General features: G+C 52.5%; 2 protein-coding genes across 2 annotated transcripts; both read right to left on the bottom strand.

Annotated features, from left to right (window-relative positions):
* Positions 1-5601: 5601 nt before the first annotated feature.
* On the bottom strand, positions 5602-22969 carry PMP22 (peripheral myelin protein 22). Its single transcript, XM_086624169.1, has 5 exons — positions 22945-22969; positions 21874-21974; positions 20650-20740; positions 10075-10215; positions 5602-5847 (listed from the first exon to the last, which is right to left on the bottom strand). The coding sequence occupies exons 2-5, from the start codon at positions 21949-21951 to the stop codon at positions 5681-5683; spliced, it is 477 nt and encodes a 158-aa protein (XP_086480295.1). The 5' UTR covers positions 21952-21974; positions 22945-22969; the 3' UTR covers positions 5602-5680.
* Positions 22970-31500: 8531 nt separating this feature from the next.
* TEKT3 (tektin 3) lies at positions 31501-38413 on the bottom strand. The gene is made up of 7 exons (XM_009989119.2): positions 37833-38413; positions 37218-37301; positions 35608-35678; positions 35242-35385; positions 33801-34023; positions 32715-32869; positions 31501-31717 (listed from the first exon to the last, which is right to left on the bottom strand). The coding sequence occupies exons 1-7, from the start codon at positions 38397-38399 to the stop codon at positions 31501-31503; spliced, it is 1461 nt and encodes a 486-aa protein (XP_009987421.2). The 5' UTR covers positions 38400-38413.
* Between the last annotated feature and the right edge of the window lie 31837 nt (positions 38414-70250).

Here is a 70250-nt window from a genome sequence, read left to right on the forward strand (position 1 = left end):
GGTAGAAGAGAAACGGAAAGCAAGGATTTGTATGGGGCTGTTCGATTACCAGTGCCAGGGTCACTTGTCTGTACTGCTTCCTCCACACGGATTATGTAGGATAATTAATTGCACGTTGCTAACAAACTTTGCTGCTTTGCTAATTGACTTGAGCTTGTCGTGAGGGTGTCTGATGGTCTCTGCAAAATACTGGCCCTTGACATGGACTGACAGTCACAAATGCTGGATTTGCTTCAGGTCTGCTCATTAGTAGATTCCAGCCAAGAGGATGAGAAGGGACTGGAGTATCTTTAGTTGACTTTGGAGATGACCCCAAGGGCTGGGTCTCTGTAAAGAACCATGCTCGCTCCCACTCAGTTCATCTTCATGTGTCTACACCTGGTTGAGTCGCTCTTGAATGAGCTGACTTGTTCACTTTGACAGACTAAAGCCTCTTGCTCCTTGCACCATGGTCTGAAGGAAACCTTCCCTGCAGGAATTAATGCAACATTGACCAAAGAAGTCAAGCCAGAACTAACTAATTAGCTGGCACTTAATGATGGCTGTAGCAGTTGGCTTTCCCAAGTGTGGTCAGCATGCTAGCACCTGCCTCATCTGCATGTGCACAGACCACGGTGGTGCCAGGAGAAAGAGGGCTTCACAACAGCAGCCAAAGAGCAGCAATGGCCAAGGTGCCCTGCAGCAGAGCACTGCTGCAAGCTTTGGAAGGAGACCTGCTGTCCTGGTTTTGGCTGGGACAGAGTTACTTTTTCTTTTTAGCAGCTAGAAGAGCTCTGTGGTTTGGATTTAGTCTGGGATTTGTTAGGAGAAGAACACTGATAGCGCATTGATGTTTATGGTTGGTGCTGAGACAGCAAGCACCTTTCAGCTTCCCATATTTTTGCCAGTGTGCAGGAGCACAACAGGCTGGGGGGAGCATGGCCGGGACAAAGGGCCCCCATTGTGATTTCAACTTAGACTTAGGATTGAGGGACAAATTGGCCAAAGGAGTATTTCATACCATGCAATATCATGCCCAGTATATAGATGAGGCTTGACTGGAAAGAAGAGCTCTTGCTCTTCCAGGGACTCTTCCAAGCTCTGACTCTTGGAGTGCTCTCTCTCTCTCTCTCTCTCTTTTTGGGCCTCTCACTCATCCAGATTGCAATGTTGGGACTTACCTGTTTCAGAATTGTTTACCAGGACAGGACAGGCATTGGTCACCAGTTGGTGAGCAATTACACTGTGCATCACTTGTTTGTCTATATTATTATCATCATACATATATCATTATTTTATCATTATTACTTTTAAGTTTCTAGTAGTAGTATTACTTTGTTCTTATCTTAACCCACGAGCCCCTTCTCCCCTTTAATTCTCCTCCTCATTCCCTGGGGGTGGCAGAAGGTGAGCGGGTGGCTGCATGGTGTTTAGTTGCCAGCCGGGCTAAACCACACCTGCCTGACACCCGGGGCCAAGGAGAGCTGGTTGGCACCCGGGCCGTTCTTACCTGGATCTGCAGCACGGCCAAGCCCAGACCAACGTCCTTGCCTTGCTCAGGGTTCCTTGCAAGGTTCCTTGCTTGCAGGAAACCCAGCCGCGGTGCAAACCGCTCTCTCCCAGGCTCAGCTGCTCCTGCTTCCCCGGTTTTACAGCCCGCTCCTGCACAGGGACCCTCTCCCCCTGCCCCTCCGAGGGGCACACGGCCCGGAGAGCCGGGCAGGGGGCACCGGCAGCGCTCGGGGTCCGCCACACTCCCCCGCCGAGCCCGGGAGCGCCGCGGGAAAAGCGGCCGCGGGAAAAGCGGCCGCGGGAAAAGCGGCCGCGGGAAAAGCGGCCGCGGGAAAAGCGGCCGCGGGAAAAGCGGCCGCGGGAAAAGCGGCCGCGGGAAAAGCGGCCGCGGGAAAAGCGGCCGCGGGAAAAGCGGCCGCGGGAAAAGCGGCCGCCGGCTGCCACCGCCCGGCTGCATCCGGGAGCCGCAACGGGCTGGGCGGGGGAGAGGGGGCTGCAAACAACCAGCTGCTCCCGGGCGCCGAGGCTTTTTAGTCCTACCATAATTTTCCAATTTCCAAGGCAGTAAATGAAAGAGGAGGATGGGATTTGCTCAGCGCGTTTTTCAGGAGTATTTACTGCTGAGAGCACTAGAAAAGCCATTGAAACAATTGCTCTTATGATAGAACACACACTAAAGAAACTTCCCTAATATTTTTTTTTCCACCCCTCTGCCACTTCGTACTGCAATGCTGCTGGTTTGTTCCGCTAGCTATATTATGGGCTGCCTCGGTTTTAATTGGGCTGTAGCCCCAGGGTTAAGTGAAATTTTTGGGTCTCGTTTAGCTCCAAGCATGCTCACAGCTGATCAGGCAGAAATGCCAGGTCCTGCCTTAACGTCTTCAATCATCTTGTGAGCTGGAAGAGCCGTGGGTGGGGAATGGAACTCCCAGAGTGGATGATGTACCTCCAGCCCGCATGCCGGTGGTCCCCACATCCCTCATAGAGCTGAGTTCCTGGGCTGGGGTTTAGAGGATGGTCACTGTGGCCATTCGACAGAACGAGGGGCAGCTGGAGGCCTGGGATGTCCAGGCTGGTGTTTAGGAAAGGCTTTTTCACTAGGAGAGTGTTGGGGACTACCCACACCTGGAGGCTTTCATGGCTTGGTTAAACACAGCCCAGCTCAGCCTAGTGTTGGTGATGGTCCCACCTCAAGCAGGAGCTCCCTGTAACGGTATTATTAATTATTTACACTTTAACCCAGTGGGCAGTAAGAGATGCCTGGGGAGGGGACAGCCCTCCACGCTGCTAAGACAAGGCCTGGGAACTGTGTCCCGGCACCCACCGGCCAAGCCTGGAGCTGGGTGATGCTCCCACCCCAGGGGACACCACTTCAGCCCTGTCCTTGTTGTCGCCCTGTGGGACACCCTGACCACGCGCCTTAAAACGCGCAGCCCCCCCGCCCCGAGCGGGCTGGGGCCGTTTCCCTGCGGGGGGGTTTGTCCCGGTCCCGCCGTGCCGCCTGCAGCCACCGGGCGGCGGCCGCGCACCGCGATCGGGGCCCGGCCCGGGTCCCCCCCGCCGCTTCCCTGCTGCTGAGCCCGTTTCCAAAGGGGAATCCAATCCTCGCGTTGCTTCCGCTTCAAAAGTCATGTTGCTCTGCGTGCTTTTTCCCAGAGGAGGGGAAAAAACCCACCTGTGCTCCTTCCTGCTCCTCGGAAGGGAAATACTTGTCCCCTTCGCCAGGCATGCGGTGCCAAGCCCGGCAGAACCCAGGATGCCCATGTGTCCGAGTGCTGCAGTTCGTGGGGGCTCCAATGCTGCTTCAGCAAGTCAGATGATGCCCTCCCGGGCTTGGTCGGAGCTCAGCAAAATAAGTGCATGAGTATTCCCAGCTGGAAAACCATGATCAGGAGGCCCAGCTGTCAAGTGAGATGCCAGGGTGGTCACACTGTGCTGAGCGGCCGAGGAGGTGCGAGACAGCTCCTGCTCCTTTCCTTTGGGATGCTGCTGGGTTGAGGGCTTTGGGCTCTGGCCTGACATTAATAACTGGCCTCAACAGGCAGCCTTGCAAGAGCCATTGTGTTCCTGCCAGCACCAGTTGCTACATCAGCTCGGATATTTAATAGCCAAATGAATGAGCGAACGGAAGGGTGAACACTTCCGTGCCAGCCATTAAGGCTGCACATACTGTGCACAATGTGCTAATCCCCCCCAGCCGTAATTGCACCCCAGGCTCCGGGTGTTTTGGCGCACAGGACTGAAAGGCTTCTGCTGTTTGTGCCGGGTGGCAGAGCTGGCTGGATCCCCCAGGACAGCTGATGCTGACCTGAACCCTCCCTGCTCAGGAGACTGGGAGGAAACAAGCACGGTCCTGCCAGCTGCTGCCTGGCTGTTGTCTTTGGGGAGTCGGTGGTCACATCATGGGAGCATCTTAGGACCAAGGCAGAAGGATGAGCACGCACGAGCATACGACATGGGACCACGAGCTTCGTTCCTGGCCCTGGCACTAATGCTGGCACAAGGTTGCTCCATCAGCACAGGTACGTCTGCCACACAGACAGCCCAGAGAACTCAGAGCCTCTCTCAGCGGCATGAATTAGCCCACAAACCTGCTACACAGAGACCTCCTGCATCCTGGAGACCTTCCATGGGATGGCCATGCAAATGGAGCACAGCTCGGCTGTAAACTGCAAAAAATGCCAAAAAGCAGAAGCAACTGAGTTATTCTTTTATTTCATTGCTTCTTAGCCCACACAGTCGGTATAAAATCAGAAAAGCAAAGCAAAAAAAAAAAACCGAAACAAAACAAAACACCCAAAAGAACCAAAAAAACCCACAAACCACCACCCCAAAATGAAATGAAAAACAACAACAGCAACACAGCGTCTGGATTCCTCAGAAGGCAGCCTGGGGTCTGCGCAGGTGCCCGTTCAATTCACGGCCAGACACATCGCTGACGCACAGACAGAGGACAGACATCTCGCTCCAGCGGCGGAGACCGAGCGGGCTCCACCGGAGCCGTTTCTGCTCCTCTTGACCACGGGAGGGGGAAAAAAGGAACCTCAGTTATAAATGCTTTATTAAAAATAATCGTTAAGAGCAAGTCTAAGTACAAAAGCAGTTATAGCTCATTTATATTACACAGAATTATTTCTCATTTCTAGCTTTGTTGTTTACTTCAAGATTGTTAACTGAATTTCCAGTGAAGAAGGTTAAATGGCTTAGCAATATAAGGAATGGTAAATAGATAGCACCATTTCATACATCTGGTATTGGATTTCATAGATATACTGGATTTGCTTCTTTCTCATCGGTCGTTTAACTCCACGGCATGGATAAAGCACGTTTCACGGTTGGGAGCATCAGTGCCCCGGCGGCGTGGCTCGGCACGGCTTGGCATGGCTCAGCACGCACCCCAGCCCCACCGGCACCGGGGGCACCCCCAGAGCCCATGCGGGCGACGGAGGAGGACAGCCCGCACTGGATGGCCATTCAACCTAAGTGATTTAAAAGCCCAAATTCCCAGCGGGTGTGGCTGCAAGGCAACGGGATTTAGGCACATAAGTCATTTAGGCACTTGGGGCAATCAAAGCCTTTGCTCCGAAATCCTTCAAACCTTTTGGAAGTGTCTCCCGTTAGACCTGGCCGTGCACTTCAGTTACAAGGATCACAGCATACGGCAGGAGTGGGGACCAACCCTGTGGTGGGCGAAAAGAGGTGTAACCGCAATTTAGACCAACCAAAAAGCAGTCAGAGCTGGGGCTTTCTGACGGCTCGAGATGGGCTGGGAGGGGAAGGGAGAGTTCAGGTCGAAGAGGATTTTGCATGAGAGAAAAATCACCACGCTCTTGTTACACTGTTAGGAGTAATAGTTCCTTAGGCACTTGCTTCAGGCTTTAAAACATAGCATATGGTCAACAAAAGCAAACAATACTATGTACATATATGTAAAAAGTGTTATAAATAGGTTTTTTAAACCATAGATACTATATACATCTTCAATTAACAAGTAACCCTTTGAGTGTTTCCTTTTGGGGTCGGTTGGGTTTGGTTTTGGTGGGAGGGTTTATTCCTTTTCTCTTCCTTTTTTTTTTTTTTTTTTTTTTGGTTAATTTTCTTTTCCGTTTTCTCGTCTATTTTCCCCCGCCTCCGTCTCCTCCGTGGACATCATGAGTGCCCTTGTCACGCCGCGCCGCCTCCCGCGGCATCACTCGCGTTTCCGTAAGATGACGTAGACGATGCCGCTGGCGAGGGCCAGGGGGAAGGCCAGCCACGCCAGGATATAGGCGAAGCCGTAGGAAGTGTTCTCCGAGGCTTGGTGCCAGTCCGTGTGCCGCACTGTGAAGATGGCCGCGCCGCTCATCACGCAGAGCCCTGCCGAGGAAGCGCACGTAGGGAGGGGTTAGCGAGGCCACGCACGGAGCAGTTCCCTGTGGGAAACCCGGAGCTAGAGAGGATAATATCCAATGCCAGCATGGGAAATTGGTTTTATTATTGCCTGCTTTGTGTTCTGTCTCCTGGAAAACTACGGTACAATCTGGGGAGTGTGATGCTGTGGGCTCTGCCCTGGCTGCAGGAGGACCTAAAGGGGCTACAGGAAAGCTGGACAGGGGCTTTGGACAGGGGCATGTAGTGACAGGACACGGGGCAATGGCTTTGAACTGAAAGAGGGGAGATTTCAATTAGATGTGAGGAAGAAATTCTTCCCTCTGAGGGTGGTGAGGCACTGGCACAGGTTGCCCAGAGAAGTTGTGGCTGCCCCATCCCTGGAAGTGTTCAAGGCCAGGTTGGATGAGGCTTTGGGCAACCTGGTGTAGTGGAAGGTGTCCCTGCCCATGGCAGGGGGGTTGGAACTGGATGGTCTTGAAGGTCCCTTCCAACACAAACCATTCTATCATTCTATATTCTATATATCTCTGCCAAGCTGCAACATCGCCTGGGCTAACCCACCCCTCAGGTGAGCATCGAGCATCCCTCAGCTCTGGGCTGCTGCTCCAGACCCACCTCGCTCCCCTGGGTGGCTTATTTAAAACCCAGACCACAGCCTGAACTCCCCTACCAGAGCTGCTGCAAGACGTCGGACACAAACCCCATTTCTTTTCAAGCACAGCAGTTTCTTTCCCACCTGCCCAGCCAGGCGCAGCTGGGATGGAGGGTGCTGTGGCCGGGCAGCTCCGTGCCCTGCGATCCCCCGTCCTCCTCCAGGGCCGCAGGAGGAGCTCAGCTGCAAACCCCGCTCTCTGCAAACCCCGCTGTGCCCACGGCTCATCCCTCTTCCCCAGCTCCCATGTCCACCTTCCCCATCCACGGACCAGTGCGGGTCCCCGAGGGGTGCCCGGCCGGGCCCAGCTCCGGTAGGCAGCGTTTTAGCTTTGTTGCAAAAACAACCCATCAGCGTTGGGGACTGCCCAGAGCTGACACAAAGCCACCTCTATTTCTGCCCAAAAACGAGCTCTTTCACTCATTCCCCACAGTTCTATTATACAGTCGTGGGGCTGTTGTCGGAGCCGAGTTCCAAATCCCCTGCGCGGACCTCGGGACCACCTACATTTAACCACCGTGATATTTGAGCTGTAATTCCACTTGACACTGCTCCTTTGTTCTGGGAAAAGTGCAGAAGTGGGAATATGTTTCATTAAGGGGCCGCTGGTGCCGTTTCCATTCTCCGAGCACGAGAGCCAACTCCCACTGCCCCGGCCCATGCCAAGAGAGCGCGACAATTGTCTGCCCATGCTGGTGGGACAGCGAAGAGGCGCGCGGCCACGCCGGTCACCTACAGACAGCAGTAAATACAGCGGCAATTGTCCCCACGAGGAATTTGGCCAAACGGAGGCGATGATTTCTGCAGCATCTGCACTGGTTTCAGCCCGGAGAACATGCCCAGGAGCTGAAGGACCGTTGCGTTGAGCTGCTTGCACCGCTGCAAGCAATAAAGCATCACCACCTTAGAGCCTGACTTTAAGACCACGATTGAGCTGTGCTTTGACAGGCTGGGAGTGCAAATGCGACCTAAAATCTGCTCCTGCAGGTCTGGGCATTTTGGCCCTGCAGACAAGGTGAGATGGGTGCTGGTGCGTGCTCGTGGTCAGCTTTTCAACGCAGCAAAAAGCTGTGGGACAAGTGGAAGGCACAGCCCTCGAGACTGAGCTCTCTCCACCCCACCGGGACGGCAGCTTTAGGGGGAGAGGGATGAGAGAAAAGGGATAAAAGAGATGCCAAGGCTGGAGAGGCCCAAACCAACGTCTCTCCCATGCTGGGCTTACACTGCTGTGAGAAGTTAGCTGTGGATGTGATGGACCCACCATGGACGGACGGGACCTGTCGAGGGCCTTTTGATGCCTTTGTGATGGCTGAAATCCCATCTGGGCAAATTCGGCTAGACTTTGGGGCATGTTTCCAAGCAGGGTGAAGAAGGTGCCAGGGATGCATCCTGCCCTGCCACTGCACAACAGATCCAACTGACCTTGGGCATCTCTTCTTGTCCTTACCTCCCATCCCCAGTTCCCCTGAGCCACAGCTGAAGTCATAGCAGAGACCAGCCACTGCCCTCCTCCCCGGCTCTCAGGGCACCGCTACCCAGCTCCGCCACCCAACAGCACCCAGCAGTCCTTCTCCTGGCACCCACTGGCTCAGGCCCAGTATTGCTGTTGATCAGACTCCAAAACTGGAGACTCTCAGCTTTGCCAAGGTGTGTCACCCTGGGAGGAGGGGCAGGGGGATGGAAGGCTTCAGTAAGAGCCTTCTCATCCCCTCCCAGAAGCAGGGAGGTCCTCTCCAGCTCTGCCAGAGCTGAGAACAAAGCACTCAAGCAGGTAAGACCTCGTCCCTGGCAGACCTGCAGCAGAGCTTTGCGGTGCCAGGGCTTTGCAAGGCATGGATGAACACCTGCAAAGCCTCCATTGGCTTTAGACAGTGGTGGCCTTCCACAGCAAGCTGCAAGGAGACAACATCAGGTTCAGGTCCTTTGACCAGAGCCGTCCATACCGCCAGGTGGGATCCCAGGGCAGCACTGGCACAGCCATGTCCTGTTTCTTACCAGCAACCCTGAAATTGTTGACCACAGCTGCCCTGAGCCCCCTCCTCCAGCCCTGGCCAGGGAGAACCAGTGCCCACCTCTGCGTGGTCCATCCAGAACCAGACCTCTGCCTACGGGTCTCCCAGGCCATGAGAAAGCTTCATGAGTACCAGGTCACACTTCTCCTGTCCTTCATACTGGCTGAGGACGGATTTGATCCAAGCCTCAGGCTCAACAAAAGAGACAGTAGGTCTATGGCCTGACCCTGCCTCCCCTTAGGACACCCAGCACAGCATGGGCAGGAGGACTGCAATCCCATTTTGTCTTCCTCTGAGAATGAGGATTCACCAGCAACCACTCAAGAGAGAGAAGCCTTCTGCTTCCAGATCTATTAGACAAGCTCTCAGGCAGATAATTGCATTATTAATGCCCATTTCCCCTCCTCGTCTCCATGGCTCTAATGGGTTTCTACACATCAATCTTTCCAGAGATGGTGAACTGATACGAACTCATCACCTCCATTATGGTCAAGCAGATGCACTTAGAATAGATTTCATGCCACACTTGCTGACAAAGGCTACCTGTAAACCCTTCCAGGGGCTGCAAAGGCCGTTTGCTTGGAGGATGCTCAGAAACTTTGTCTAACGTTCAGTGGATGAGTTTTTCCACTGATTTAGTGGCAGGACCTAGAGTGGTTTTTAGTTTAACAGCTAAAGCTCTAGCAAATGATTAGTTTCCTTCCCAGACAGTCTGTCACAAGTATAGCCAGAACCTCATTGCACAATTTAATATTTCTAGTCTGAACGCTTGAAAATCCTCTCTGCTGGTTTCATACGTGGAAACACAAATAGACCAGTGGCTCTACAGCATCTATATTTGGCGAACTGCAACGTAGGACGTGAACCATGGCTCTTTTCCAGCACTGAGCTCTTTAAGAGTTAAAAATAGCAGCTGACAGTTCAAAGTCAGCTGGCTCACCCTGCACGCTCCAGCGGCTCTTTGCTGATGTGGAAAGCACCAGCCCCCCTTACGGCAAGTTTATAAATCGTCGGATCCTCTTCTGCCAAAAGAGGATCGTCACTACTTCCCCCACCCGCCAGCAGTTGCGGAAACCTCACCCAGCCTGCTGAAGGTGGGTGCCAGAGCCAGCGCAGCCACCCCCGACCCTCGGCACCCCACCCCGCGCTGCAGGAAGAGCCGGCGGAGCCCCCGGTCCGGCAGCCCCCGCGCCCTGCCTGCCCCACCGCCCACGACTGCGGGCACAGCTCTGCCTCCGGCTCGGTGGGTCTGGCACCCTGCCCCTCCCAAACCTCCCCAGCCAGGGCACCAACCGTCGTGCACCTTCCATGAGGCAAGGGCAGAAGAAGTTGGGTGCACAATGCAGACAGCCGAACCCCATCCCGGGGCAGGTGAGATCTCAACAGACCAAATTATTCATCTTCTCTCTGCACTGAGCCATGCAGGAGCCACTCCAGTGGCCCTCCAGCTTCGGTACCCAGGTGCATGTTGGTTTCCACCACCACCTTCTCCTCTGCTTGAAAGCCCTTTCCCCCCAGCATCAGCCCCATCGATCAGCCCCCACTTACCAGCAAGGATTTGGAAGATTCCAGTAGCGTAGAAGCGCCCGCCCTTGGTGAGCGTGAACAGTTGGCAAAAGAACAGGAACAGGGACAAGACGCTGAAGATGATGGAGAGGATCATCATCGCTTGGACAGACTGCAGCCATTCTGGGGAGAGACAGATGGAAACCTCAATGTGGGCACCGTAGATGCTGAGCTCCCACCACAGCCCATGGCCTTGGCATCATCGCCTGCACTCCCGTCCCACCCCCAGTTCCCATGAAATCTCCCAACAGTTGGATGTGGCCATATCCACCGCTGCATCAGCTGAGGTCCTCAGCATGGGCACGATGCTGCCGGAGGGTTTTGGATGACATGTGCATGGACCAGCGCGCTGGGGAAAAACAAATTTCAGGGCCACGTGCTTTCTCAGGGAGCATTTATAATAAAATACGAGCAGAGGTATTAGCCCTGATCTGCAGCCCGCAGAAATCAAGACAAAACCTCTCCCCCAGCTTCACGTCAGGCCCTGGGAGCTCAGCCGCACTCAAAACACAAAAGCCATGGGCAAGAAGCCGTGAGACACCGAGCTGGCCAAGCTCCGGGGTAAAATAAACACGCAGCGAACGCAAACACCCTCTGCCCTTCTGGAGTCGGAGCTTTGGGAAAGAGCCGTCCCCAGCTGCCAAGCACAGCTGCCTCCCCGAGCAGACCAGTCCAACCAGCCCCTGCGTGAGTCACTGCCCGGCTATTTCCAGGCTTCGTGGGTGTGTGACTACTCGTGTAAAAAGCAAAAAAAAAATTATAAATAAACAAGCAAAATGCTGCTTCATCCCATGAGCTGCCGCAGCTTGACAGAAAGAGGCAGTGTCTCACCGCATCGTGCTCACAAATGCCTTTCCTCTTCCCCTTTCCTTACAAAGTTGGAGCTCAAAACGAGTTTTTAAGGATGCAACACTGATTAACCCACCACAAAAGCCAGGCAGGACTCGGTACAGGTAAGCTGAGGCACAAACCACCTGGTGAAAGGCAGAAAAATCACGCTTTGGGCTGGATCCTCAGATGGGGGAGAACTGGGCAGCACTGAAGTCCCAGTCCCAGTTGGATATTCCAGCCACAGTTTTACTCCCATCAGCTTCGCTCCTCTGGCTGCTCACTGCAAGAAATGGCTTTTCTGCAACCAACAGCTGAAACATACAAAACCTCCAAATAACGCTTCGCTTCGCCTTAGCAACCATCAAATGAGACCTTTTGGGACCATCCAGAGCAGCGTCTGCTCCCGGGGCAGCGATGGTGCATCCCACCAAACCCTCGCAGGCTGCACTGGCGGAGGCGAGAGCGGAGCGTGAACCAGAGCGTGAGGGACCACAGTGCTGACCTGCCCCTGAGCCCTTCCAGCACATCCAGGGTGGCCACCCACCGAACCGCAACCTCCTTCCACGCTTCGGCACGGAAAGGGCTCCCGTCCCAGCTCCGGGGAGTTGAGCTCTTGTCTCACAGCCCTTCCCAAGCCCAGGTCCGTGCACCAGCTGTGCCAAAGCCTGCCCGGCCCCACAGCTGGTCCAGCACCCAGGGAGCCAAGTCTTTTGCGATTCCAAAGGCCACGGGATCCAGCCCAGAGAGGAGCCCTTTCTGCTCCGAGGTGGATGCTCCAACTGCTGGTTATTTTAGGAGAAGGCTGTCTAGCCGGAAAGCTGAGCAGAGCTGTCCTTTTAACTGCATCTGCCTTCCCGAGCCTCTTCTTCGGTTCTCAACGTGCACGATGGATACGGGCTGCGCAAAATCCCGCTGTTATAAAGAGCCGCTTCAGAGGGATATAATGAGAGAGGGGAAAGCCCACCATGGCGGTGGAAAGAGGGAAATCAAGAGATGATGGCACAGCCCAGAGCTCTGGGCTTGTTCACAGCCAGCCCTTTGCTAACTTTTACTGGCGCTCTTTGGAAAAAAAAAACAACAAGGGGCAGGATCCCCAGCTCCTGACTCAGACACCCACAAGTGCAAGCCCCCATTATGTCCAAGCCCAGCTGCCCACAGACTTCTGCTCTATTAGAATCACAGAACGGTTTGGGTTGGAAGGGACCTCAAAGATCACCTAGTTCCAACCCCCCTGCCATGGGCAGGGACACCTTCCACTACACCAGGTTGCTCAAAGCCTCATCCAACCTGGCCTTGAACACTTCCAGGGATGGGGCAGCCACAACTTCTCTGGGCAACCTGTGCCAGTGCCTCACCATCCTCAGAGGGAAGAATTTCTTCCTTACATCTAATCAAAATCTCCCCTCTTTCAGTTTAAAGCCATTGCCCTTGTCCTGTCACTCCACACCCATGTCCAAAGCCCCTCTCCAGCTTTCCTGTAGCCCCTTTAGGCACTGGGAGGCTGCTGGAAGGTCTCCCTGGAGCCTTCTCTTCTCCAGGCTGAACAGCCCCAACTCTCTCAGCCTGTCTCCACAGCAGAGGTGCTCCAGCCCTCGGATCATCTTCGTGGCCTCCTCTGGACCCGCTCCAGCAGCTCCATGTCCTTCTTGTGTTGGGGACTCCAGAGCTGAACACAATATTCCAGGTGGGGTTTCATGAGAGCAGAATCCCCTCCCTCGACCGAAGGGAAGGCAATCGAAGGCAATTAGGGTAGCTAATTGCCTTTAATTCAATTGAAAACACCACTCTAACTGCAGATAGGATTACTGCCTCCTCAACGCCATATGCTTTGAACTCCTTTGCCAGCAGCACTGTGTCCTACCTATAGGCTTTTAAAAATAAAGCAACTTTCCCCCCGAGAGGTCTGGGCCCCCGAAGCTGAACCGCAGGGCTGTCAGCACTGTTTACTCCCAGGCTGTTATTTGTGGTTTCCCCTGGGCAGCGAGTCGGTTATTCCATTTTTTTTTTTTTCCTGCATCTCTTCAGCTCCGTGTTTATATCTTTGTTCTTCAGGAGGAGGACGAAGAGGAAACGGAGTGGAAAGGACAGATAACATCCTGCACGCCACTTCCAGAGAGGACCCATCGAAAGCACTTCCTAGAGCCCTTTCAGGCAGCGAGAAACAAAGTCAGAAGTTTTGACCAAACAAATTCAAAATTTCCCTGAGCTCTGCGAGCCCTGATGTGCTCATCACCACTTAGAACAGTGGCAAAAAGACTTCATCCCTGGGATGCTGAGGACCATATTTCACTGCCTTAAAACCTAATGTGAAAGAAAAAAACTCAGAGGCGAAATTGAAACCCAGAGCAGAAATTGCAGCTGAACCTCCTAGAAAGACAGTAGCTCACCCAGCCCCACCAGCAAAGCCCCAGCTTTGCTTGCAGGGAGGTTTTATACCCAGACAAGGGGTGCAGCTGAGCAGGATTGACAGGGCAGGCAGAAACTTGCTCTTGGCCAGGAGCAGAAGGCTTTAAAGGAGAGGCACAGCGCCCCAGGGTTTAATTCACTGCTCAGTTGTAGGCACCCTATCCTCTTTTGACCCAGCCAAGGCGAAAGAATGCAGTATAAACTGAAAAGAAAATTATTTGAGCAATCAGCTTGTACACTCGCTGTAAGACAGGACTAAATTAGTGCTTAAGACAGGCCTAAATGAGCACTGTGCATCACAAACAGCTGTGTGCTGTTAACGTTTGACACCTATAGCTTTCCCTTTGCAAACTGGTGTGCCCTGCACGCTCCAAATGCAGCCACTTCTGGGGCAGGAAACACCCACTAAGGAGGGAACTGCAGCGTGTAACATACACAAAACTAGAGAGGGGAAATCCGTGACTGCATCTGCATGGCAAAACCTGCTCCTTCGATGCTGCAAACTAAACATCACCAGGGTCAGGAACAACACGTGCATCTACAGGCACGATGGTGCCGGCCCAGGTTTGCCAGGAAAAGACATGTTTTCTGAGCAGAGCTTCTCCAAAGCAAACTCTCAGGCTCCAAGCTCTGATCGAGAACCTGGAGCCAGCTTGCATCCTTGCCTGTGAAGCAGGCAGGTCACACCACAAGCGCTGGGACTGGCAACGGTTTTAAACCTCGACATCCAAACACCCCTTAAAAGGGTTGAAAAGAAAAAGGTGAACTGAAGATGCAGAAATATTAGCTCAATTGCATCGTTCTTCTGGGGCTGTAGCAACTCAGAACGGCAGAAAAGCCCAGCTCCCTGCTGTGCTATTCCCGAGCAGCACAGACCCCCCTGCTGCCACCCACCGCTCCAAGAGAACATCATTCCCATTGGGAAGAATTGGAGCATCATGGTTCATCAACCACATCCAGCAGCACCGCTCAGCTCTCCAAGGGAAAAACCAGCTCCATGGCATTGCAACTTTCTTCTGCTTTGGTCCCAGATCTCCCACTGGTGTGAAGTCGAACCTTCCTTGGCTGTGCGCTGGATTGCTCGCTGCTTGAGCCTGGAAAAGCAGGTTTTGCACCCAACAGTTGCTCCTCTCCTCCTATGTCCGCTCCCTGGAGAGGACTGCAGGGTGCTGGATCAAAGTATTCCTGGAAATCCCACTGGAATAAAAAGCTCCTGAGTTATTTGTAAGGGCTGGGGGATGAGCAGGTGGGAAACACCACGGCTGCGGGGAGGCAGTGGATGAACACCGTGCTGCAGTTCCTGCCCAAGACTCCCCGGTTCTCTGCTGTAGCTCCTTCAGAAGGAGATGAAAACCTCAAAGCCCATTTTTCTCCTCTTGTCCTCTTCTCCTCTCAGCTCTCCTTCCTTTTGCCTTCTCCTCAAAGCTCCACCCAAGAAGTCCCCAAGGCCAGGAGGTCCATAGCTCTCCAGATCTGCCATATTCAAATGTGAGCATTTTTCAGAGAGTGGCATGTCCTACGCATCTCCATAGCTCAGGCACGAGGCTGCAGCAGCCATTCTGTTGGACCATCGAAGCTCACATCCCCAGAGGCAACCATTGGTGCTGTCGAGGCAACAGAAAGCTACTGGCACCACGAAAAACACCTTCCAATGGCTCCACGACGCCTGATTCAGCTCCTCTCCAAGACCCTCAGCGTGGTGGCTCTGATCTCCCTTTGGCTTCCGTGTGAGAGCAAGCAGAGGTGGTAGATGCTCAGGTCCTCCGAAGGGTGTAGGTACCAACTTGCACTGATTTCAGGTCCAGGCACCAGGAGCAGGGATGGGGAGCGGTGGTGCCTCAACATTCAGCCTGTGGCCATGGGGACACCCAAGAATCTTATCAAGGCCAAAAAAACTGTTGGATTAAGCATTTTCCAGCACTGCACTCTGCAGTGGGCTCCTCCACCCATTCTTCTGGTTTTGCAGTCATGATTTGCCCCCATGTTGCCTTCTTCCTCCCTTTTGCTCCTCTTCTATGTGCCAAAGCCCCCCACCCCGCAGGGAAGGTTGATTGACCCCCTTCTTAGGCAGAAAAACAGGAGCCAAAGAGCTCTGGAGCAGCTGAGAAAAAAAAAAAAACAGACTAATTCCCTACCTCTCCTTATCAGATGCTCTTTGTAAGAAGAACAAGCAACAATAAAAACCTGGTTTAAGCAGAGGAAATACCTTTCATATTGCAGGCAACGTGGTTATGGGAGAAAGTGATCTGAAATACAAAATATTCTCCGGGAATAGCCCACAGTTTATTTTAGACAACGAAGGGGCAAGCTACAGTCACCCACGAGCTGGCAGAGAGGGGCTGGACCCTGCCTGAGTTGGGCCAACGTTATCTGTATCATGAATGCCAAAGCAGGTGCCCCGGACCCGCAAACTGCCGAGGTTCAGAGGTGGCTCTTGTTAATCTGCTGCAAACTGCAAAGACCCTGAAGGACCTGAGATGTCCCCAAATCAAGGTGTCTGCCCCTGTGGGCCATAAGCTGAATGGACCACTCTCCTGCCCTAAGAAGTGTCCCCTCACCAGGGACAAATTCTCCAAGTCTCGATCCAGCTGGTGCAATCTCAGTTCCTCCAGTGGGCTGCAGGGGGATTTGCCCCCATCTCTTTTTGTTCAGATATTTTATACTCACTGTCAATAATGGAATCAGACACTGAGAAATAATTTCCCTCGCTGCAAGGCTTCAACGCAGCCTTGCCACACCGTTGTCAGCCACAAAAAGGATTGCAAGTTCAATGGCACCTCCACCCCTCCATCCCTCTTCTATATCACACCAGTCCAGCATTGCTGGAAGAAAGAGTGTGAAAGAATAGAGGCTCAAAGCCACTCGGGGAGGTGATTACAGAGCAAAACCAATTGATTCAGGTGTTTCATTTATGCATTTTAAAGTGGAGAAGCAGCAGTGCAATTCCTCCCAGGAACAGCTGACGGGTCAGGGTGCAGATGCCCCTACCTCATGCAAGGGATGAAGATTTTTCCTGCCTCCTCCAGCTCAAAGAAACTGCATTTCGAGCACCAGCAGCGCTGCTTAGGGTCCCGTCTGCCAGAGCAAAGGGGCTCTGGAAGAGGGAAGGTCAGTGTGCAGAAGAGCAGGACAACCCCCTGCCCCACGGGTGGGAGGTTCAGGGCAGATCTCTGCTCTGGGTGACCCACCTGGGCTTTTCATGTGGCCATCACATCAGCAAATCATCAGCATCATATGGCTCACGGCACGTAGTAATCACACGGACTGGCAGCCTGTGCGTTTCCCAAGGTTTGGGGTGGGATGGGTTTTTTTCCCCTTTAAAAAAGCCAAAAAACACCAGCCTGTCTGTGAACAAGGAGGTCATGGAAAAGCCATAGAGCAGCAACAGGAGAAACTGTAAGAAGACAACAGGAAAAAGGTCTCCTGATGTTACAGGAGGATGTAGGGGATCTCCATGGATTGCTTCCCCACATTCTGCACTCCCATCAAAATCAGAGGAAGAGCAGTAGAAAGGAGCAGAAAAAAAAAAAAAACCCACAAAACTTCTTGCCTGCATAAAAAATTCAGTTGTGGAAAGAAAAGGCCATTTTTGGAGGAAAAAAGTATCGCTGTCTGGAAATTTGGGATGGAATCTACTTAAGAGCACTTGAGTGGCTCAGGTCCGGCCGTGCGCCCCGTGTCAGCAGCGGGATTGCGCAGCTGGGGGCTGGCACGCAGCCGTGCCGACACACAATTCTGGGATTCAGAGCCGAATTCTTGAGATAAGTCTCTTCCAGGAATGTCTGACAGCGCAAACGAAGCAAAGATTGCAACATTTTTTCCATAGTTCTTGGCCTCTTGGGAAAAAAAAAAAAAAAAAGGCATTATCTAACGCGCAAACGCAGAAATCAAAGCAACAAGCGGGCAGTTGTACCAGGCGGAGCAGTGGGCATCTGCCCCCCACCCGCTGTGCCCTCCTCCCTCCCATCGGGACGGCTCAGCCTGCGCACACACAGGGGCTCAGGCCCTGCCCGGAGGAACGTGGGAGGTGGGAGCTCAACCGCCACCCAGGCCAACTCCATCCTGCACCCAAGGTCTCCTGACATCCCGGGGAGCCACAGTCCGACAGGCATCCTGCGGGCAACCCTTGGGTGGTTTTGCTGCTTATTCGATGCCCACGGGATAACCTCTGAGGTTGGGAGCACGATCCCAACCCTGCCCCGGGGTTAAACACAAGCGAATCTTGTTGGCACCTGGGTTTAATAAGTTCAGCTCCTTGGTGGGCATCCAAATAACGGCCATCCAAACAAGGGGTCCCGGAGCGGCAGTACAGCGGGCGAGAGGAGGCTTCATCCATCCTCACCGTGCTGACACCAAAGGAGCATCCCAGCACAACAAACCCCCCCCAAGGCCCCCATCCGTGCCGAAACCCAGCCCTACCCAATTCCACACACCCCGCGCCCCGAGTACCGCTCCTTTTCAAGAAGGGAGGACGAAATAACCGCGCTGCAGCGGCCGCTGCGATGGCCAGAGGAAAAACTGCCTCTACGTCAAGACCAAGTTCTGCCAAAATTCCCCAACGAGGATTTCTTGCTCTCAGCCCAGAGCAGACCTTGGCACCCTGCGATTAACCGTTAAGCACCGTCCTTGGCACAGGAGCAGAGAAACAAATTCTTAAGGCTCTCTACACGCCAGCGGAGGGGGCACAGCCCCTGTTTGGGGAGAGGTTTAAATGAGAACGGTTTGCGGTATTTGGTACAGGGTCTTTCATATTTTTGAAAGTAAATATATTCCTGGCAAAGGGTATATGAGGAACACAAGAGGATGGGGCAGGGGATGAGCGTGAGCCTCGGAGGTGGCCCTGTCACAGAATTCTGTGTCCCCACTATCGCTCCGAGTAGTGGCTGATGGCAGCTCCCCTGGCAGCACAGGGGCAGTGGGACCCAGGGGCTCGGAGACAGGCAGCGGGGAGGGAGGGCGCAAGGATTCACTGGGAAGTTTTTACAAACAGGTTTTAAAACCTCGGTAACATCTTTTGATTTTGTGTTCCTGCAGCACGGGTGAGCTCTAGCTCCTGCACCCGGGCTCCCAGCAGACGCAGACTGGTCCTCAGCAGCCCTGCTCCCGCATCCCTACCTCGGGGTGGAGGGAGCAGAAGCTTTTACCCAAGCAAAAGCTCCTTTTCCTGATGCCAGAGCAGAGCCTTCATCTAAATAAGAGCTGTCAGAGAGCTCTTTAAGACTTGAGCACAACACACCTCTACTCGAGCAGCAGCCCGCTGGGGCACCTTACCGAGCAAACTCAGCTGCTTGACCGCGGTTTTGGCAGGGCCAATTTCAATATAGACCCTTTAACGATAAAAATTCATCACTGAAAGGATCCAGAGGGAAGCCCTTCTTTGAGCAGCTTCTGGGAAAAGGGCGATATGGACTCGCAACATCCAGCAGGACAGTCAGGTGTGGAGGAAACCATCCCCACGGCGTTTTGGACAAGCCCCTCTTGCCACTGACAACCCCCCCGCCACGCAGCATCCTGCAAACATCCAGAAAAAGCGGGGCAGGTTTGAAAAGAAAAGATCTGGGGAGGCTTTACAGCCCTCGGCTCTGCGATTCCGGGGTGGGGGCAATCGTTGCCTTTTATTTCCAAGTGCAAGGTCAGCAGCTCTGGAGCACGCGTGGCTGGCCGCGCAGCGCCGACGCTGCACATCCACCAGCACCAGCCAACTGCTGATGAAGACCACGGCTCCAGAAGGCTCCTCGCCTGGGATATGGTCCAGCCGCTTCCCAGCCGGGCCAGACACCACCAGGCGTCAGCACAGACCCGCGGCGGCAGCTTCGCTCCCACCGGCACCAGTGCCGGAGAGACGAGGGAGAGGGAGCGTCAGCACCCACCTCCCCACGGTGGAGTGGGGAGACCCCTGAGTGTTTTGCTCCCAGCAGGCTGGGGATTGGGGTGATCCAAATCTCCAAAAGCCTCTGGCAGCATCCCGTCACCGCAAGAGCCTTTGTGCCTTCGGCGCTCTCCACGGCGAGCGTTTCCCTCCATGCCAAGACCACATGGCGTTGGTTTGCTCCTACGCCAGGACCGTGTTTCCTTCCGGCATAGCGGGACTGTGCTCCCAGTGACAGCGGTGTGATTCACAACTGGTTTCACTGGAGGTTACGCTACGGAGAAGCTGTTTCCATGGGAAAGCAAAAACTGGGCTAAATTAAAACAAAGGCTGGACACAGCACCACTGGTGTTAGCCCTGTCTGCTGGGGAAACTGAGGCACAGGCTTGCCTGACTCCCTGAGCACAGATTGCCCTGGAAACTCGGCGTCACGGTGTTTAGCAAGCACCGCCCCCCCCCCCCCCGCTGACCTCAGCAATCAGCTCGCTGGGTGATGTCACCCAGCGTGACACCAGCCTTCACCCAGCTCAGTCCAGAGGTGGCTGCTGGGCCACTCCAGATGTGCAGGTGCCGTGGGGGCCCTTTCGGCAGCGGGACGAGGCAGGGCCGGAGGGCTCAGCACATCCTGCACACAGCGCTCGGTACCGACTCACGGGGTGAGGAACGTGCCCAAACCCACAGCCTGTCACAGCAGCGACAAGCAGGACAACGCTCCAGACAGGGGACTGGGTGTCCTCAGGGCACCACGTGCACCTTTCAAACACCCTCACAACCGGACCAAGAGGCAGATGTGCCGAAAACTGCCCCTCCACTCCCGGCGCTGCAACGGCCGCCCGGCAAACCCTGCTCCAAGGCTGCCCGCGTTCGTACATCCAGGTGTCATCCACACGGGCGAGTAACAGGAGACCACCCAAAAGCGCTCGAGCCGGTCACCTCCATGGTGGCCGAGTGTGTGGAGCACCCTGCCGCGGTGCTGCCAGGAGGGCAGCAGGGCAGAGTGATGGGCATTGGGTCCCGTACCCATGCTAAGCCCCATTGCCACTCCAGGGACTGATAAGGGCGGGGGGAGCAATCTACCCCATCCCTGGAAGTGTTCAAGGCCAGGTTGGATGAGACTTTGAGCAACCTGGTGTAGTGGAAGGTGTCCCTGCCCATGGCAGCGGGGTTGGAACTAGATGGTCTTCAAGGTCCCTTCCAACCCAAACCATTCTATGAGACCATGATCTCCTGCTCAGGACACCGGGAAGGCGGTGGAACGCTGCCCCTCCATCTGAGGACAGGGCAGAGGAGGTGAGGGGAAGCGGTGGGAGGGAACAACTTCAGGAGGGTGCAGGGAAAAGCAAGAGGAAATCACAAATCACCTGCAAAGGCAAATCCCCGTGATTTCTTAAGCCCGTGGAGGAGAACAAAAGCAAGGGCGGCAGCAGCCCTGATTGCCAAAGAGCACTCACCGTTCGTGGACGACGTCAGGCAGTGGAAGACGCTACCGGAGGTGCAGTTCTGCCAAAGGTCCGCCGTGTACCCGCTGTTCACCATCCATTGCTGCAAGAGAGACGCGGCCCCGTGAGCAGGGAGGCAGCCAGCAGCCACCTGCCCCCCCCAAGGACTGGGCACCGAGCAGCCCCAGTGCGTCCCGGCACGCGTGTGCCAGGCTGGGCACTCCCAGGCACGTGGCTTTCTTTCGAAAAAGGTTTGGAAAGTAAATACTGATATTTGCTCTTAGCTGCTTTCGCCTCAACGGCGGAAAAACAGCAGCTCTTTATTCTCTTGAAATATGGCCCAAGTCCCGCGGGGGACGCGCGGTTCCCTCCCCTCCGCCGTCCTCGCCCGGTGCCCGGCCGGGCTATTTGAACGCTTCCACGTGATTTCTAACGACTCGGAAGATTTTTGTAATGTCTTCTACTACTATTATCGCTCCAAAAAAAACCCCAAAAAAACAACTATGGGAAAAGAAGAATCTGGCGAAGCAAGCCTGGAACTCACCAGCTCCACAAAACTGCTGCCTCAAAACCAAGTCAAAATTATTCCTAAGCCAATGACACGTTAACTGGGCTCTGGACCGAGAACAGTGCTAGGAACACTCTGGCCATGCAGCCTCCAGCCCTCCCACCGCTTGCAAAGCTCAAGCCTTGAAAATCACCAGCAGGAGCCCATCTCGGTCAGGAGACACAGGCTCTGCCTGATTCCCAGCCCCGGAGGAACGGAGCTGGAGAGCAAAACTGCTGGTGCTGAGGAGCCAGTGCCCAAACCACTCCCATTCCAAGGGGTTTCGCTCAGCTGTACTGGTCCCACGGGCTGGAGCCCATTAGCAGGTAGAGCTCCTTTGGCGAAAGGGGGTGCAGCATCACCCCCACGGCGGGTAGTTTGGGTGCTCTGATGCTGCTCCGTGACGTGAACCAGTGCGGTGACCATGAGATCAACAGCACCTTCCTCTGTACTAATGGGGATGCCCTGAGCACCCGCTGCGGCACAGAGCCGAGCGACCCACCAGTTGCACCTGCCAGTGCAACTACGGAAAGAGCGTTCTGTGGTCCACACCCCGCTGGTAGTAAGACCAGGCTGGGAAATAAACAACAAATAAAAATAACACCTTCTGGTCTTGCCACGCCATGACCCGCTGCCGGCCGCTCCCTGCCTCGCTGGTACCCCGGTGCCGGAGGAAAATCCGTACTTACACTAACGATGGTGGAGACGAAGAGGAGCACCAGCACGATGACGTGGAGCACGATGATCCCCAGCAGCAAAAGCAGCATCTTGGCGGTGGTGGAGGGCAGAACTGGAGAGGCAGAGGGATGACGCTGCTGAGTGTGTGTATATAGATATACGTGCGTGTGTGTGTGTGCGCACACATATATATATATGTGAGTGTGTGTGTGTATGTACGTGTGTGTGTGTGTGTGCGTACGTATGTGTGTGTTTGTGTGTGCAGCAGCCCCGAGGGCAGCAGGAGGCGCTCCGCGATCCGCGCTCCGCGATCCGCGCTCCGCCGATGGCCGCAGCCCGCCCGGCGCCGGGGGTACCCGGGCAGCGCCCGGCTCCCGGGCTTCTTCCCTCGGGCCCCGCCGAGGGACAGGGGATCCGACCCCCCTGTCCGGACCCACTCCCGGATACCCCTCCGAGCCCTTCCCCCGAGCCTGCTCCCCCAAGCCGTCTCACCGAGAGGGCTTCCCCGGCCCCCCTCCCCCGAGGACCCCCTTGGGTGGCTCCCCCGGGGGGGCTCCCGCAGCCCCTCTCCTGCGAGGGGGGCTCCGAGCCCTCTCCCCGAGGGCAGCGTGCTGCTCGGCACCCCCGGGGAAGGGTCCATCTCGGCGCATCTCACCCAAGGGGGCTACCCCGGCCTCCTCCGCCGGGAGGGTGGGGTCCTTCTGCCCACCTACCCCTGGGACCACCGGGGTGACTCTGTCGGTCCCTCTCCCCAGGGAAGGCTTCCCCCGGTCCAGCTCCCCTGGCGACCCCCGGGAAGGGGGGCAAAGCGTCTACCAAGGCTGCTCTTCTCTTGGGGGGGGGTCTCCTCGGTCCACCTCCCCTCGGAGAAGACGGGAGGGGGGCTGCCCTGACCCCTCTCCCTAGAAGACCCCCGGAGCGGGGGGGGCTCCCCCAGTCCCTCGCCCCTGTCACCCCCGGAGGGTCTCTCCAGCTCGTTTCCCCCTCGGGGCGGCCGTTCCGCTCCCCGGGGGCCCGGCAGCCGCCCCCCTCGTCGTCCCCCTCCGCAGCCCGGCCGGCGGAGCGGGCCGGCCCGTACTCACGTCGCGGCGGAGCCGAGGGGCGCTGGGCGGCGGGAGCGGAGCGGGCGGCGGGAGCGGGCGGCGGCGCTGTCAAGTTTCCCCTTTAACCGGGGCCACCGCCCCGCTTGCGTCTGCGGGACGGGGAGGGCCCTCGGCGGCGCCCGGCCGCTCCTCCTATATAGCGGCAGCGCCCCGGGCCCGGTCCGCCCCTCCTCCCCCGGGCCCCCGGCTCACTGCCCCGTCCCCGTCCCCGTCCCCGTCCCCGTCCCCGTCCCCGTCCCCGTCCCCCGCACGGCCGCTCCCGCCGGGCACCGGGGAGATTTTGGAGGGGGACACCGCACAGCCTGGGCTGCCCCCCCGCTTTCTTCCTCACGGTGACTCCCAGCGAGGGCTCCCCAGAGTGGGGACCCCCCGCTGCTCAAGCCCCCGTGGAGGAGGGAGTGGGGGGTGGGGGGAAGCGCCAGGGGGCGGCTCTGCCCCGCTCCACTTTCTGGGGATGCCACCCGTGGGCGTGGGTGGGTGCCTGGGTGGGTGCCTGGGTGGCTTGGAGCGATTGGCACAGCGGAGTGCGAGGCTGTAGGACGCCGGGGCACCCCCCGGGCAGGATCTGGCCCGTGTCCCGCGGCTGCAGCGCTGGCAGCGGGCATTTTCCTAAGCTGATAAGTGACTCCTGGAGAGGGCTGGTAGGGAGCTTTCCTCTTCTAGGGGTGCCAGGGGAGGGGGGCATCGACAGCAGCGAGGTTACATGGAGAGGATGGAGAGCTCTGCTGCATCAGGTGGCTCCCCTCGCCCCAGCCCAGGCAGTTTGTGTAGCCCCGGGCAGGGATCCGAGGGACCGGATTTGGGGAGCTCTGTGCTGAAGTCGGGGGGACATCTCCTCTGAATTAGACAGCACAGCTGCGTCCGGGAAAGTGGCACCTTCACAATTTGCTCCTGCGATGGCAATGGGATTCCAGCTCTTGGGCTGGAGCTTTTTGATACTTGAAAGACAAATCCTGTGGGACTGAGCAACTTTTCGCTCAATGGAGGGTGAGATTTTCCAAAACACTGGAGGACTGAGGTGCTCGGAGAGGAAGAGGTGGCTGCACTGCGGTACAGCAGCTTGTGCTCATTCCTCAACCACAGTTAATCTGTTGAAATAAATGTCTAAACCTTCCTCCCTCTGCACCCCCCATAGCCCCCACAGGAGACCTGCGCACCCCCGGGAGTCCTGAGCACTAGCACCAACCTCCCCATCACCTCTCCCCTCTTCGCACACCAGCTCGAAACTATTCCAGCTTTGTTGCAGAGATGAGGGAATCCGGCATCCAGCCATCGAAACTGTAAATCTTGGGAGAAGGAGGGAGAGGAGCGTGCTTGGCTCCTTCCTCCTGGCAAGCACAGGCGTGTTCCCTGCAGCACGAGCTCTGGCTCCTCCGCACTCATGTAAGTGGTCCCGTCGCGTGCGTTAGCCAGCAAGCGGGAGCTCAGAGCACTCCGGGGGGTACAGGGGCCACAGGCCAGTGGGTGAAGTGACACCCCCGCACTCACACCGTGCTTGTGCTTGAGCCCCTGCTCTGTACACACCCGCGTGCCCGGCTGCGATGCCACCGAGCAAAACCATGCTCCAGCAGTGCTGGTTTTCCCAGCCTGGTTTCAAAGGAAACTCACCCGTTTCTCTGCTGCTACCACCCCCCTGCGCCGCTGCTGCCCACCGTAGCGGGTGTCAGGACCGGTGCCATCACTGACTGCGAGCCCCAGAGGACTGTAACATCTGGACCGCCATCAGTACATTCCTCGCTAATGAGGCTATTTCGGGCAGTCTCGCCTCGGTGGGTCGGTGTGAGCAAGCTGCTTTTGGAGCAGAAGGAGCCACCACACTCGGGGCTGCGCAAACACAGAGTGAGAAGGGTCTTGTCCCCGAGGACTGCAATCCTGCCCTTAAGAACTGTCTTCTGATTGTGGGTCTGAGATCTCGGCTGCTTCATCCCTGGATAAATTATCTGACCGTTCCCCAAAAGCAGAGCGGGGAGATGCACAGTGGTGAAAGGCAGTGGGGAGGTGTGGGGGGGCACATGCTGCACCCAGGCTCCCCCATGAATGTGAGACAGCGTCAACACCTTGGCTCCAGGTCTGAAAACGGTGCCAAAAGCAGCTTTTTAAGCATGGGATAAATCCCTGAAACTCAAAGCAGGGAGAAGAGTAGCCTGCGGGTAATGAAACCTGTTTTGGCTGAGAGTTGTGGATTAGAAACGGTGGAGGAAGCCTGGAGAGAAGAGCACATGGCTCACGTGCTCCTCAGACACTTCTTGGAAAGGTGGATTGTCCAAACGGAGCAGGATTTTGGAAAAACATCTGCTGAGCACATGCTATCACGAGCACAGTGAGTTCACGTGAAAGCGCTGGAGACGAAGCTCCTCTCATCAACCGGAGGTGCCGGTCGGCGACTGTCCGGGCCAGGAGAAGAGGAGGCAAGAAAGGGAGGATGTTCACAGCCGAGCCCTTGAGGTTTTGCTGGATGGACGGCATCACCGTCTGACCCGGCACGGACCGGAGACTGGCACACAGTGCTCCCCACCACGGGGCTCAAACCTGCCCAGCTCAGGCTCTGTAGGAGCATGGCTGGCAGTGGTCAGCACTGCCTAAATAAAAGCAGGTGCCACAATAAATTTGAAAAATGTTTTGTGTACAAACAAGATTTGCCATGGGCTGTGAGGGTTGTATAAACACTGGGTAGAAAAAATGTGGATTTCTCACTTTGAATCCATTCCGTGGGATCACTTAAAACTCTTTGATGCTTCAGCTTGAATTTCTGGAATAAAATAATGAGAATTCAGGAGGGAAAGTGGTTTGTACACCAACCTGACAAGGCAGTGACGGACTTTGAGGACTTTGCTGAAAACTGTGTCTGTGGCACCACCTGAACCAGCACATCGTGGGCTCCGTCGCCATCAGGCACCGTACACGTACATCACCCCCTTCCCCAGGCAGGTGAATGAAACCACTCTTAAAACAAGCATTTCCAAACGGGCCAAAAAGACGAGATTTTTCTCTGTCTCTCTTCTTATGGATGAACTTGTTTAACCCCAAGATTTCGCTCTGTCATCACAATTTTAGGGACTCGCTTCCTGTTCCCTACCCTGGTGATTAAGACCATCAGACACGGAGGATTTGAAATGCAAAGGGGGAAGGGGCAGAAATCCGCACTGCCACGACAGCGAGCGGGGCTGGGCACGGAACAACGGGGGAAAAAAATCCTGGTTTCAAACAACTGTCCAACTAGGGAAAGAAGGAGAGCAAGATATGGTTAGGCTCACATTTTATGGAGAACACATAGTACTCCCCCAAATAATGCAGATGTGTGTATGTGTGTGTGTATACATATAAAAAATACACATATACAGAGAGAAATAGGTCTCTCAGTATTTCCAGCTGAAGGGCTGGGGAAGGCTCTGCACCTTGAGAGCTCGTTCCCAGCTGGCAGCGAGAGGGGCTCAGGGGGCTGCCAGGACCATGCCCTTTCCCTGGCATGTTTTTTCCTGTTTAAAATGCTGTTCAGATCAAAATGCACTGAGAGAGTGTTTTTTACCTTTTCTGATAACACTGGTGGAATGGCTAGAAAAAGCCATTTCAAGCATTCATGTTTTTTAAAAAAAAAAAAACAAAACAGAAGAGGAGACATTTAAATTCAGCAGATTTCTAAACCAAGTGGTCTAATACATCTTGGAGACGTTTACTTACTTTTCCTGACATTTGTTTCCCACTAAACCAAGAAGAATTTATAAAACATTTCAGTCCTGTCTGCATTCATGCCCAAAAAACAACTTCATGCAACTTTTTACTTCCAACTCCAAGCCAGTTGTCATCGCTGATAGAGTCAGGCTGAAATCAGTGTAGAAAACCCCACTGGCTTCAGTGAAACCAAAATTCATCCGTTGACTCCAGAAGTCAAAGAAACCAACTGAACTTCCCAGCTGGGACATGACTCCACATCAGAACATATTCAAATACTTCCAGACTCGTGATTCGCGCTCACCTCCCGCATGCTGACATGTATATATGCAAATAAAAGGAACTAATCTGCTACGAGCGCCTGGGTTGATATGGATCTAAACCAGCTTCGAGCCACCTTTTGCCCAAGCTATTTTTTACATTTTTGGCTCCAGCAGTCCCAGTCTGGCCCCTTTCTCAGGCTCTTCCAGGGTCCCGAGCGCGGCTGCCGATGCCCTGTCCGTCGCCCGCAGCTCCCTGCCAAGGGGCATGGGGGATGCTGCAGATCCACATGGGCGTGAAGAACAACTGGAACAAGATCATGTGAAACCAGTCCACCAGGGGATATTAAATTCGAGGATGGCTCTGGCAGCTCAGGAAGTCTTTGAGTTACTAATTGCTGGAAGATGGGAAAGCAGACTGGGAAAGTATCACAGGGTACTCGCCTTCTTCTGGTGGTTTTATCTAAGCATCTCCTGTTGGGTCTGGCAGAGGCTGAGTCTGGTGCTCGTTGGACCTTGGTCTGAGCCAGAACAGCCATTTCTGTGCTCCTACACTGCCCAAATTTTCCTTAGCATTTTGCCAATGTTTTCTCCCTTCTTTTTCTATTTTTTTTTCTTTTTTCATACTAGCAATGAGTTTGGTTTTGTTTTTGTTTTTTTCTGACTGCTGATTCTGTTTTGGGAATTCTCTCTCCCTCGAGCATTATAATCTGTATTAGTTATGCAATATACTGTTCATGTGGTTTTTTGGCAAGCTTTGATTGCACCCAAATTCATATCAGACTCCTCTGAGAACGCTCACTCATTTTTCTTTTCTCAGGCAACAAAACCACCCAAATCTCCTTCGTGAAGAGCTTCTCCATAGATTGGCCTTGACTGTTCAGCTGGATCCTGGACTGCCCCAAAGCTGAGCTTGCATGAAGCAACACTGTCCTGGTTTTATTCATTTATTTTCTTCCCTCCAGTCACTAAACAATTCATTTACAAACCCGGCTCTGCAGGGTTTATCGGAATGATGCAGGAGGGTGGGAATATGGCTGTGGGACGTAAAGGAATTTCAACAAACTAACTTTCTCAGCAACTTGGCTGATAAAGCTGGCAATAAACCAGCAATAAAGAGCAATAAAAGCAGAGACGTCCTTCTTCAGACTGAAGGCATTTAAAGAAAGGAAACATCACGCCGGTGCAGAAAGACAGTTGAGGCAGGCGGGGATCCTGTCGCAGAGTGAACTATGGAAGTCAATCGTTTAATGGTACGAAAGCAAAGGCATCTCGCACATCAGGAGCAGGAAAGTTGTTTAATGTACCTGGTATACATCAAAGATAGAGGGTACTCGGCTTAAAATCCCAAAATAACCCTGCAGTGATCGAACCGAGCAGCTTTACTCACCAGCAGCGCAGTCGTGGGAGGGAAATCCATCCGTCACGGGAGGCAAATCCATCCCTGGGCGGGAGACCCTGCCACAAGTCACGGCTCTGTTGGAATTTCACCCAAACCCTTCTCCCTAAAGACCCATTTTCCAGGAGTTTTGTGGCTGGGCTGGCTCCCGCTGCGGGATGTGCATAGGACATACCGTGAGAGGGGGGAAAACCAGGCTCCAACTCAAGCACGTGTAGGATTAGACAATCAAAGTGTTTTGGGGGGAGGATTTTAGAGTATCTGCTACTACAAGTAGTAACATCAATATCGTCGACTTACGGAAAACTGGCATGGAATGAACGAACCCCCTAAGGGACCTGGGAATTCTCTAATGTCTGGGAAATCTGCTGCAGGAAAGTGGAAAGTATTTGTGAAAGAAATTAGAGAAGCTGCAACTGAAATTCCTCTGGTCATGGCTCAAACGGAGGAAAGAAAATGCACTGCCCATATTGTGCAAAGAAGCACGGAGAGGGTGAGGGCAGCAAGATGAAATTGAGAGTCGGATAATTGCGACACCACGTAAACGCTGTCAATTAGGAGAGAGCCTTAAAGGAGTTGGGCTGGTGGGAAAGAGGAGTGTTTGAGGTGCTCTGAAAGCAAAATTAGAGAAAATAGGAGACTTTGGGTGCTGCCTGTTATCTGTGTGCCCTCGTAGTAAGACAAGGTTTACGTTTTTTCTTACGTGGCCCAAAAATGAAGGTGGAAATGAAATGGATGCGAAGGTGCCGCTGAGGCCAGGACACCACTCGAGTTGCTTCAGAGCCTTTCAGAAAGGGACTGCGGGTGCCTCGCTTCCCAGTGCTCAACTGGGGACAAATTCACAGGGCTCATTTCTCAAAATAAGGAAAAAGGCAGCTCTGCCTGAAAACCTGCCATCTGGAGCGGGGCTTCGGAACAGTGGAGCAGCCAAAACCACCGGGGTTTGTGAAAGCCTTCAGTGAAGGAACACGGAGAGAGCAACGGCACAAAGCGGCCCGGAGGCTCACCGGGACACTAAAAACACTGGAAGTCCCTGTGAGTTCAGCACGGCATTGGCTTGTTTTGCGGAGGGCGATAAGTGGCGAAAGGGAAGGTGCAATGAGTGGACAGTTTTTCCTGGTTACGGTCGTATTTTCTTTTTAGAAAGGGCAGCTGCTCTCTCCAATGGACTCTGGCTCCAAGATACTCACAAAGTAGAGGAAACCTATTTTTAGTCTCCACGAGCCAAAAACACTAGTAAGAAAAAGGTTAAAAAGACAATTGCTTCCTGCTTAGGGCTGCTGATGTGACGAGAGACCCTGCCAAGATGCTTTGAGATGGAGTCATAGAATCACAGAACGATTTGGGTTGAAAGGGACCTTCAAGATCATCTAGTTCCAACCCCCCTGCCATGGGCAGGGACACCTTCCACTACACCAGGTTGCTCAAAGCCCCATCCAACCTGGCCTTGAACACTTCCAGGGATGGGGCAGCCACAACTTCTCTGGGCAACCTGTGCCAGTGCGTCACCACCCTCAGAGGGAAGAATTTCTTCCTTAGATCTCATCGAAATCTCCCCTCTTTCAGTTTAAAGCCATTGCCCCGTGTCCTGTCACTACATACCCTTGTCCAAAGCCCCTCTCCAGCTTTCTTGTAGCCCCTTTAGGGACTGGAAGGCTGCTCGAAGGTCTCCCTGGAGCCTTCTCTTCTCCAGGCTGAACAGCCCCAACTTTCTCAGCCTTTCTCCATAGCAGAGGTGCTCCAGCCCTTGGATTATCTTTGTGGCCTCCTCTGGACCCACTCCAGCAGCTCCATGTCCTTCTGATGTTGGGGACTCCAGAGCTGAATGCAGCACTGCAGGGGGGTCACCTGAGAGCAGAGCAGAGGGGCAGAATCCCCTCCCTTGACCTGCTGCCCACGCTGCTTTGGATGCGTCCCAGGACACGGTTGGCTTTCTGGGCTGCCAGCGCACGGTGCCTGCTCATGGTGAGCTTCTCATCAACCAACACTCCCAAGTCCTTTTCCTCAGGGCTGCTCTCAATCCATTCTCCGCCCAGCCTGTACTTGTGCTTGGGATTGCCCCAGCCCATGTGCAGGACCTTGCCCTTGGCCTTGTTGAACTTCATGAGCTTGGTACAGGCCCGCCTCTCCAGCCCCTCAAGGTCCCATGAGACAAGAAAAGATGCTCTCAGCTCCCAAGAGCCCCCACGCTGGGCCAGGGGGTCCGTGCCCTGGATTGCCGAGGGAGGAGAAGGGGCTGGAGCTTCTGCTCCTTTTGGATTCTTAGTGCCTACGGGCTTTAGACTGAGCTCAATTCTGCTTACGTTAAAAGCTCAAGAGTGTCCAAGTGACACGTGAAGTCTAAGGGGGCAATTTGCAAAGTGACTTTTCACACTGAACCTCAGATTGATTAAAGCCTTATCCCTCTGAAAATTCAAATACTGGGTAAAAAGGTCTGATTTACAGCAAGAGACCAGGCACCACGGCAGTCAGGGTGGCCGATTCATTTCTTTATCTTCAAAGCACTTCAATGCTTCCACGGACACACTAACATGCAAGAGTTTAGATCAGGAACCAATCCATGCTCACCAAAAATGAAAGCCACAGCATTTTCTTCAATTAGCTCGTAGAAAGTACTTCCTCGTTTCAAGACTCCAGCACTGACATTTTAAATGACATTTAGGATTTTTCAAATGCAAGAAAATTATCTTTAGAAATCAGCTCCAAATGCAAGTTTTTCTGTTTAGAGACAGAACATACTGCAATGCTTTAGGGGATAGTTTGTGTTTCTCCTGCTGCACCATTAGAAATACATTACGGATGTCAACAGCTGATTACTCTGACAACTACCCCAACTTTCCAAAGGAAGGACTCAAAAGGAGGAAGGCATGACATTTTTTCTCCTAAAATCACAAATTAAAAAGGTGGGAATGAATCCTCATGGGTGGATTTACTCTTAGTCGCCTTTGAGGTCTTTTCAGTGACTCCCTGGCACACCGTGAAAGAGCAGTGGAAAAGGAAAAAAGAAAGGTTAAAAAAAAAAATAAAAATCATCCTGGCAGACCATGTAACACTCAAAGAGATCACTTAATTTCTACTCAGGGTTTTTATTAGAAAGTGAAAGTTTAACCATATATTTTTAGAGCATCTTGGCAAAAGTGGGAATGCATCTTAACGAAACTGGGAATAACTGGCGCAGCAGGTACTGTGAGCTCGGCTGAGCCCAGCCTATGCTGCGGCCAACAGCCGGATATTGCGGGTGAAGGTGTTGCGCATCCCCATGCACTTCTCCTGGTCAATGAAGAGCGAGTTGGCTTTGACATCCAGGTCGTTCTGCAAGAGCGACTTGGCACGAAGCAGCATCTGTAGCGCGTCCTCGTTTTCCTGCAGATGCTGCTGAAGGCTCTGGATCATCTCATGGATTTTGTGGACCTCGTTGACAAGGCTGGAAAACAGCAAGAAATCCCCGTTAACAGTCCCATCCCAGGGTGGTTTCTGGCGTGGCTTTGCCGACGGGTCCCTTGGGTGCAGGATTTCCCCCTTCAGCGTGCTCAGACTGGCTTGGACCCCCAGTTTCTGGCGGATGCATGGGAAAGCTGAGGGCAGAGCTCCTCCGGACCGCGGCAGGGAGGCACGGATAGGTCTGCTCTAAGGCTTCGGCGATGCCCAGCCGCATCTCCCAGAGCAGCTCGTGCCACCGAGAAGAGGGACGGGCAGCTGTGGTTTCCTGTTCCCGTTTGGTTTTGCGGGTTTGTTGGTTCACCCTTCTGGGTTTCCCTGCACAAGGGTCCTCCCCGCACCCACGGAGGCACCCACGGCAAACAGGACAGGTAGGAGAGGCTAAAAGCGAATGTGAAACAAGTGGAGGATGAGGAAAAAGCAACAGAGTGCGAGGTGCTGAACAGGCTCAGGGGCTGGGTTTAAATTGCTTTTGAAAGGCTTCACACGAGCCGTGCCCAGGGGGCTCCCAGGAGGAGAGGAACCCTCCTGTGTCCTTGAAAGGATCTCCAGTGTCCCCAGGGAGGGGAGGACAGACCTTACTGCTTCTCCATCTGGTGCACCCTTTCTTGCAGTTACCCAAAAGGAAGGAGCTAAGCCTTCTCAGCGCAAGCCTGTTGGAGAGCAAAGGGCTCATCCTTCAAAATTGGGCACATCCAGCTGCTGGGAAGCAGGCAGGAGAGAAGCTGAAGTTTACCCAAGCAGGAAAAATCCAGCCCCTTGCAGGGTGGCATCAGGCTATGCCCGGCCACAGCGTTACAGCCTCCTTTGTGGGTGCAGGGCTCTCCCAGCACCTGAAGGCTGGGATACACAACCATGGCTTTTGATTGTATTGTTGCACTTAGGGAAGGACTATGTAGGAAAAAAGTGATTAATTTTGTCATCCAGTGATGCTCTTGAGTGCTACCACCGGGGACTCCCCAAGGACCCTGCTCCTGCCGTACCCGAGCTGGGCAGCATCCCGGCACAGCTCCCAGTTTGGTCTCCTCCTGCGCTCATCCAGCCGGGTCTGAGCCACTTTTAAGAGAGGCTCTTTCTCCCTAATGGCTTCTCGGATGGCTTCTAGGTTCATCTCAGTCTGGAAAATTTCTTGCAGTGTCTGGCGTGAAAAAGAAACACATGCATAAATTAAAAAAAATATATTCTCAAGTGACCACATAATTTCCCTTTTCTCCTGTCCATCTGCAGAAAAAAACAAGTTCAATAAAGCAGACTCTGGGATCAGACCACTGTTGCTCTGCCACATATGGAGGCATAGATCCAGCAGAGATTTCTCTTCAGGGAAAAACCACTCTTTGCTGTCGCTGTCACATCAGAGGAGGTTTTGGAGCAGTGATGGATCTGTTGAATTACCAACTTCTCAAAATTACTGCTTGGAGGAACTGATCGTCCATCGACAGCAACTAACAGAGGGGAGATTTTTAATGGATCTTCATTTAAGGCCGTGGCATCAGCCCGCAGTGCTGCAAGCCCAGTCTCTGCTCAGTTAATCAATACTGTGTTGAGCACTTTTCAGGAAGCTTTCCATGAGCCCCACTGGTCTGAGCCAGGTGCACATCACTGATCTCCATTTCCTCTGCTTGGCAGAGCGATTGCACGGATACCTGTGCAGCCAACACAGAGCACTGACACTGAAAGTAGGTCCTTGGAGGAGAAGTGAGCCCGTGAACCCCCCAACAGGCACCCCAGCAGAGGCCCAGCAAAGACTTTCTGAAGTAACTACCAGGAGATGCAGTCAGCATTGGCGTTTTCCTCTGAAAATCCCTGGGCTGTCAGCTAGGATGTGCTAGCAAAATACAGATTTTATTCTAATTAATTATATTAATCTAATCCTTCAGATTAAATTAGTGCCAGTTCATCCTGCTCCAAGAAATTCCCCAGTACTTTGAATTTCAAACATAAAATGATATTATAACCAGCTTCTTGTGGCCACCGTTCCTCTGCTTGGGCCAGGTCTGCAGGGAAGGTCCAGTTTTGGAGGCATCACTGGGAAGTGATGGTGTCACACTGAAAGGGAGGGTTCAGCCTACCTTGGCCAGGTGGGTCTGGATCTTGCCCTTGGCATCACCTGTCTCAATGATGCGGTTGGTGAAGGCAACGTTCACCTCGTTGAACTGGGATGACATCTTGTCAGCCAACATCGACAGCAGGCTTCTGATTTTGTCCCGCAGCTTGGTGGAGGTCGCCCGTTCTCTCTGGCAGTGGAGGATGTTGTTGTCCGTGAACATGGCCCACGACTCCGGCTCCGAGACCCTGGGCACGGGAAAAGGAGAGGCCTGTGGTGAGCCCGTGCTGCTGAAGCTGGACGTGGGGAGCAGCGTGGATTAAACGTACGTTAAATCTACGCTCTTAATTTGACCGCGTGAAAGTGAAACATCCGGGCACCATTTGTTGAATAACACTTATCAAATGATGGCACGTTCATGAAGACAACCGCGGTACTTACGAACGCTCAGATGAACAAAGGATTTCCCTGGAAAAACAGAGATTTGAATCCAACCTCGTGTTGACATGTTCGAGGCGCGGAAGTGCCGAGCGACTCACAGCCTCACCCCAACGCCCAGGTCACGGGCGATGCCTTTTGCTCATAACTCGTCCCCGTTCCCTGCTCAGCTGAACGAGCATTAGACAATATTCGATTCCCCGTCTGCGCGCTCGGGATGAAGCCCACGCCTGTGCAGCCGTCCAGAACAAGGTCAACAAAAGGCTTCAATACCACATAAGCTCTGTTTGAAACATGCTGATCCTCGGCACATTTCACCCCCCTCTGAATTTTAGCGTCAACCCTTTGCAATTCAGTTGCCTGTCTAAATATGTCTGAGCTCTACTGTGAGTAATTATTCAAATGTTAGAAAAATCGAATCAATCTATGCCCCCCCCCTAAACTGCATGCATCTGGGGGAGCAGCAGATTTATTCCCTCAGCCCTTTGCCACTTGGGGCATCTCTGTGAGCGCTGGTTTAGGTCACCATTCATTTGCTGTAGAGCCAAAGCCAAATTCTTGGCACCCAGAAGCAGCTGAACTCTATCCCAGCACCGTGCTCTCTATTTCTTTATCTTCTGTGTCATGTCGGCACCCTGCCAGGCCCCCTCCACGCCGGGGCGAACCCCCCTGACTTTACGCCAATGAAGAGCACTCAGGCGAGCGCTGACACATCTTTGAAAATATGCATAAACTTAACGAGCCGGGCAGAGGTGCCGAACTGAACTCATTTTCAGGCTGATCTCTCAAACTGGATATAATGGTTAATTAGGTGGGACTCGCTTTCGCCCTCTGGATGTTTGGCATCCAGCTGAAAGCAGAGGGTTGAGCTCCCTTGATGGCGAGCAGAAAGAAACGGTCCCTCCAAGGTGGGATGGAGATGCCATGCAGAGACACGTAGGTTAGGGACAACCAGGTCCCTGCCAGGGAGAGGCACCGTGCATCCCAGGGATGGCTCGGTGCTCGCGTTCATCCTGGTGTGCACTCACGTGGCATCAATCCGCTCCACCCCTTGGTAGTAGTTGATGCCGTTGGAGGTGTTCCGCAGGCGGTAGCACTTGTCATCGATGCGGTGGGCCACTCGCTTGTCGGCCAGGTCCCTCTCCAGCTTGTGCTGGGCCTCCCTGTTGGACCTTCAACACACAAACAGCCGCCATCACTGGGAGGTCTCCTCGCCATCCCTCTTCCACGCACCTCCCGCCCGGACAGCCACGTGCCCCCGCGAGTGCCACTGCCTGTTTCCCGTGGAGGGGTGTGGGTAGAGGGGGGGTGTGGGCAGCGATTTGGTAGGGCTGGGTGTTCACGTTACAACTGCAATGGCACGTCGGCCCCGCAGACAATGAGCTGCTCCTTACGCGAGCTGCGCTTTCGCCTTATCCACGTACTGCTGCATCGTCTCTTGGCAGGACCTGACGACGTCGACTTCCTGGGTGAAGGCAAAGCATGACCTCATCAGCGTCTGTACTCCATTGCCCACGTCACGCTCATCCCCTCCAGCCTCTCCGACCCTGCGCACAGCAGGAACTTGTCTTTCTGCCCAAAGCAAATGGGTGGGGAGTGGAGAAGGTGCCCCCCGAGCACAGCGCGCTTGCTCGCGCTGCGACCGGGTGAGGACAGGAGGGTGCTGCGGCCGCAGCCATGGCCTTTGGATTCACTTTCAGGGTGGGCTGAGAAACGTTCTTTCATCTTGATGTCAGTGTCAAGTGCTGGTTAGTTCCACTGTGTGGCCAGGGACAGATCCTGACCTGGTATGAACAGGCACAGTGGACCAGCAACGCTACACACCCCCATCCCCAAATCAGCATCTGCCCTTTTTTGCTCCCAAAATGGTTTCTCTCCCCCAGGAGAAATCCCATACATATGGGACAAGAGGAGACGGCCTTTACTTTGGGGTAAATCCCCAGTCATTTTGAAGAAACAGAATGTTTCAGCTCCACTGGAGGAAGGTGTGTGTTGCTCTCAGCTCTCTCGAGTTCAGCACAAATCCGTTGCGTTTGGGAAACCCCAGCTATGGGAGGCAGGTGACCAGTGCTCCATAACCAGTAATTTTTAAGCCCTCCTGCCCGCAGGAACCAGCTAAAAAGCACAGCCTCAATACATCCCAAACACTTAAAATCCAAAATGCCGTTACAGAGATACCAGTTCCGATTATTTTCCTAAAACCTCACAACCTTTACACTAATCTTTTAATTTTTAGGGCCTGATTCATCAGAGAAAAGCTTCTAACAGAGCGGTGGCTTCACAGTCCCAGGGGCTGCGATTCCCTTCCCAGTTTCCCGATGCCTTCACAGTGGTTGTGTATGGCTGTACCCTGCCTTAGGGTCGCGTCTTCTCCACCAACTCTGGTTGTGTTGGTGTTTTCTTCGGAATTTAAAGCAGACTAGATAAAGGCAGGCGGGGGTGCACGTTTTTATGATTTCGATAAAATCATAAAACCTCGCCCAAGTGCATGCAGCGGCAGTCCTACCGCGGCCACGCAGCGCTGGGGCAGATGGGTTTTTATTAGACCAAGTGATATAGTTGGGAAAACCAGGGAAGCTGTCGGGCACACGCTGCCTTCTCCATATCTGCACGTGATCTATATATAGATATATGTATGTGATAGATACGGCTATATCATATGTATGTGATATAGATACCTATAGATCCCACTCCGACAGGGCTCCGAAGGGCAAAACGGTCTCACAAACTGCTTGAAGAGGGACCACAGACCCCGACATGCCACACAATCACACGGCTGATTTTGGCCACTCCTTCCTCTGCAAGGGCAAGTCTTACCCACACCACGTGGGCGTGCTGCTGCGGGGCAGGACACCATCCCCTGCCCCAGCAGGTTTTGGGGGGCTGAAGAGTTTAACACCTCCGCAGCACTAAGGAGCCGGTTAAGGAACAGGGCTGCGAAACCTGTTTAGGGTAGTTTTAGGTAAAAATAGCTTTAACACACGATCTGAGATGCCAAACTCACAGTGAGGAGCTGTTCCTCCACGTCGTCGTAGACTAGGTCGATGCCCATCCTCTTCTCACGGTGAAACAGGCACTCCTGAGCGATCTGTTGGGGATAAGCCATCACTGTTGGCTGCGGGGACAGGGTTCCCTATAGGGACACAGTCCCTATCTCAAGAAAAGAAATTATAGGTGGGCACAGAGATGACAGCAGGGGAAAAAAGTGCCCAGGGCAGCTGGTTTAGCTGACAACGAGCAGCCGAGCTGCAATGTCAGCGGTAAATCAACATGAGGGAGCACACGTGTCCCTGAACGTGGGGACCCGTGTCAGGCTCAACGCTGACCTCGCCACAGCCTCGTAGTAAGACATGGGCTTTTGTCTCCCAAACGAGGATTTTTACGTACCGCTTATAAAAATATTTGGTTAAGCAAATGCTGTTCTGATGTGCTCAGCATGTGCTGATAGGAGAGGCAGCAGATGGCAAGGGATTTGTTTATTACTAACTTAACTAATGTTCTCTTAATAAAAACTTTCTAGATGTTATGGAGCTGCAATGAAACTTAATTAGACGTTTGAATGGCTGCAGATGTTTCAGCACTGGCCTACAGCCTGCAGCCCGTGGGACAGGGAGCTTACCCGGAGATGGACCTCTGTGTCAGCCAAGGTTTTCTCCAGTTCTTCCTTCCAGCCTGCAAGTGCTTTGGTCTCCTTGATCATCTCATCCAGCTCATGGCTGAGCTCCGACTTCCAAAATTCTATATCCTTGACACGTTCTCCCAGATTTTTGGTGCTTTCTGCTTGGGTTTTCCTTGTCTGCTGATATCTATCCTGAATCAAGCGGGAGCTATCGACTCTCAGACGCTCCGCGTTGCGCCAGGAAGTCTCCGACTCTCTGCAGTTGGTCAGGTTGGACCTGTACCAGTCCTCAACGGTGTACCGGTTGAAGAGGCTTCTTTTGGTGGAAATAGAAGGAAGCCCCTGGCTGGGGGCTGACTCCTGGGAGATTTTAGGAAAAGAAGCCAAGACTGGGCTGATGGGAGGTGGTTTATAGTAGAGGCGGTGGCCACAGCTCTGAGGAAAGGAGTAGTAAGGAATACGGTTCTTGTAGCCTGAAGCCTTGGTGCTCGTGGCAGGAGGAAAGCTGATAGGTGTTGATCTTAGATTGGCATACTTTCCTGCTGAAGGAGCACCAAGCAGCTCCATTCTTGAACGCTATTATTCAGGTGTGTGTCCTACACAAAGGAGAGCGAAGAAGACAACCTCACTCAGCAAGCTCCTGCACTCACATTACTTCTTGCAGCAACACACAGAGCGATGCACAAAGCACCCACACATCGCCTGAGCCAGCCTAAAACTCTCAAAAGCAAATCCCTTCTGACAGCATCCCAAGCATTTGTGTATATAAGGATTTGACTTTGTGGTTAGTGTCTAGTGTCAGGTCTCGAAACGCGGAGAGAAACAAATCCTGGCTGCTAAGGAGAATGGCAGACATTGTGCCTTCATTTTCCTTAAATCTGTCAATCCAGTGACACTGTAGTTGCTGTTCATTTGTTTCTTTCGGCCAGTGTATCTGCTGATCTTATAGTACTCCAGATGTAATTTTCCCTTTAAAAGTTCCACTAGGAGCCCCGATAGCTTTGGACACACAGCTGCCACCAACCCCGCACCATTTGTGGGCGAGGGACTCCATCCTCATCATCTCTATCGATACTTGCATTAAATGCTCGAGTGAGGAGTCTGTCGGTGAGCTGACCTTTGCAGGGCTGTATCCAAATTCGAAAAAAGAACCAAAACAGCACCTATTTCAACCTAAAAAGAACAGCAATCTCTTGACTTGCAAAGGCATAAAAAAGTCTATGGCTTATGTGATATAAAATAAAAGTTCTTGGAAAGGAGATATCCCAAAAAGTCTTTTCAGAGCATCTCATAAACACCAGCCTTGCAGTAGCCCTAGGAGGAATAGCCATGCAGAGATTTGGCTACCAATAACTGCATACGGCACTGTGGGTGCTATCGCTCTTTTCAGATTGAGCTTATCAAACAATTATTATCAGAAATATAACGTAGAGAGCCACCAAATGCACCCAATCGAACTAATCCAAGAACAAACACTCAGGAGGGTATGTCATGCTCGGTATGAAGTTCTTGTGTGGTTCCAGGTGTCACCCATGGGCAGAAGATGTCCCTACAGCTGTTGTTGCCAGCTGCTAGGGGTGTCCTTCCCCTAACACCGTCCTGTCCCCACAGTCCCCAGCCTGGCTCAGAGCCCCAGTGGAAGATGAGGACGCTGATGTGCTACAAGAAGATCCCTGTACGGGATGGGGGTTTGACTAGAAGCACGTGATAACTCCTACAACATGAAATCAACTTCCATTCCTTTAAAAATGAGATGTTTGCATAAACCAAACTCACTTTTATTCTAGAACAAAGCATCCACAGAAGCGATGACATGACCAGAGGTTTAATTGCTCCTCCTGGGCTACCCTGACCACTTTGCAGGTGCAGGTGAGCTGAGAGATTTTATTTTTAAAATCACAAAACTCTTAGGAGAGAGCGTTTCTTGCATTTCAGTCATCTCTGCAGCAAAGAATGCCTGCTCCTGCACAAGGGCAGGACCAAGGCTCACGCTTTCCTACTGGGAAGCTTGCAAGGTGGTACTGGGAGGCACGGAGAGACAGGCAGGCTCAGCCCCAGAGCTGCTGTGGCTGTGCCCCCACGGAAACTCCCTCTGGAGACAGTTGACTCTGTCGGATCTAGCCCCAGATGACGAGCAGCCAACATAACTCCTCCAACCACACATTTTCCAATTCCCAGCTACGGGGACAGGTGACCCAAGAAACTTTTTGCATCACCAGTGCCTGCAGTTTGATGCATATGGATGGGCAGTGCCTCAAAATGCAACAATTAAATAAACGAATGGCGAATGCAGGAGAATAACAGAGCCTTTAGCGAGGGCAAAGCGGAGAAAAATAGGGATGAGTCAGAGGGGAAAAGTGCACAGGCTGGAGCTGGGAAACCATTGAACTTTGAGGGCTGTGTTTTTGAGCCTTGCCCAATTTTGGCCATGCTGGCACGGGCTGCCCCGGTACCTGACTTGAGAGCAGCGTAACTGCGGGCACCGAGCCTCATCCCGAGATCCAGCCAGGCTGTGGGATCGGCAGCGGGAAACTCACACCCTCTGATTTAGCAAAAGAAAAAACAAAAAAAACAACCCAAAAAACCTTTCACAAACACGATGCTCCGAGCCAGTTTGGCAGAACCGAGGACAAAGTGTCTGTGCCCAGGTCCAACAAAAACCACCGTGTGCGCTGGTTCCCACAAACCCGTCACTTTGTCCTTTTGTCCCATGCTCGGGATAACCAACGGGTTATCCCTAGCCCTGTGCCACTTATTTATACCTGAGAAACAACATCCCTCTTGGCTTCCCTGCCTCTCACCCCAGCAATAAATTATTCCCTTTCAGAAACTGACAAAGACACATTTAAGAAAGGAAGGAAAAAAAAAAAAACTTGGGAGTGGACTGGAGTTAATTTTTCCTGCATCTCCTGCTGAATTAAACACGCTGCATCGCCTTTGGGATAAGGGTGACACTTCTAACACCCCTGAACTCGGACACCGGTGACCACCTCATTTGGGTACTTTTGGGTTATATTAGAGATATCAACAGGGAATTAGGAGAAATACCTGTTTGGGTTTTTTTTTTCAGTCGTCCCTGGTTCGAGCACACGCACACCCTCAGCCTCCTGGGTGCTGGATGCAAGTCCAGGCGTTTTGGGGTGTCCCGAGGGGGCTGCTGCTCGCCGCTGTGCTGGCAGCAAACTGGCAGCACCACCGGGCACCGCGGCATCAACAAAAGCCCCGGCGATAGTTGCTACCGGCACTGGTTGTTTAGCAACCGGCTTCCATTAGGGCCAACTGGGGCGGCCATTGGGCCGCCCAGTACCCCCATGGGCAAGCAGGTAACAGACCAGGGCAAGATAATACCCTCCTGTAGCTTCCTAATTCCTGCCCTGGACAACCCACTGGCCTCAGTGGGCAACTTGGGGCAGCTGTTGGGCAACCTTGGTGGGCAAGCCAAGGCCGCCTCTGGGCAACCCAGCATAGTCCCTAGGCAACTTAGTGCTAGCCCTGGGCAATCCCCAGAAGCCTCAATGGGCAGTCCAGTACAGACCTTGGTCATTCTAGTGGCTCCTCCGGGTGAGTCGGTGCCACCCGTGGGCAACCCAGTGCTCCCAATGGGCAACCCAGTGTCCTCACTGGGCAACCCAGCACCAGCACTGATGCTCCTGGGCCAGCCCGTGGCCAAGCAAATGCCTCGCTGGGGCGGGTGGGTACACCATGGTGGAGGTGTTGGCACCCCAGGTTGGGACACGCACAGTGTCCGCATGATCCCCACCACGGCACAGCCACATGCAGCACCTGGGCATCATGCACCAATCACCCAGTGACATGGGAAACGTTTCCTGCCCGAGGGTCCTTTCCCAGTTATTTCAGGCTTTAGCCTGGGAAAAGGCACTGAAACAGGAGCCAGGAGCACCAGCGGTGGTTAGCGCAGCCACTCCGGCTAACCCAGGGGGGTTTCTCCCCAACTTTTGAAAACACCTACCAGGTCTGCTGTGAGGACCTCTGTGTCCCGCTTTATCCAAGGGGAACGTTTTCCTTCATTTTACCGCTTCAGGTTAACCGTGAGCCGCGCGGACGGCTCGGCAGACACCCAGCCTGACACATCTGCCATCCCATCGCCTTTTGCACTTCCCTCTCCTTTTCCCACCGATTGCAGCCGCAGACTGCGACCTACCAAAATGTTTTACAGCTTCTCATGAGGGCGGTGACACCCTGCCCCACTGCTCCTGCTCTCCGTGTCCACACACACACGGAGCTGGTCTCCAGGAGAAGGCCATCATGCCTCCGTTGCCAAAGATCCATTAAAACAAATAACTCCAAACTGGTTTGCCTATACAAAGTTTAGCACACTTTGATTTCCCTTTCAACACACATCTTGCTTTAGCCGGGTGGGGAATCAGCTTAATCAAACTGAAATAAAAAGTTGAGCACACAAGTTGCTTTTCTGTAGCTAAAGCAGATCCAATGATTTCAATTAAAGCCAGCCAGCCCCTGCCCCTCGGCAGGACACGCTCCCTCGGAGCAGCCCCGCTCTCCGGTCCCTGCACCCTCCCAGCCTCCATCTACACCCGCTCTCGCTCCCTGCCCGGAGCTAATTCTGTTCCAGCGAATCACTGCGCAACGAGAAACACCACTAATTGCTGTAGGAAACCGCATGGTTTTTGAATTATTTGCTAAATTAAGCAAGAATAATTAGGTAATATTGTAAACGGCTCACGGGTGCTCTGCGAAGCACGCAGACCCCGGAGCACCACCCTGCAGCAGGACATCAATGCGGATGAAGCTTTGGTCCCTGCATAGCATCTGAAATGGCTTTTCAAGAGAAGGGTCACTTGAAAATGAGGTACCTAAAAGCTATAAAGATGAGAAGAATGAGAAGAACTGGCACGAAAGAGCCAAACCCATGGGCAAAGTGACTCTCAAGCAAGAAGTTACCAACAGCACGCGCAGTAAGTGGTCCCCAAACCCCGCGTGCTCGGGGTACCGCACTGAGTCAAGCACACTATTCACATCACCTCCTTTTATTCAAGTAATTAAACCGGGTCCCTTAATTGTGACTGCAACTCCAACAGCCACAAAGTCACTGAAATTACAAAACTACCGCTCCCGGCTCCGGTGGGCCACATCCAGTTTTGATGGACGCGTGAGAACACAGTTTGTCCCAAAGCTGTGACTGTTTTAGCTGTGGACCAAAAAAAGAAAAGCCAAGGGTGGAGGCGCGAGGCTGACGTTAACCCGGGGTGCCGGTTTGCAGCATGCCAGCCCAGGTTTGCCTAGCTGACTGAACTGGAATTTCAAGGGATACATTTAGACACCCGAGTACAAAAGCTGCTGCCAAAAGCTGTCAGCCTCTCCGTCGCAGCTCTACGTTCTCGCTGTCTATTAATACAGCGTGACGCTGGATCGTAAGCTGTCCTTCCAAAAACACCCAGATCCAGAACTTTTACAGCCTCCGTCATGAGCCTCCACGCGCCCGTAACGTTGCCAGGTCACAGTTTTACACCGCTTTTGAATAGTCCTCTCTCTCCTATAAACCTGCCTGAAAGGGATCGATTGTCTATTCAACAGCAGAATAATTTCCTAAAGCCGCATTAATTCATGGAGATTTAAAAAAGAAATAATAAATTAACCAGTGTGTGGTGCATCTCGTGCTGTCACGCCAAGGGACAAGGATGCTCACAGGCAGCGCACGCTCCCGTCTGGCCCAGGGCTACTTTAGGGATTCTAACAGGCTTCAAGATGATACCTACTTATGAAACCAAGGGTGGCTCCTCGGGACAAGCTGCACGTGCAGCTGCAGCCGCTGGCACGGTCCTGCAGCAGGCTCCGTCTGGCCAGGAAACACACAAGACTTTCCAGGGTTTTACTGGGTGTCCCGTGTTCTGGCGAAAATTATGAGTTGACCATAAAATACAGAGGGATGAGGACTCTCGAGGTGAGACCTGGGCTGCTTTGATCTCTGCAAGTGGCCAGTAGAAAAAGATGGTCTGGCTGTTGCCAACCTCCCCACTGCCATGCTGGAGGCTGAGACCTGCAGGAGCAAGGCTGGGGGTTGGACACCAAACCTGGAGGAGAGGAAGAGGAAGCTGAGCAGGTAGGAAGCAATAGTAGGAACACGTTTCAACAAATTGCTCAAAGGCACTAAAAAAATGCTGGATTTAAGCCAGCAAGACCTGCTGTGTGGAGACCAAAATGCCATTTGACACTGACATACCTCTGTCCTCACAAAAAATTGCACTGGAATGACGATGCTCAGGAGCTACACGTGACCTTTAAAGGTCCCCCTCAAGCCAAACTGTTCTATAACTCTATGGCACGGAATAGGAGCCCACTTGCCCCAGTTTGGCCCATGGGGCACACGCTGAACAGGAGTCACCTCGCCTAAATTTACACCTTGCAACCTAAATAATTTTCATTTACAGTAGGAAGAAATAGGCCTCTCCAGAGGCCATCATCTGCATGACCTTAGATGTTTTTTTTAAGATTAGAGAAACAGTGCAAGGGAAGGTATGTTACTCCCATGTCCCATAAGGGGTGAACCCACACTTGGGTGTCTAGCTGACCCTGGGCAGATGAACCCTGACTCTCTCGAAAACACTCTGCATCCTTTAGCAAGGCCAGACCTACTGAAAATCTATCCTCAAAGTTTTAGTTTCCAAAGATGTCAAGCACGGAGAATCACCTGTAGACTTAGGTGATCGTCACCTCCAAACGTGAGGCTCTTACTGAAGAGAGAAACCGATAAAGGGATCAGAAAGTAAACTGGTAGATGAATTATTCAGTCTAAACACAGTAGCTTTTGATTGAGCCTTCCAAACAATAAATGCGGCGTGAATAAATCATTACAAATCCCTCCTTGAGCTCTGATGATGAGTCACAACCACCAAACCACAGATGCTCAGGACAGGCCGTGCTGCGTGTCCACAAGGTTAAGACACAGATAACTCATGTAATCACAGCAATCATGATCTCAGAAAACGTAATAATTTACTGGCAGTGTTCTCAGCAGTGCCCAAGGAGCTATCAGGAATAAAAACCAGTGATTTTGGGGAGAACGTCCCTGTAGTCACTTCAATACACTGCTGGCTTGGGCGGGGAGCTGGGTTTTGCTCTCTGGATTGGCCTCACTGCAAAATCCAAGGCTGAGGGAATTTAAATGGCATCCGACAAGCAAAGCAGTTGCTCCACCAGTGCAAAACTGTTATAAATCCAATCAACTGCACAAGCAAATAGGTGTAAAAGCAAGTAGGTGACAGCCCTACGCACACTCGCCGGTTCACAGCCATGTAAAAGGTTTAGACATCGATACGAGAAAAGATGAACGCACGCCCGGAGCAGAGGATGCAGAGCATCCCATCTGGCTCCCTGGGACCTGCCGGGGGTTTTGTTCTTCCAGCCAAGTTCACACTTTGTGGTGACATCCTCAGCACACAGAAAAGCCCTTATGGAAGCGTCTCCAGCTAGTTTTCCTTCCTTTCCTCCTATTTTGCTGTGGCCCTTGATTTACCAAAAGTGCGACCTTCCAGCCGCCCCGGGGGCCGACTTCTTTCCAAGGAGGAGACCAGGCAAAAAGTGTTCAGAGCTGACAACACTGTGGTCCAATAACTGACGGAGGGGGAAAAAAGGGAAACAAAACCAGTTTCTCTATATTCACCTTGAAACATCCCACCTGTGAAAGCATTTAACCACGTGCTGCTTATTAACGTCACGACCAGCCCCGTTATTTCAGCCCAATTTAAACACAAACTTACAACTGAGCCCCAGCATCTGAGGTCTCCCGAGCAGACCCAGACGGCTGGCGTGATGGATGCTACGCACATGCTTCTGCACTTAGCTGGAGCGAGTTCCTGGTGGCCTCTCCACGCTCGCATACATTCCTCATTTCTGAGCCAGATGTGAAAGCAATTAGCACAACGGGAAGACTATCTTTAAGGCTGCAGGGCTTTTTATAGGTTAGTGTTTATTTTTGGACCTACTTTCTTGAGGTGAATTTTGGCAGGCTGCTCAAGGACTGGTTTATGTCATGACTAGCTATTGTTTAAAGTTTTTTTTATTGCTTTGGCAAGGGCTTGAGTTGGAAAGGAGAGGGGAGACTTACTGTATTTTTTTTTTTTTCCTCTGTCATCGTATTCAGGCTACTATTTCACGGACAGCAAAAGGATCACAAAGTCTGCAGAGCCGATCAGAACGACCTCAGCTTCTGCCTCCTCAGGAAATAGTGAGGGCTGAGCACAGTCCCGTTGTGGAAATGCCCAGAAAGCTCGTCTGGAAAAAAAAACCAAACCAACAACAACAAAAAAAACAGCCTTCATGGAAATTGCTTTTAAAAAGAAAGAAAAAAAATATCTCTATCCTCATTTTTCAGCTCCCCTTGCAGCCGTGCCAGGGTGCTCCTTCCATGGTCATATAAACACTCTTCCCCATGGCAGTAAACTTTTGTGAAGGAGGGATTCTGCACCGTCCCACAGCACAAGCCCTCGCTTGCCTTTTGCTGCTGCTCAGAAGGACCCGACCAGAAAGGAGCCTTTGCTCCCCTCTCCTCTTGTGCTGGGTGGAAAAACCCCTGATTCCTGGGCTGTAGGACTTGCCTGCATGGGGAAATAATACCAAATAATCTCCAGCAAGGCACAGGAAAGGTCTGCAGGACTCTTCCCCACTTGTCCAGCTCAGGTGGAAGAAAACCATCTCCCAACACACAGCTACTTCGGTAAATACTCAGCAGATGTTCCTTGCAGGAATGGCTGGAGCAAACCTGCTGGCCACAGCATCGGGAGCCGCTCCATGTTGCATGGAAGCTCCCGGAGCGCATCCATTCCGTTTCCACCGTGGCTGAGGCGTGAGCGAGGCTCCACTGGGATACACGTGGTACAGCAATTTAGGCACCAGTTGCTTGTACTTGAACTTCCCAAAATACAAGTGGCCTGGGCTGCTCTGCCCCTAACACCCACACAAAACACGCCAAGTGCTGGTAACTACAATTTACTTCAAAACACCACCCAGACTGTGCTTGACTGATTTAACACTTCTGCAAAGAGCTCACCTACAGAGATACTTCTGCTAAAAATCACAGGATCACAGAATGGGTTGGGTTGGAAGGGACCTTCAAGATCATCTAGTTCCAACCCCCCTGCCATGGGCAGGGACACCTTCCACTACACCAGGTTGCTCAAAGCCTCATCCAACCTGGCCTTGAACACTTCCAGGGATGGGGCAGCCACAACTTCTCTGGGCAACCTGGTCCAGTGCCTCACCACCCTCAATGTAAAAAATTTCTTCCTTAGATCTGATCGAAATCTCCCCTCTTTCAGTCTAAAGCCATTGCCCCTTGTCCTGTCACTATATACCCTTGTAAAAATGAAGCCATAATTCCACATTTCAGTACCACTTATTATTATTCAGCATCACTCATGGGATTATCCAACTCCAGACAAAACTTCCTTTTATAAGATTTGGCCCCTCAGAGCTCTGATAAGCATAAAGCAGGTGTATTTAAGAGTCACTTTGAGATGTGAGATGAAAAACTCCAGCTACGTTTAGTTGCTGGATCATAGAATCACAGAATGGCACAGGCTGGAAGGGACCTCAGAGATCATCTAATCCAACCTCCCCATCATGGGCAGGGACGCCTCTCAACTAGATCAGGCTACTCAGGGCTCTGTCCAACCCGGCCTTGAACACCTCCAGGGAGGGGGCATCCACCACTTCTCTGGGCAATTTATTCCAAAGCCTTACCACCCTCGTACTGAAGAATTTCTTCCTAAGATCTAATCTAAGGATAAGGACAACAAAGCAGCCTACCTCGCTTGGCCGAATATTAGGCTGGAATTGGAGCCTGAATCTGAACCATCCTGTCCATTCAGAAAATTTGGCTCTCTTACCCCATTTGCAAGTGGCCCGTATAGCTGCCCCAGTCCAAGCCAGGATGCCAGAGATAGACCCACCAGTGAAGCATGGGGTGAATTTGGATGCAGTCCCGGCTGCGGGCAGTGACGCGCGGGGCCCTCGGTGCTTTAGCTCGGCGTCGCGCTCTGGTTTCCATCCCTCAGCAGCCACTGGGCTTTGAGGGTTACGGAGGATGTTGACTACTTCAGAACAAAGGGAAACAAACCATGTCCACGTCAAGCTGACAAATAATTAAGACAGCTGTGATCAGACTAGATCCTGCAAATTACGTGATGTTATTTGGTAGATTGGTTTTTGCTAGAAAGGGCAGATCCTATTTCCTAATAAAACCCCATTTTTTCCTACCTGAGTGTCTTTTGTTGTGCATCTGTCCCCACCGTGACAAACCAGCAAGAGGAGCGGGTTTTTTTCTGCCGTGCCCTGCCGCAGACCTTTCCAACTATCATTAAGATTTCATTACGTAAATATTTTGCCTGATACTGCATCTCATATTACATGTAATTTTTATCCTTGGAACACTGTGGTCCACTTAGCCAGATGGTTACGTGATGCCTGCTAAAGAAAAAACGGAAAAACAGGCTTGAATTGATGGGTTTCTTCCCCTGCAAGTGGCAAATATTTTCAAGCAGTTTAAGCAAAAGGTGTTTTCTGATTGTATCCTGAGCAGCCTTCAGAAAAAGGTTAATTCTGGCATGTTTTGGAGAGATGAATGTTGCTCAGACTAATCGGTAAGAGGATGAAATTCGTTGAGGTCTCTGCACACTGAACCCTCACAAAGGTTTGCTCCAAATGCACCTACGGGCCATTTGGGTTTGGAGGTGGAGTCAACCGCTCGGATTTTCACCTGCAGCCCCAAAAGTGATGTGCCAGCCTCAGTTTTCCCCTAAATCCCCTGTCATCTTCCTGACTTTTGCCCTGCACAATCATAGTACAAGGCACAAACACTTTGCATCAGTCCTGAGACGCGGAGGGTGGTGAAGGGCCGTTGGGGGGAACGAGCAGCTCCCCCCAAGAACGCAGCCCACATGTTTTGCATGCAGGTACCACCAACCCGAGGACAGGACTCCCTGTTGCCACAAATTCCCCCAAACCACCTCTCTGTCAGTCTAGGGGTGCACAGCAGGATTTGTTCTGCTGCAGGGAGCTCTGCAAGATCCATCCCCGGGGGTTTGTCCTTTGGACAACCGGCTGGTGCATGAAAAGATCTACAATGACCCCAAAGCCCCCTCCTCCAGGTACCTCTCCAGGGCAGATGGAGGAAGCTGTGCCAGGAATCTGCACACCATGGAGGGGTCATGAAGGTATCCTCATGGAGACAGGGTCCAATTCTGGTGCTGGAGCCTCAGCACTGTACTTGCCACACACACCTTCAGTCCTCGCTGCTCAACTAAATCAAGATTTGCAAGCGGGGACTCATCCTCTACCCAACACAGACTGGCCTTTAAGGTCCCTTCCAACCCAAACCATTCTATGATTCTATGGTAGGCATCATCCTGTTCTTCAACCATCTATTTTTGCCTAATCTGAATTTTAAAAACTGCACATAAATGCTTTCTGCCTGAAACCACACAGCACTAACAGATACAAGTCTCTCCAAGTAGAAAGACATGGATAACCCATGCTAACAAGAGCATCCCGCAGCCTCTTGCTTGCTGTTCTGCACCCACCCACTCCAGCAGCTTTTCCTGTGACTGGAAAGCCAGGCTGGGCTTTCCCACTGTCACCAACAGTCTTTGGAAAGAAAGGGTTGGACGGAGATGTCCTGCACCCAGAAACTCTTCACACAAATGAACCCCAGGGTGGGCAGGAGGGACCCTGGTGCTGGTGAGCCCGAGCCAGAACATGATCTACCTTTACCTGATGTGAATCAAAACAAAACACCCTGATTTTCACCTTACAACAATGAAAACAGATAAAACCAGATAAAGATAATGAAGCAAATAATAACCAGAAGAGATTTGCAATAAGTCATGAAAACCAGAAAAGTACACCAGAAATTTGCATTTTCCCCACCCCTTGCCGAGAAACCATTTCGTGATGCGCTTGCCCTGCCCGTCTGTGACCACTGACACCTGTAGAAGCCAGAGCACCTATAGAGACCAGTAACACTTGAGAAACCAGTAACAAAACTCCAGGCTTTCAGCAGGGCCACTGCTCATCGGAGCGCAGCGAGACCTGCGGGAGGTTTCGCAGCGATGTCGGTTCAGCAGCAGCATCTGCCGGGGCTGGAGCCACGGGCAGCGACTCCTTAAAAAGGCACTTCCAGGCTGGAGAAAAAAAAAACCTGTCCACCCTGAGCCATGTAGCTATAAAAACCCAGCGCAGGAGCACGGGGCCACATGCTTTCAGGGACAAAATATAAGGAAGAGAAGCACAAACATTGGGAAATAAATAATTTAGCCACGGTTCCAGGCTACAGCTCTGCCTTGCAGATGGGCTTGGGCAAGGCTGGAGAGCATGAGCACAGCGTTATCCGTCCTGGGGGCGAGGAGGGATGGTTTTTGTAAGCTCAGGAGGGCAGAGAGATTCCTGAGCACAACTGAGGCATCAGGGAATAAAACCTGGGCTCAGAGCAGGGAAAAATAAATGGTGGGTGCCTTGATGGCAGCGAGAGCTGGGCAGACGTGCCCTGGCTGCTCCGCTGCCGTACAGCTCTGCTCCCTCTGACAGCGGGCGCCGGCCCTGGGGTTTTTATTTGAGTTTCTAAGGGATCTGCAAGGGAGATGTATGGAGGTAAAACTGACTGATCTCATGGAGATGATTCCAAACAAGCACAAAAGAAGGGAAAAAAAAACAAACAAACAAAGGAGAAGCTGGCACTTTCACGTCCTTTTTTTCCCAAACACTCTTCAGCAGCTGGGGCTGAAAACAAGGGCAGGAGCATCGCACGGATCAAAAATCTTCATCTGCTTCGAGGACAGCCCATATTCCTTTGGCACGGCACACTCCGGCTGGCATCACCCTCACCACCAGCACCTGGAGCCAAGACGTCCCAAATTTATGTCACTAAAACAAGACGTTTGCACCCACGTGGAGCAGAGAGCTGCAGCCCCAGGACCCTCCGGTGAAGGTGGACCTCCTCCGCCGATGGGCACACGGCACGGGCTCGCGGAGGCACGGTCGAAGCCGTGTCTCAGTGGAAGTTTTTTTTCCTCTTATCTCCGCAGAGGGTTTATTCCTCGGTACGTGTGAGCAGGAAGGAGGCAGCTTGGGCTGGACCAGCCCATCCCACAGCGGAAATTTTGGCAGGAGCTTGGCTCCTTGGCTTGATTTTTCGCAAATAAGTGCTGAAGGGTTTCAGGTTTGCAGCCTGGTGGAGCTCACATTTTTCCACCTTATTATTTTTCCCTCTTTCTGGAGCATGAGATTCAGCTCCTGGGGGCTTTTCAAGGTTTCATGCAAGCTATCTTTCAGCTTTGGCTTTTTGTGGTCTCGTTACACCCACCTTGAGTTTTACTTGAGAAGGACCCAAAACACAAAGCAAGTAATTGGCCAGTCTCGGTGGGTTTTGCCTGGGTTTAGGCTGTTTTTCAAACCCACCTGAATATATAAATCATCTGAGTTGTAAAGCTGGGCTATAAAAGCAGAAGCAGCTCGTTCACTTTCTTACACATTTAATACCATCATGGCAGGGAGCAATTTTGCTCAAAAAACGCCTATTTCTGTCCACTGAGCACCAAGGGATTCTGCACAACCCGCTCACGTGGAGACACGAACTAGGACAAATGACACCCTCCACCAGGCACATGGCAGCCCCCAAAACACTGCTTTTAAACTAAAGATGCAACTCTGTAAAGCTGATATCATGATATTTAAAGTCCGACACACACTCCTGAAAAACTTGGGATTACGCTGTTTAGTGTTGAGCATCACCCGACTCCGGTTACTGAGTTTTGGGGAAAAGCTCAATTCAAACACAACGTCGATGTCGCACGGAGAAAAAGCTTCAAACAGAGCTCCGGGAGGGATGTACTGGGAAGAGGTAGGATATATAGGAACTGGGAGAATGCAGCTTGCACCTCCAGGAGATTTTAAGCTCTCAGCATCTGAGGGTGTTTCTCACTTGTGAGATTTAAATTCCGCTGCCAGCACTGAAAAGAAAGGACACGAGGGTGGAAGGACCTGCCTGTGCTGTCAGTGTTTATTGTTTCATTAGGAGTACCACGAAAATCAGTACTTTTCTTAAAGCCACAATTCCTGCGGTTGTAAGGCAATATCAGAAACTCAGCTCGTACTCTGAGATTCCTTTCCAAAACTCGTATTCACATAGAAAATGTGACCCCAAAAAGGGAATATTAAAGTCAAAACTGTTCAAACAATAAAAACTTACATTTTCTAGGGAAAAGGGGGTGGGACTACAGACTCCATCCATCCAATCTCTTGTTGAACTTCAGAGGACCTGGGGTAGTCCAGCACTACACTTTTTAAACTGAAAGAGATGGGAACAAGAGTCCTCCCTACCCCAGACACACACACAGCCACGCACAAAAACCTTCCAGCTTGGTAGCACCTGATCATAGGATAACTCACGGTGGAAGAGACTTCAGTAGGTCACGCTGCCCAACCTCGTTTCTGCCATGCGATGCCTTCGCTTCCCTCTGCCAGGACACAGTGAGCACGGCTGGAGCATCCTCTCCTTGCTCCGGGCTGCAGCCCTGCGGGTGTGCACCCTCCCCGGCTGCGCGATGGGCTCCGATGGCAGCGGGCTGGAGGATGCCAATGCACGTGAACCGCAGAGCAGCTGGCAGGTCTCTAAGGAACAGCTCCATCAACCCACGGAGCTGGGGAGCCGCTCTGGTCCCCATCCAAGGGGCCATCGGCAGCTCCAAGCCACCCCAACAGGCTTGGATGCTCTGAGGGTGATCACCCATGGGCAGAGTTGAAACCCATCACTTCGCAATTCCAGCCTGGCTATTTAGGGAAAGCACTTCTCGTTTCCCCCGACTCTTTTTCCTCCTGACAGCATCCTGCCCCACGACGGGGAAGGGCTATTCTTAGAGATGTCTATTTTGGGTTGGAATGCTGGAATTAAGATCCTTCCTTCCTTTAAAGAAAACATGCCAAACGATGTTTAGAAAGCTCCAGCCCAGTTTGAAGGCCTCCTCTGGTCCTGGCACAGCTGGCTCGGCACTGACCCCGAAATGTGGCACTTGGGGCTGGCCCGCCCCAGCGAAGCCCTGGCACTGCACGGTACCAGGGGGGCCCTGGGCTCTCACTCCCACCCTCCTCCACGTTTTCCAACAGCCATGCCAATGCAGCAACTTTCCTGGAAACCTTAAAAATAAATTCTTGCCGCTGCCTCTTTCTCACTGGGCGCTGGAGAGACCCAGCACAGAGGCTGCGGGTGCCTCCAGCGTGCTCCTCGTTGCTGGATGACGTCCAGCCGAGGTGAGTAACCACCACCCACGGCTGCCCCAGGGTGCAAACCAGCATGGACCGCTGCTACCTCACTTGTACACGCCATCAGAATTTCAGTATTTTGCTAAACAAAGCAAACAAAAGCTGATTCCTGATTCGGGCTCCTGGCAGCAGCAGCCCTGTTATCGCTTGCGAGGCAGAGCCAAGAGCCACGAGGAGCTTTTGGGCTCTTCAGCCCATGGCAGGGTTTTAGAGCGTTCAAATGGGGTCTCTGTGGACACATGCACAGAGCTACGGCATCCTCTGGCCCCATGGGGTCTGAGACACCCACCACCCTCTCCACCAGCAGACCATGACCCTCCATCAGAGCCCGTCCAGCCCCAGGCACCGCAAGCTGGGCATCCTCCTGCCCTCCACATCCCCCACCAGCCTGGGGATGTGACATGGCTTTAAAGCAGCGGTGTCATCCCAGGTTTCCTCTAAGTTATCTCCTATTCTGTCTGGCTCTGATGAATAATTAACACAGACTGCATCCTGAGCAGGGCTGGCTGGCAGCTACAATTTCCATTACTTGGGAAATCTGACGTTAAGGGACAGATTGATTCTGATTCTGCACAAAAAGCTTGAATTCTCATGTTTGCCAAGAAAAAACATTTCCTCCCAGCAATCGATTTAGGGCCATTACAGTGTTCCACTTCAGTGACTCTTTTCATTATTCCTTTCATTCCTATGCGTTTCTTAAATTACACGCTGCACACGTGTGGAATTCTGCAATCTATAAAGCCAATATAATATTAGAATTTACAGCCTGCATTACATGAAATTAATTTAAGTGACAGAACAGAACCATTCTGCTTCTGCTGGAGTTTTGATGTTGTCCAAACAAAATATTCCAACTTCTTTTTTGCTGCTGGAAAATGTTGTTGGAATCAGCACATTTCTACTACACGGCTCAAGTACAATTAAGCTGCTTTTTCGTATGGAAAGTTATACTGAGAATGGTTTTTCAGTAGCTTTAATAAACTGAGATACTCCCATTCTTATTTGTCTCCAAACATGCTCACCCACCTTTTATTTGCTGGTGTTAAAACGCTGTGTGAACAGATGCAATGAAGACAGAAGTCACCTCAAGGGAGGGGATTCTGCCCCTCTGCTCTTGTGAGACCCCCCTGCGGTGCTGTGTTCAGCTCTGGGGTCTCCAACACAAGAAGGACATGGAGCTGTTGGAGCAGGTCCAGAGGAGAACACCAAGATGATGCGAGGGCTGGAGCACCTCTGCTATGGAGACAGGCTGAGAGAGTTGGGGCTGTTCAGCCTGGAGAAGAGAAGGCTCCGGGCAGACCTTCCAGCACCTTCCAGTACCTAAAGGGGCTACAAGAGAGATGGAGAGGGGCTTTGGACAAGGGTGCGTAGTGACAGGACAAGGGGCAATGGCTTTGAACTGAAAGGGGGGAGATTTCAATGAGATATAAGGGAGAAATTCTTCCCTCAGAGGGTGGTGAGGCACTGGCACAGGTTGCCCAGAGAAGCTGTGGCTGCCCCATCCCTGGAAGTGTTCAAGGCCAAGTTGGATGAGGCTTTGAGCAACCCGGTACAGTGGAGGGTGTCCCTGCCCATGGCAGGGGGAGTTGGAACTAGATGGTCTTGAAGGTCCCTTCCAACCCAAACCATTCTGTGATTCTACGAAACTGAGACAATTTCGACCTCATACTCCAATCCTGAAAGTTGGCAAAAAAAGGCTACTGAGAGGCTCAGAGCAATCTCATCCCCATTCACTTCTCCATGGGCTACTCTGGATTAAATAACTAACTTCTGCTAGGTTTGATGGGCAAATTTTCTCCTTCTCTCTACCAACAAAACACATAATAGGTCTTTTAGGTGACTTGACTATGCCAGATGCAGTGTGATGAGAAATAAGTAGACAGACAGAACCATCCACGAGGTCATTTGAATTCTTTGATTTCACAAGGAGACATGGAAAAAAAAAGGGAGTGCAGAAAGATCACAGTCGGTGACAGGGATTTGCTCACACATTTGGATCCTGAGGATGCAAAAGATGACAAAAGCCACCTCTGAAAGGAGTGGAACTGCAGAATAATTAACTGCAATGACTGAAAACGCCACTATAAATTTTGTTTGCTCTACAGCACCCAGTGCTTGGTGCTTTCTCTGCCTTTCAAGAGTTTTCAGTACAAATGTCATTTTGTTGGAAACTCCCCACAGACAGGAAGGAAGGGCAAACCTTTTGAAGGTGCCAGGGATATCTCGGTGTTTCCCTCAGGGTTCAGGTGGGCCCAGAAGCATCACAAGCCCTCAAGCTTCATTTCTGCAGGGCAGCACAGGTCTTCCTTCCCCGTCCTCCCCCGAGAGGACATCCTGCACTGAGCTATGTGTTACAGACCATTTTGCAACAACAAATCCACTCTTTTCTTCCATCAACTATCAATATTTGGCACTCCAGGAGAGCTACCTTTTTTCACCACCCCCAAAACAAGCTACCTTTCAATGGATTTTATCCCTGGCAGCCCATCACCTGTGACCACAACATGAGTCTCATCTGCAACGAGAATGCCAACTTCCCACAAAAAGCAATGATTAAGTTTCCAAAAGCACCTGTACAACAGTCAGTGCATGGGACGGGGAAAGCCACAAGGCAGCTCCACACCTTCCCCTGGGCTACATCAGGGCAGACGGGATTTTGCCGGACGATGCCAAACCCTGGAGCCCTGTGCCAAGTATGACCGAATCAGGCAGGTACTGACGACGCAGAGCTTGGCATGGGGATCCTCATGTCAGCGAACGCGCTACGTGCTCTCCCAGGGCTTGATGGCTCAGCAGGGGAATAGCACGATGCAGGCATTACACTTAAAAAAAAAAAAAAATATTACATCAGGCTGCATTTGTCAGGGACAGGTTGAGTGAAGCCAGGGGCAGGCTGGTGCCTTCCAGGAACAGCCCTGCCATACAACCCATCCATCCCGCCATACAACCCATCCATCCCGCCATACAACCCATCCATCCCGCCAACATATCTGCTCTGCCCCTTCCCCAGCAGATCTTCCATCTCAGCCTGCGGCTAAACCTTTATCTTTTGCAGGAACTCAACATGGGTTTGGTTTTCTGCAGTTTATTCCAGCTGCTGACAGACATTCCTGTGTTAATCCTAGGGAAAGGAGAACCAGGAGCCGCTCTCCAAGGTGGGGCTGATTTGGGTGCAGCCCACAGCTGGCAGCGCTATGCCAGCGTAAAGGGACACGTTGCCCGCAGAGGTTGGTTTGGTGACTGGGCAGCCTGAAAATGGAGACAAGGATGGAGTAGAAGGCAGGGCCCGATCCTGCACTGCCTCTAGGAAAATCACATTTCACAATAAAGGCAGGATAAAAGCAGCCTCTGTCTTTCAGCACTCACAAAAACACCAGCAGCCCCCAAAACAACCAGCAGCACGGTCCCAATGGGGCTGCACCGCAATCCCAGTCACAGCTCTTAACCAGGTGAGCAGAACAAGGTCTGAGGGGATTTTTTATAGGCAATCTATGAAAATAGAAATATTAGCAAGGAACATCACCCAGACACAGTGAGGGCCACGTGCCGCAGAGCTCGCTGAAAGGCGACGTGGTCGGATGTACAAGGGGCAGTGCCCCAGCCCTGCTCTTCGCAACAGCTAAACCCGTCCCTGGAAAGCTTCCAAAAAGAGAAAAAGGAGCTGACACACAGCATGAAAAACGTACAAGCTAATGGCTGCACTTCAGCAAGGTTATCATCAAATAAAACCATGATGGACATTGTTAGGCAAACACAGCCAGAGACGTTGCTATGAGCCCCGCCTGCAATAAAGCCTAATCTCAGGACTGGAGCCAGCTTATTCTGAGGGCTCATAAAGTGCCAGCGTACGTACAGAACACACCGTGAGGGCTGAGGAGCAACGCCAGAGCCAATGTCACTTCTGCCTCCTGTGCAGAGAGGAGTTTCGCCCCTGCTGAGCATCTGGCTCCTCTGCCTGCTCTTCAGGAACGACACGCGAATGTTCCTGGCAGAGCTCTCCCCACGCCGCTGCTCGGCCCCTGCCTTGGCTCCACGGATTTTTAAACACAGAGACAAAAAAAGTGCATTACCCCGTGCCTCCCTCCTCCCCGCTGCGAGGACACGCGTCCTGGCGGAGGGGACACGGTGAGAGGTTTAGGCAGGACCCTCTCGTTCAAACCTCAGCACCCATCTCCGTGCAGAGACAGTTTTTAATAACCAAAGCAGTGCCTGGGGGGACTCCAGGAGCCCCAGGATGGTGGGGTGGCACAGAGAGGGTATGCAAGTTTGCTCCTTTTCCCTGGGAAAAGCCACTGCGTTGCCTTAACCTCACTTTGCATCCTTTAATTTCCAGAAAGGTGCCACTAAATTGCTCCCTGCTGCCCGGAGTGGCGGTGTTGGGGGATTAAAGCTCAGACCACCAAAGTGCTCCATGGCCCTGCAAAAGAAATCACAGCAGGTGGCTGGGAGATGCTCCTGCCACTATGCATGGTGCCTGCAACCGTGCCCACCACATCTGACCCCCATGGAGCAGGGAGGAGAGGCACAGCAACCCGTCCAAACGCGCTGGCGCAGAGATAAGGGGAATAATGCTGCCTCAGCAAAAAACAGGGGTAAAAGAATAAATCAAAGAGCAAGGAGCATTGTTGAATCACCAGACATCAGGGAGCCTGGTAAACACGAGAGCAGTAAACAGCTGGGAAGCGTGGGGTACTTCTTAAGAAAACCTCCAGCAATTTCAGGCAGTGTTATTCCAGGTAGATCCGAGCGAGCAGCTCTCTGTTTGAAAAGAAGAGGAGGAGGAAACGCTTTTTCCAGGCGAGCTCTTGGCACGCCCCAAATATGCCTTTTGAGTGGAACGGCACGAGGGAAGATAAATGTAAGATCTCTGCAAGCATGCCAGGAGCGTGCGCAGAGCAGACGGCAGAAACGGCTGGGAGCGTTCGCGCGGGGCCTGGGCAGGATCCGCTCGGCCGCGCATCCCGCCGCACAGAAGCGGCTTTTGTTCCAGCGGCAGTTAGTGCATTCCTGCGGAGCCCCGGGGCCCGAGAGAAGAGGCATCCCTTGTCCCAGCCTCCATCCCCACGCTCCCGCCAAGGCACTTGGGCCGGTGGTGGGGGGGGGGTGATGGATGGCATCCCGAAAGCAGGCTGGGGATGCTGCCTCTGCCGGTGAAACAACTCCGGGAATGCGAGGAGAACACAGCAGCGAAGTGTGGGGGAGCATCCACAGCCGAGTCGAGGAGGGAGGGATGGCACGGGGCTCTGCCCATGGGATGGCTGCCAGCCCATGGTGGGACAGCAGAGGTCATCTCTCCTACCTGAGGCCACCTACAGTGAAGCCTCAGGTACCTGGTGGCCCAGTCCCCAACCTCTCCCATCCTGGCAGTATCCACCAGGAGACACCTGGTAGGTGTCTAAGAAACAGATAGAGATACCGGTCTTCTCCCAGTGACTATAAAGTGAGTCCAGAAGAGCAGCGTGGATGAGACATCCAGCTCTGAGGTGGCTAAATCAGAAATAGTTCTTCTCTCTGTGCATTTAATGTCATCATATAAGGCAGCATCTTCCCACGAGCACGGTGCGCTTCATCTGATGGAGGTAGGAGGTCCTGATCTTGCCGTGCACTCAACACGTCTGTTTGAGGACAAGCATGGTGGGACTCCCACTGTGCCCAGCAGAACCAGACACAGTGTAAGTGGAGCTGCTCGCAGAGGTGAGCCCAGGCGAAGGGCCGGGGGTCTGAGCTGGTAATGCAGAGCCCTGCCCCGAGGGGCTGGAGGGACAATGCCTGCAGAGCATTGGGAAATCTCCAAGGGAAAGCATGTAAAAACGCTTCAGAGTGTAAAATATTATAAAGCCCCAACTCCTCATATAACTGAAGAGGCTTCGGTTAAAGAGACACATATTTGGCTTCTACTTATCTGGAGCATCACTGAAAAAAAGGGGGTTTTCTTCCACCGTGAGGTGCAAACCCTGCGTTGCTCTCCCCTCTGCTGCCCACACAGCCAAGCACCACGCACATGCCCACCCCCTCGCCCACCCCAAAACACAGCTCAGCGGCGCTCTGTGCCCGCGCGTCTCAGCCGCAGCCCTCCAGAAGGTTGGCAGTACGAGTGCCGCTTCGTACAGGGAGAGATCGCTGTTCCAGAGCTAAAGCAGACACCTTCTGCCCTGGAACGACTTCTCCAAGGTCCTCAGACGTACAATGTCGGCAGGGTCAGGGCACGGAGCAGAGCTCACGGCTCCACCCTGGCAGTCCCGCACAGCACCCAACATCACCTTGGCTTCTGGCCATGACCTCCTCCAGGGATGGCTGCGGTGTCACGGGCAAAATAAGAGAAAGCCGGAGGGCGTCAGCAAGGGCAGGGCCCTCAATAATGCTCATGGAGACGCGCCCTGACGGTCCCTGCGTGATTCACACGTCCCTCCATGGCACACAGATAGGATGAAAGGTCTCTGCCAAGCCAAGGTGGGTGTCTCTAACCTGCCTTTAAAGCCTTTGCTGCACCAAAGCTTAACAACCACCATCCCCACCAGGAAACAGAAGGTTGTTTCAAAGGGGTTTGGACCTTCCCAGGCTTTAGGACCTTTACAGGTCCTGTGCAGAGCCCACTGTTGGCTTGGGGTCATGGCCATCACTCATGACTGAATCCACATGTGGCATTTTTTTTTTTCCTGTTCAGGAAAAAAAAAAATTGAACTACCCTTATAGGAGAGTGGTCTGTGATGGCCGTAGGACGCACATGCACACTCCTTTTCACACTCTCATTTTTCAGGTAGGTTCTTGTGTGCTCACGTAGAGAGGCTCAGCACCCAAAGCACAGCCTTGGGACATAGGCTGGCACCCAGAACTCCATTCACACAGATCCGATTTAATGGTGCCATCAATTTTACTTAATCCTGTTCTCATTTTCCCTGATTCCCTTACGCTCGACTTTGCCACCCATCCCAGCGCTGCGACCGCAGCAGGCAGTGCCCTGGCAGGCAGCACATCAGTATCTGACTCGATGCTATTCGAAGCTGCCCACGGGTGTTGTACTGACAGCCAGCAGATTTTTGTGCCAGTCCTTTCCAGAAATGCAAACGGGGGCAGAGACAAGGCCAGAATTTAGGAGGAACCCAGGCCCAAAAGCTGCTGCAGATTTGGAAGCAGCTCGCTGAGCTCTGCGTATTTCGCACCGCTAGTTTCTGTTAAAAAGGGGTTTAGCTCAAAGGTTGTCAGTGGTCACCAGTCTGGTGGTCAGGGAGGGGTGAAGGCTCTAACAAAAATCGATGAAGTTGCCTTGGGCTCAACCTTGCATGCCAGAGTCAATGCTAGCCTTTTCCAACTAACTGCACCAGGGCTTTCTGGAGTGGTCTTTATGCAACAGAGTGAAAACACCTTTAAAAACAAAACAACTCTACACATAAACAAACAGGGAAAAAACATGGAGAAAGAAAAAATACTTTGTCAGCTTTCTTCCAACTTAAACCTTACATCTCTTCAGCCCCCCTCCCAAAGAATTCTTGATGAAAATGTTTTTCTGATAGAATAATATTCACATTTAACTAGCTTTGATTTTTCTACAGCTAATAACATAATTTTGAATGGCTGAATCAAATTATTCCCATCTCCGTACGAAAGCAGCACAATAATGACACGTCATCTACGGGGTCAGTGCCCCAAAACCAACAGAAACCTCCCAGACAGAGCGGTTTGGGGTGGGGGAACAACTGCAATCTTATCTATTGGCATCAGCCTTACAAAGTCATTTATTGAGCCAAGCGGAGGCAGAGCCCAAGCGTAAATCCCAGCCCCTCTGGCACGGCGACGCTCCCGGCGCTGGCCAAGGGCAGGGCACGGGTGGCACCCAAGGTGCCGTCACTCCCCGGGATCCCTCCTGCCTTACGACCGGTGAACCGAAGCTCGAACCCCGCCGCTCCCAGCGGGGAGCAGCCTGCTCGCCAGGGCAGCACACGGCCTTGGCTGGTCCCTCCAGGGACACACCTTTAGTTCTTTAGCCCTAAAACATCATCTCGAGGTGTGGGCAGCATTATAAAACTCTTAGTCATGCAGCATCTCGAGGAGACTCCCAGCTCCTACTGACAGCTCAGCGTCTTGAAACAAGAGTGAGCTGCCCAGTCATCCCCATCCCCAGTGCTACGGGGCAGGAGCACAGGAGGTACCATGTCCACCCCGCAAAGGGCTACCATGAGATGAGGGTTGAGAACTCTGCCCAACTCTGCTAAGGTTCATGTGTCTTATTTTGCAGTGTGCAGGGCTGAGGAAGTTTAAGCCAGGACAAGTGGGACATCTCTGGAGGAGATTTCTGTTCTCACAAGGCTGGACAGCTGAAATCCTTTCTTCTTCCATCCCATGGCACTGGGGTGTCCCAAAGTGATGGGGCAGCCTCGCACCACGACAGGGGGGCTGAGGAAGGACCATGTTATAGGCTTCTGCTGTCTGATCCTGTGACAAGAGGGGTTCAGGTAATAACAACTGGTTGCAGAAGAATTTGATCCCATCCACGCAGACAGGACCCAGCTTTGTTATCAAACTGGGGGGCATGAGAAATTATGGCATTTTCTGTGTTTGCTACCAAGAAACTCTCAGCATGGCTTCGTGGCTATTGCAGTGATGAACTCATTCTGGAGGCAAAGACTTCTGTTTCAGTCCACAGGAGCTACTGGGCTTCATCCCACCTATTTCAGGCACCTCCCTGGGGATGAGATGCTTTTTGCCCTCGCAGTGGCTGCTCTCCCCAAAGAGCTGGGAAGGGAGTCAACCACCAACGCTCCTCTCGGTTGGGACATCTGCATTTGGACACCCATGGGCTCGGTGCTCCTGCTGTGGTCAGTGAGCAGACAGATGCACCAACCTGTAATTCACCTCACCCTAGACGTGTTAAAAACCAGCCCTAGTTGCACCTCCCCCTCCCTCCGTTTGCCAGGGAAGGGATATCCAGGACTAAATCCCCACCTGACAGCCAACTACAATCCAGAAGCACGGGTCACACCATACCCACTCGAAGCCCACTCTACCAAAGCAGAGCGAGGGCTGCAGGACCCAGCCAGAGCCTGGGCACACACTGGTTTCCATCTCTGCCGTAACGAGGATGGACAACACAGCAGCACAGCCCTCCGAAGGACAAGCTCCCTCAAAAGCACTGCCCAGACAAAGACCAGACTCCAGTCTTAATAGTTATAATAGGTCTTAGTTTGTTATCAGATGCCATTGAGAAGGATGGCGAAAAAGACAGATCACCATTATTTCAATTCCTCCTTCCTAGCACTTGCATTTTCCATCCTCTCACACAATCTGGTTTTATATGAAATGACAAAAATCACTTGATCCTCTGAGCAGAGGCCAGACACTATGTCCTGGCTGTGGGAGTAGGCAGTGGTAGACCCTGAGCCCTGAGGAACCCCAACTTTGGAGACAAGGTCTCCCTTGGAGGAGGCAGCTTGGTGCTGACCCCTTTCTGTGTTTTGGAGCTGGCAGAGCTCAGCGAACACCAGGGAGCTGGTTTCTTTGCTTATCGTTATTTCGACCAGCTTTTTATTAAAGTTAAAGATCAAGGCCCTGCTGACCCTTTGGGCTGCGCAGTTCACCTCTGAGTACATATTCAGGAAAGCTGGAGGGCCAGCACCCGCAGGCAACTGCCAAAACAAATGGTTGTATTAGCCAACAGTTTCCTCCCCTGAGACCTGATTCATGAAAGAGAAGAATCAAAGCCAAGAAGCCTTAGGTGTGGAGCAGCAGCCCAAAAAAGAAAAAAAAAAAAAAAATAAAAAAGGGCTTATGAATTAGGCTGTAACACATGACACTTCTGGTTATTTTCTTCACCACGTGCGTGTGATTAAAAACACACGCCTGGAGAAATGCAGGTTTCTGGAGGAAAAGGAGTTTTACCAGGGGAAAGAGGAAACGACGACAACAAAAATATACCAGGGTGGGGGAGTCCCGAGGGGACTCTTGGTCTTCAGGGCTGCCCTCCCCACTCAGCCATGCGTGCTGTGGCCACCTCTCCCATCACGCCCGTTCACAGCCGTTCCCCCCCAGCAGCGATGCTCCAGCCCGGTGCATCCCACACCCACGCAGCCTCCACGGCACCTTGTGGTCCGTTTCCCACCACCCATGCACTCGAGTGGCTTCCTCACCTCTCCGTGCTTGCAGAGGAACCCCCCTGCATCCAAAGTGGCGGTGGTGAGACGGGCTGGGGTTCAAACGTTACGACGGCAGTACACCCCCAGTTGGGAGATGCTTTAATTTCTTGTGTAGTTCATGGCGACGTCTTCTAAACGCTTTGTGCTATTTGTTTGAATCGCTTGTTCACCTGCAGAGATGAAAATGAAACTGCACCAAGGCAAAAGCAAAAGATTTTGCATTTCTAGGGGGAATCCCAGACTCGCAGCGTGGTTTGGGCCAAGAAAATCATCTCACTTCTGCATCTGCTCACCCGTACCTGCTCAGAGGGCCACAACAGGATTGGGAATGGTTGTCTACTGGCAGCACTGGCCACCACAACATGCCTTCTCTGCCTGACAGCCAAGCCAGGCATGGAGCACAGTGCCAGGTACGGCATCTCCATCCTACACCAGTGTGGGAGTTGCTCCCAAGATGGATTTTTCTCAAACCACTCTGCTGTCAAGACCAACCCTTTCACTTGATATAAGGAAGTCAGAGCAGGAACAGAGCAGCCTATGCGGGCGATACAGACGGGAACTCCTCAGGGAACCACTTGCTCCTGTCCATGAAAATCCACCACCACCATCATTTACATAATTAATGCCTCTCATCCCATAGGTTCCCAAATTGCTAGAAAGATACTGGATATAGTATCTCTCCCACAACAATCACATGATGCTAAAGAAAGCACAGACATCTCTGGGGAAAAAGTAGTGGATGTGAGAATGCTACAGGACACCAATAGCTGGGACCAAAGTTACTAGGAAGGTGACAAGCATTTGGCCATAAAAAATGGTCTTAACATCTCTATTCTTGCCAAAAGCATCTTTGCATTTTTAAGGGTCATGAGGATTTTGATTTGATCTCATCTGAAAGACGGTACCTCCCCCTAGCTCCATGCCGAGGAACTGGTCCAGTAATGGCTCAAAACATCTGCCACACAGAGCTCCTCTGAAGCACCTGGGGAGTTCTCCAGACCCCCGATACCATGAAGGGATATTTCCAGCCGAACTCCTCAAAACTTCTTATAGGGAAAGAGAAACCAGACGAAAAGGTTCAGTGGTGCATAGCGGGACAACAAGTCCTTAGATGCTACAGGTGAAAAGACACAAATAAGAAGGTGAGTCTCAACTACTGAGGTTCCATCCCTGTCCTGCAGATCCTCTCCACCCATCTGCACACCCTTTCCTGAGATCACCCAGGTCCTAAGCAAAAATAGAGCCCAAAAGTCATGGGATAGAAAGAAAAAGCACAGTCCAGAGAAGGTTGGATTTCTGCAGCACCAAGAATGGCTCCAAAAGCACAACCTGTCCACTGGAAATCCCACAACCCTGGAGACAACAATGTCCTTACCTTCAGATTATTGAAAATGGAGACCCTTTCCAAAATTTAAATTACGGTTGAAAAGCACTGATATTTAATTTTTAAAAGTATCTCTCACTTCCACCCCAGACTTTACCAAGGGCTGTGTCCACACAGGTTTGCCCTTACAATCAAGAACCATGTTTGTATTCACGTTGCACCTTCCAGTCTCTCCAACCTCACCAAGTGACAAGGGCTCTCTTAGTGCTCGTTACTCACTTCTCCTCCCCTTCTTTAGAAGAAGAAACATCAAATACATGAACACAAGTGTGGCTATACCGTATTTTGTAACAGCTGTAACGCTGCCTTTATTGCAAACCAGGGGCTGGGGTTGTGTGCAACCAGCCTTGGAAGCTTTTGGCTTCAAGAGCAGATGTAGCAATGAGGGTCTACCTGCAAGCTGATGAGGACACAGCCTGTGCTGATCCAAGCTCTCAAAGAGAAAAGAAGTAAAAGGGTGGAGATCATCTGCCCTGTTCCCTGCATACGTCTTGAAGAACCAGTATTTATTGTCTAAACAAATTATTGTATCCCACATATCAGCCAGGTTTTCCAACTGGAAGCCCAGTGGCAGCGCGTTGCTGTATGACCCAGCTACACCAAGTGATGCCCATATTTCTTGACTGTTCAGTTGCTGCCTTTTCCATTTGATTGTCACCTGAATTTTCCACATCCCTCTGGTTTAGGGACTGATTTTAGACCGATGGCCTCCAGCCCGTGGTGGCACTCGCTAACAGAGGAGACAGGCATGAAGGTAGGTTCACACGGGAGCAAGCAACGGCACTACATGGCTAGTCTACTGCTGATGGTGCTCAGGGGATGCAACCAAGGCCACAGCTGGAGGCAAATCATCTTCACAAGATCTCCGCTGCAGACTTCTAGCTTTCCGTGGGAAGGAGACACGTGGCTTAGCAAGGCTGGGAATTATTTTTGAGTGAAAAACCTGTGCAGAAACACAGAAGATGGACAGCATTCCGCATTTCCCAGCGGACAACTTGCACCAGAATCTCTCACTCCAGCTGGCCCTGGCATGGTGCAGGATGCACAGATAAATCCTGCGCTGCCAGAGATGGGGTTTCCCTCTGCCACGCTTGCAGCAACAGGAACAGAGAGGCCAGGAGCCGCAGTTGCTCCTGGATGTGTCCGAGGATTTGAAGCCAGAAGGCACAGCGCCCGCCGGAGCGTCAGCAGGGCATGCCATTCCCCGCAGGGCATCGCTGCCCACCCACAAAGCCTCCTCAAAGGTCACGTCTCCGGGCGACGGTTACATTCATTCCGTGCACCGGGCCGGGTGGTGATTCATGAAGCTGCGCCTTGGGTTTGTGCTGGCAGGACACAGCTGGAACAACAGCTGCAAGCAAAGTACAGTGTGCTCCAGGGAGCGGGTGAGCAGAGGGATACATGCCACCACCGAGAGGTCACAACTGGGCAAAGGAGCTAGCAAAGAGGGTCTGCAAATGAGAAATATCTGCCACCATAGCACCTCCATGTCCTGCCAGCCCAGGGAGAAACAAGAGCTGAGACAATGAGAAGATGCTGCGGCATCCCTTGGGGCAGGGCATTACCCACGAAGCACCCAGGCTGCTCCAGGAGATGAGAGTCAATGGGCAATGCCCATCTTTCCACAGTACTGGGGACCAGGGGGACCTAGAGTCCTCCCCTCCTGAGCCTGGTCATCTCATGGTGTTGCAGCTCTGACAGCTTGAGAAACAGCAACTTATGGGAACAAAAGGAGGTTCTCAGGCTTGGTTTTGTTCCAGGGTTTTTTTTTGTGAAATTTGGGTGATCTTTCACCCTTTTCAGGCCTTCTCACTCTCTCTCTCCCAGGAACAGCTAAGGGCAATAGGGACATCTCAAGAAGTCAGGCATGGCAGACCTCAGCTCAAAGGACTTAGAGCTTGGTACGTCTGGGTGCAGCTCCTGTCCCAAGGCCATGTTGACCGGTGGGTGTCCATCTCTGACAGTCCACTCAAACGCAGAAACCTTCTGGACAAAAACGTTACCAGGTCAGAGAGATTTCAAGAAATTGGCCTTTTCCAAAGGGGTAAAAAAATCCCCAAAAAATCCTAGTAAACTTTTTCAACAGTTCAGCCTCAGGGGTTTTTTTTTTTGGCTTATTTCCAAGCGACACCACTAATTTAAATACATGGGAATTCATGGGACTCAGCGAGGCATCTCACCACTCTTTGGAAGACATGACGCATATTCCTATATTCTCTATTGCTATTTCCACCAACAGACATCACTCCGCATCTTCCCTCTTCCTTACATGCTCTGCCTTATTAATAACATGCCTGCTGTCCCCGCTCCAGCTCACCAAAGCCATCCCAAAATGGCAGAGAGCTCCCATGGCCAGTGGACTGGGGCGTCCCGAGGGCTCCACATCACCTTCCTGGAGCTGGTCCACAGCACAGGAACACGGGCATCTGCACATTCCTCTGCGATGGACAAACATCAGTATAGGGGAAGGGAAAGAAGGAGGAATCAGAAGCTACACAGAAGTTGTGAGAAGCTGTCCCACACAGGCAGAAGCCCCTTCTGCCCATAAATACCCTGCAGATACAGGCAAATCTGGACCAGCAACACCTCATGCCCAGGGAAGCATAGCTGGAGAACATCCGCCCAGAAGCACCTCTGAGGCTCTCTGCTTACATGACCCTCGATGTTCGGTCCTAAATGACTGAGTGGTCCAGATTTGTCTCATTTGACTTGAGGCACTTTGCTAAGTGAGGAGACACAGTTCCCTGGAGGGTTGGTGGGGAGAAAGTAGGAGTCAAACATGGATGGACGGACAGACGCAGCCCCAACAGCTTCATTCCCTTCGACGCACATGCACAGGCTCCTTGCACCACCACACACATCCCTTCTCCTCATCCTCCGCTCCACTTCTAAAGGAAAAGAAACATCCCTCCAACAAAGTCAGAAGCTACGTTGTGGTTTTCATTTTGCTACAGGCTTTTTATAGCTTCCAGAAAAAAAAAAGCCCTGTAACGTGAGAAGGTCGGGGTAACACGACCAGTGTGCTCAGCGCTGCCGAGATTGGCCAAGCACAGAAACACAAACCTGCTGACAGCCCCGAGCAGCCCCTGGCGCAATGTGGAGCCCACTGCCTCGAGGGAAAGGAGCTTCATTTCTCATGCTCTGTTCCAGCGGATGCGGCAGCCTCGCTCAGCTGATGAGTGCAATTACACAGGGAGCCCTGATAACCCACCCTGACACCGACCTGCTGCTCAGTAGCTTCAGGATCATGCACTTATAGAATGGTTTGGGTTGGAAGGGACCTTCAAGACCATCTAGTTCCAACCCCCCTGCCATGGGCAGGGACACCTTCCACTACACCAGGTTGCCCAAAGCCTCATCCAACCTGGCCTTGAACACTGCCAGGGATGGGGCAGCCACAACTCCTCTGGCCAACCTGTGCCAGTGCCTCAGCACCCTCAGGGGGAAGAATTTCTTCCTTAGATCTCATTGAAATCTCCCCTCTTTCAGTTTAAAGCCATTGCCCCTTGTCCTGTCACTACACGCCCTTATCAAAAGTCCCTCTCCAGCTTTCCTGTAGCCCCTTTAGGTACTGGAAGGCTGCTATAAGATCACCCTGGAGCCTTCTCTTCTCCAGGCTGAACTTGAGTAGCTGCTCACAAGTATCAGGGCAGGGTCTAGTCTTTCATTTTACCACTGCAAAGCATTTTGAAGGAGCTGTTGGCTCCGCTGGTCTTTACATTGGATTGCAGAGAGCATATTTGCACTTTAGTCAATATGAAACTAATTGTTTGGAAAAGTAAAGAATTCAGATCCCAGATCCTGTTCCCCACACAAGGAAACTTTGGGAAGAAAAAAAAAAGCCTGGAAAAAAAGTTTATGCAAGTTGGTTGGAATCTGAAAGCAAAACAGCAGAGGCACGAGGTCAAAGCCCAAAGTGAGAAACAAACTGGACAGACCCCCCCCGCCCATCAGATGAGTTGCTCTGGAGCGGGCTGGGACGGGAATAGCGAGGAGGCTGCGGTTGGAGGCAGCACGACACCTGCCCACGCTCCGTGTGCGCAGCCTGCCCGGGCTCTCCTGCCCTCCTGCTCCTTCCCAAAGTGCTCATTGACGAATTCCGCAGCCCAAACCGCCCTGGCTGCCACAGCAACGGGCACTTCAGGAAGTCTAAAAGGGTAACAGGAAAAACGGCGCAGGCTGCGCGCGGCGGCACCACCCACCAGCTCGCCCGCCCTCTTGGATGTTTATGTGGCGTCATGAAACCCTATATAACCCAACGGGGCTGCGCTGGTTCCTGCGACGTTTGCGCCGTAACAGAGCCTCATTCATCAACCGCAGCGTTAATGAATTTTCCACCGAGCCAAAGCAGGGGGGGTGCTCTGGGGGCCAACTCGTGAAACGGAGCCTGTGTTTGGATCCAGCCACTGGCCAAAATTGGGTTGTTTCAGATCAGATTTAAAAGAAAACTCAACGTCCAAGCGGGGCATTCATCCCCAGCTTCAACCCCTGCCGAAGAAGAGTCATTTTTACCTGTCTCGGAGCAGAGGCAACTGCCCTCTCCCTCTGCGGAGCCACCTGAGACTTTACGACAGCCAAAGGGAAAAGAAGTCACCCTCCAGTGACAGAACCCCAGACCCACTTCCAGAAAGGATTTAGGCAGTAAGGAGCCTGGTTTTGAGATTTAGACACATGTTTTTCTTTCAAACTAGCACAAAATGAGAGTCCAGAGCGTTTGGTGCAGAAATCTCTTCACCAAAGCAGGACCTCAGCCAGGGCGAGGACAGAGGAGACCCTTGGTGAGTCCATGCCATTCACCCCTTTTCCTCCTCCCAGCCCACCACCCAGCCCAGCCCCTGCCATTCAGCAGGGCATGGCAGCAAAACCAATCCCCATCACACAGACCACGGTTCACAAGGAGAGAAAACCTCTGGCATCTGGCTCCATGACCTTCCGGTGAACGCACCGCGTGGGCCGGGTGCTGGGAGAGCCCCGCATCCACCACGCAGCCCCCCAGCATCCTCCCGGCGCGAAGGCAGCTCGGCGGGACCCGCGGATGTTCTGCGCTCGAGAAGAGCAAGCACTTGCCAGGAGTTCTCATGAAGGCTGCGGCACGCTGGGATCCGTTCCCAGTTCTCGGTCCAAAATATCCCTTAACATTAATACTCAAGGCACGCCACAAAAAAACAATTATCTGCTGGGACTTGTGGCAGGGACTGACTCCCTGGGAGTGTTTTCCTGCCCATTTTTAGCCTCTGTATGATTGGAGCTATATTGCTCCATAGATATTCTGCTTTATCCTGCATATCTTAATGCAATGCCCATTACGTCTTTTAGGGGAAGCTGCACGTAGATGTTTAATGACTGCGTTTTCTCAAGGCCTGGATTATGTCCTTGCAAGGTTTCCTCGCCTGGGAGTCACCCTTTCAGAGCTCAGATGCAAAAAAAAAATATATATATATATAAAAAACAAAGAGGGAAAAGTGAAAGAGAAGGGAGGAAAGGCAGAGAGCTGGAGCCTGACGGGCCCAGGAAACACCAACAACCTTAAAAACTCATCTCAGATGACCCCAGTCAAGCCACCAAAAGAAGCTGCACCCGGCGTGACCCCAAGCTTGTCACCAGCCACAAGAGCAG

The sequence above is a fragment of the Tauraco erythrolophus genome, chromosome 20 (assembly GCF_009769465.1).
Source record: "Tauraco erythrolophus isolate bTauEry1 chromosome 20, bTauEry1.pri, whole genome shotgun sequence".
NCBI lineage: Eukaryota > Metazoa > Chordata > Aves > Musophagiformes > Musophagidae > Tauraco > Tauraco erythrolophus.

What these genes read in the sequence shown, in the direction of transcription:
- TEKT3 (XM_009989119.2), bottom strand. Translation starts at nt 38,399, where the DNA reads ATGGAGCTGCTTGGTGCTCCTTCAGCAGGAAAGTATGCCAATCTAAGA. An exon ending in TCCAGACCCACCTGGCCAAG is followed by an intron (nt 32,870 to 33,800) that starts GTAGGCTGAACC and finishes TTTTCACGCCAG; the next exon opens with ACACTGCAAGAAATTTTCCA. An exon ending in CGGGATGCTGCCCAGCTCGG is followed by an intron (nt 31,718 to 32,714) that starts GTACGGCAGGAG and finishes GCTGTTTTCCAG; the next exon opens with CCTTGTCAACGAGGTCCACA.
- PMP22 (XM_086624169.1), bottom strand. Translation starts at nt 21,951, where the DNA reads ATGCTGCTTTTGCTGCTGGGGATCATCGTGCTCCACGTCATCGTGCTG. An exon ending in CCTGACGTCGTCCACGAACG is followed by an intron (nt 10,216 to 20,649) that starts GTGAGTGCTCTT and finishes GTCTCTCCCCAG; the next exon opens with AATGGCTGCAGTCTGTCCAA. An exon ending in AATCTTCCAAATCCTTGCTG is followed by an intron (nt 5,848 to 10,074) that starts GTAAGTGGGGGC and finishes CTTCCTCGGCAG; the next exon opens with GGCTCTGCGTGATGAGCGGC.